Below are 72,089 nucleotides of genomic sequence, written 5' to 3'. Positions count from 1 at the left end.
GTCAAGGTCTGGTTGTCAAAAGAATTCTCCATGAAAGACCTTGGGGAAGCATCCTATATTTTGGGAATAAAGGTCTATAGAGATAGATCTAAAAGGATGCTTGGCCTGTCACAGAAAATGTACATAGAGGAGGTGCTGAAGAGGTTCAGCATGGAAAACTCCAAGAGGGGTCTCTTACCCCTAAGGCATGGAATTCATCTCTCCAAGAAGATGTGCCCCAACACATCTGAAGAGATTCAACGCATGAGCAAGATTCCTTATGCATCGGCAATAGGAAGCCTCATGTATGCCATGCTATGTACACGACCTGATATAGCTCTTGCTGTGAGTGTCACAAGCAGATATCAGTCGAATCCAGGTGAAGAACACTGGACAGCTGTGAAGAATATTCTTAAGTACTTGAGAAGAACTAAAGATTTATTCTTGGTTTTTGGAGGATCATCAGAGTTAAAGGTAGAAGGGTACACAGATTCAGACTTCATGACTGATGTCGATGACAGGAAGTCAACATCTGGATATGTGTTCTTGTGCAATGGTGGTGCGGTGAATTGGAAGAGTTCTAAACAACCGATCATTGCTGATTCTACTATGGAAGCTGAATACATCGCCGCCTCTGAAGCTGCTAAGGAAGGCTTCTGGTTCAAGAAATTCATTGCAGAGTTGGATGTGATGACATCAGATGCCATGACACTCTACTGCGATAATAATGGCGCCATAGCCCTTGCTAAGGAGCCAAGGTCTCATCAGAAGTCTAAGCATATAGAGCGGCGCTTTCACCTCATACGCGACTATGTGGAGAAGAAATATGTAGAGGTGCAGAGAGTAGACTCCGCGGATAACGTGGCAGACCCGTTCACTAAGCAGCTGAGTCAGCAAAAGACTGAAGCCCACCTTGAGAAGATGGGCCTAAGATATATGACCAATTGGCTTTAGTGCAAGTGGGAGATTGTTAGATGTATGCCCTAGAAGCCAATTTGGCTGACACATTGTTGATTCTAGGGACATAATTTTGTACTTGACTATTTATTATTGAATAAATAAAAGGCATCTTTTCATTCATATTGTTTATGTGTCTATGAATCGTCCAAGAAATTAATAAGATGATGATACATATTCTCAAGAGTTGAGAATTTGAGCCATGTATCATTGGTGATTAATTTCTAAATGCTCCTGATAAATGGAACATCACGAGGACGGTGATCGATCCGATCAGTGCATAGATCACTTTCCTTCTGGATGGACGAGACTTGAGTCCACAGTGTAGGGACACTGAAGTGATAGTGCAGGTGCTTGTTAGAGAACAAGGGTACTGAGCGTGACCAAGACAAGAAGTCACTTGGATGTCTATCCACTCGTCAGTGACTTGCTTGATGTTGCAGTAGTGTGACTGGTCCTTTGACCTGCGGTGCTTCGGCTACTCACAGTGAGGTTATTGTAGTTTGACTGCACACATACATGGTCTCTAGCCATATGGGTCCATGCAGTGTAGATTGGCTGCAGTAAGTTCACTGTAGGAGTAGGGTATGCACCTATAAGGAATCTATCGACCTTGATAGAAGAGGAGTGATCCCATGTGATTTGTTAGACTGAGTTCTAAGACCTTGGCCAGGGCAGTAATATAAAGTGGAAAAAGAGTTTTCCACTATCGAACTCAAGTCGAATAAATCTTGACATATGACAGACGATGGGGTTTGACGAGTTGTCCATGACCTCCGTCCTGTAGGGATCCACGATAGTAGGACTGTATCACATGTTAACTGCACCTAGAGGTTCATCATTCCATTCTGCTGGGTAGCCACTACATGCTGCTAGGTGTCACTGGTGGATGGTGGGACTCGTAGGGATTATCTTGATGATCGATAAACTCTAATGAGTTGAGTTGGAATCGTTCCAACCCATTGAAAGGAGTTTTCAATGATATAGTGATAGAGATCACAATATATCTCACTACCAGTCAGAATAGAACCTATGGGGTCACACACACTAGAAGTATTGACCGATCCGATGGTTGAAATCGTGATTAGGAATCACAAAGAAATCAATTTGATTGATAGAAGTTGAAGAAGTGAACAAAGGGAATTAATTAATTAGACTTAAACACAAATCCTACTTCGGGTAGGATTCCTAGAGTCCTAATTGGATTAGGGCTGGGAATCCTAGTTGGAGTAGGACTGGAATTCCTACTTAGAATAGGATTCTTACAATCCTAATGAGATTAGGAATTTTGAATTTTGAATTGGATTCCTACTTGGAGTAGGATTCCTAGAAATCCTAATTGGATTAGGACTTCGGATTCAAATAAGAGTCCTAATTGGATTAGGACTAAAATTAAATACATCCTAATTAGATTAGGATTCTTTAAGTCTAAATTAATTATTAATCTAATGAATCAACATGACTCCTAATAGGATTAGGATTGAAGAGTTCAATTGAGTCATGATTCATTCAAGTCCTAATTGGATTAGGACTAGCGTAGATTGAACCAAATTTGGCTAATCCTAATTGGATTGGGATTAAACCATGAGAGAGGCACCTAATCCTCTTTGGAAGAGGATTAGGTTAACCAAGTAAGAGGGACACCAGCCCCTCTCACTTGGCTAGGGCGACATGAAGAAGCTAGGGCCGGCGCCCCCCCTTCTTAGGCAAGTTGTCATTGGAACTCCTAAAAGTTAGGAGCTCCAATCCCTTTATAAGGAGGACTAGGGGCCGGCGCCCTAAGAAATTGAATCCTCTTCTCCTTGCTGCCGCCACCCTCTCCCAACTCCCTGGTTCAGCCGCCAACAAGAAGGAAAAAGAAGAGAGCCTTGTCCGCCTCCTCTTCCTCCAATCCTTCTTCCAACGCGGGGAAAAGAAAGAAGGCTGCAGAAGCTGTGTTCTTCTTCCTTGAGTTCCTTCTTCCTCTTCCTCCTCTCAAGCACAATCAAGGGTTGATTGAAAGAGAGGAGATCAGCCATCAAAAGAAGTCTTTGCAAGGGAGCTAGCACCCCGGGAAGACAAGAAAGCTTTGATCGGTTCTCTACTTCGTGTGGATACCCGTAGAGGCCGGACGTTTGAACGGCTTCAAACGAACCCTCTTCCAAAACCACGAATTCAGATTTGCGGTGATCATCTACCCGCGCAAGGTGAAGATTTGATCTTCCTATTAGTTTTAAAAGTTTTAATTCTTACCTAATTACGAAAGGTCTCGAAACAACGTTCATGCGATGAACGTCGAACTCGTGCATGCCGATTCCGCTGCCATCTGAAAAATTTTTGAAATATCAGCGGCATGGGCGGGTTCCCAACAAGTCGACCCTACCAGACTTGGGTCGACCTCACTCAGCCCTGAGTCGACTCCGGCTTACTTTGAGTCGACCCAACACCACTTTTTTCATCCTTTTTATCTCGGATGAACAGTAATCCGGACCGATAGTGGGTCACTTCATCCCGATTTTGATCCACTTTCTGAACTCCAATTTTTATGAAATTTATACCCAATGTTCTACACTCATAGGGGTTTCCAAAATGGTAATATGCATCTCCATCGGAGGCCGATTGACCTCCAAAATAATTCACCGAAGTTGGGACTTCGACACAATTTTTCCGTAGTGCCGAAAAAATTTGTCGAAATCCGATTCTTTCTCTTTTAACACCCTCTACAACTGTCATCTACCCTTTCTATAGCATAAATTATTTAAAATACTGGGTAGGGACGGGTATTTACCTTTTTCTTTTTGTGAAACTTGGGTCCTTGCGTAGAGGAGAAGGAGACCTACGTTTTTTCCTTCAGCTGGAAGTGCAACCGGGATCCCTTTCCTCCTCGAATCCCCTTCCTCTTCTTCTTTCTTCTTCTTCTTCTTCTCTTTTTCTTTTTTTTTCTTTCCTCTCTGTTTCACGCCTGAGACTCCCCCTCTCTGTCTCTCGGTTTCATTCCAAAAGCCACAGTAAACCCCCCTTTAAATCACATCAAAGCACTATTCACCCTTTATTTAATATTATTAAATTTCCATTTTGCCCTTGCCACTTCGATATATCTGCAATTATGCCATTATCTTTTGATTCCTTCCCATTTTGCCCCTAACACTTCAACGCATCTACTATTATGCCATTAACTTTTGATTCCTTCCAATTTTACCCCTTATATCAGTTTTAAAGGACTATTCTATCCCCTTTTTATATAAAAAAAATTTGGGGTTATTACAGTCTGCTTTCATTTCATAATTACCTGGTTTTCTAGATCCGAACTCATCTCTATTTACTTCCTCACCATAGCTACTCCAATTTTGGGCGTTCTCGGCTAAGTCAACAAGAAATTCATAGGCTTGATCCGGGGTTTGGTCCATGAACCTACCTTTGTGCATGGACTCGATCATGTTTCTATGTGCCGGGGGTAGTCCTTTATAAAAGAAATGTACTAGATCAGCCTTGTCAAGCCCATGGTGGGGGCACTTGACCAAAAGATTATGGAATCTTTCCCAAAGTTGGGAAAATTCCTCCTCAGATTTTTCTCTAAAAGTTCTGATGGCATCCTTAATTTTTTCAGTCTTCACCATGGGATAGAACTTAGCCATGAATTTCCTAGATAGTTGTTCCCATGATGTGATGGAATTTGAAGCTAGGGAATACAGCCAAGCAGCAGCACGATCCTCTAAAGTTATGGGAAATAACCTTAATTTAATACCCTCTTCATCTAAATTTTGATTTCTAAACGTTTGACAGATTGTCAAAAATTTGTTTAGATGAATGTAGGGTTGTTCACTCTCGAACCCATGAAACTTGGGTAACATGTTTATTGTTGCAGCCCGAATCTCGAATTGGGCTGCATTATTAATTGGTAATACTATGCAAGTAGGGGGACTAGCGGATGCGGGTGCGAATAACTCATTCAAAGTTCTAATGTGTTCACCCATTGTAGAGATTGACAGTTGGTTTACAGTTCGCAAGTTGTGATGAAAAGTTCTGTCAATCTCGGGATCAAATGGGGTTAACTTATCCCTTAATGACCTTCTACCATGCATACATTATCAACACTTCATTAGATTTGACTCCTACAATGAACGAAATCCTAAAAGAAGAGAAGGGCTAGACACAGATGACCACAACCAACACCACACAACAATTTGACCCTATTAGTCTTAGAACTAAGTGAGGTTTAGTAGTTTCTTAAATCTAGTTGCACAGAGATGTATCAGGTTAAAAAGTTTCTGAAATTCTCTCCTAGATTAGACAGCTCCTAATCTCCCTTTCTGATTAAGCTTGAGCTTACCAGTTAAGCAATCCAGTAATCAGTGACCAGGAAAGTCCCGGGTGTGTGGTGGTGCTAGAAGGGATACACCGATACCACAATACCCGTAACAGTTCTCACTGTTGTAAAACTTTTCTAGACATCACCAATTACTAAATTTTCACTGGAGTGGCTTTCAGCCGCTTCTTTCCAAGAGCCTAATTGAGCTCGAAAACCCTAAGGCCAACGTCTAATTTGATTTTAATTTAATTTGGCTTAGGATAAGTATGCAAGGTGGTGATTTTTGGGCTAAGGACAGATAATGACTTTCCGACCTTATCTTTTCAATGGGTTTTGCCCTTAATTACTTTATGCAAATGCTTAATACTAAATGCAGCAAATAATTAATAATTTTTTAAAGTTTATGCAATGTCATTAGGTTGAACTGATTAAATGAGCAAGCATTTTTTTTACTATTTTTTATTTTCTTATTTTAATTATTTTTTTTATTATTTTTATATAACAATATCTCGAATGTAAACTAAACGCAATCCTTATGCGTCAGTCAATCTCCGAATGCCCGTGGAATAAGCTCTGGAGATTACTCCGTCAGGAGTCCCAATAGAGGTATGATAACCTCGGAAAATTGCGCCTTATCAATTACTAGCAAAAATAATATAGATTTTTTTTTGAATTTTTTTTTATTTTTTTTTAAATTTTTTTATATATTTTTTTCTTTTAAATTTAAATTTAAATTTCAAATTTCGAATTTCAGAATTCAAATTTTGAATTTAAATTTTTAAATTTTTGAATTTTGAAATATTTTTTATATTTTATTTTTTTTGAATTTTTTTTCGAATTTCAAATTTCAGAATTTAATAACTATGAAATTATTAACTGAAAATAATCAAAATAATAAAAATAAAAACTTACTACCGGAGTGCGTTCACTCCGGGCATCCAAAATCTAATTTGATCTTCGTGATCGTTCTTGCTTCTCGATTTGCCTCCCCGGCAACGGCGCCAAAATTTTGTTCGTCCGATTTCTGTTTAACTAAAAATATGCTAGACAGATCGTTGTTAGAGCCGACGAACAAAAGTTGAATTTAAATTCTGCTCTTACCTGTTCTACTCGAAGAATAGCGGTTGTAAAAGGTCGATCCACAGGGAGACGATTGGAGTTGCATAAAAATTAGAACGTTCATTCGGATTCAAAATCGATTTTTGAATGATAGAAGAAAAACATTATTTTGAGGATGTTGATGGATTCTCTAGTCTACCGGAGAATATTTTTTTTATTGAAATTAACTAAAAGACAGGTATTTAAATTCAAAAAGCATTTATTTAATTAATCAAAGAAGAGTTTTGGCATAAATTAAAATGGATAAAATAAGAAGATTGAAGCGAACACAAATTGCATGAAGGAAGATTTAATTGTATTGCATAAAAAGAAAAATTACAGAAGTTGAAGAGCGAAACTTGAAAATACAGAAATTAAAAACAATAGAAATTAAAGCTTTAACATAAATTGGATGAAAATAGTACTAGAAAAATTGCAGACTGGAATATAGATTGCATAAATTTATGGATTGCATAAAAGGACAAGTGCTTACAAGAGTAAGAAAGAAATGAAAAATATAAAAAATAAAATAAAATATAAAGAACAAGGAACAAGTAACTCGGTTAAACACTTAAACAAAAGAAAAAAAACATTAAAATAGAATTTCTTTCTTTCTTCTTCTCGGAAAACAGGGCCTCCCCTGTTTGTTTTTTTTTTTTCGTTGTGGACCGAAGTAGCCGAGCCTTCTTCTTCCTTGGACCCGCCTGTTCCCCTGTTTCTTTGGACAAACCGAAGGAGCCAAACTCCTTCTTCTTCCTTCGACCAGTCAGCCACCACCCCCAACCGAGCACACCTTCATCCACTGTTTCTTTTCCTCTTCTCCGCCCGTCCTCCATGAACCAGCCGGCCACCACGTCCTCTTATAGTGCCACAGCAAGCATGGATGGCTGAATCATCGGCGGAAGGACAACTGAGGAAACAGAGGAAAATGGGAAGAGGGGGACGCATGCGGAAGGTTGGACGCCATTCACGGATGCGTGATGCTGGCGTTGAAAGCGGAAGGTGGAGACGCGCGCTGAGGAGGAGGGGCTGCAGTCTTGATCGCGGAAGAGCTGCGGGAGTGCATCACGGGATGGATCGCGGAGAATGTGGAAGGAACAGGGACTCGGGAAGATTGATCCGGCTAGAAGCTGAGATCTTGGGGAGAATCCGATCATGGCCACGGTGGAGGCTGGACCAGTCGTGGAAGGAAGGAGGCGCGTGGATCGCGGGAAGGCTGAGATGTTGGGATCACGCGTGATCCGGATTGCTGGGATGGGGAGCCGGAACGTGATCACAGAAGATGCTTGGGGGATCCGATTGCTGGGGCACGGAAGAGATCTTGGAAGCTTCACGGCTGGAGCGGAAGGGAGGATGGCCGAATTGGAAGCTTCGTGAATGGCTGGCTGTGAGGCGCTGGGATCACGGAATGGATTTGGGACGCATGCGGAAGGTGGGGACGGTGGCTGGTGAATCCTTTCTTCTCCCCTTCTTTCGCATGGGATCTGGCACGCGGTTGATTTGGAGACCCTAGGATGTTTGCTACTGGCTGGCACGCTGGGGATGCGGGCGCTGCGATGCGGACGACGGGCTGATTGCAGAATCAATGTCTGATACGCTGATACGCGCGATTGGGAGCCAGAATCTCGGTTGGGCTGAAACAACAGTGGGATGGCAGTCGGCAGTGACTTGACTCCATCAGGGTGATGGCTGTGGGAATTAAGAGAAGTTAGATGCAGCTGGGACTCGGTTGAACCTGGACATGGAACGTGGGATGCTTGCACGAATAAAACATTAATTAGTTAATTTTATTTTTAATGATTAGCTAAAATACTGATTAAAATGGTCTGACGATTGCACTTTTGTGCTCTCATCATGGAGCAGAGGAATTGATTGCTGTTAGCTTCCAGACACGGAGAGAGATGGGATTTGAGTTTATCTCCAATCCGAACGGGATGAAAGTGGGAGCGTAGGTCGATGGGAAGATGAATACGGTTGAAGCTGGGAAGATGGTTATTGGGATTCTGTTCCGAAGAAGAGATAATGATGCAAGGCTGGGAGATGAAGCTCGTGAAACAGGGAAGGCGTGGGTGGATGGAGAGAATAGGATGGAGTGCTGGATTTGATAGGAAGAGGAGATCTGGGAGATAATCCATGAAATCAATCTAGAACGCTGGGAGGAACGTTGGAATTGGATTCGGTCGGCTGGAATGAGCGTGAATAGGCTGATACTCTGTTCTGTTTCCGAAACAGGGGAGGATGTGGATTGTGTGAGATCTGGGACTTGGTTCCGAACGGGAGGAAGAAATAGAATGGTTGAATGCGAGTGGATGTGGAGGGAGCTTGGACGCGAAACAATGGCTGGGATCAAACACGATTGGCTGATTGTGGGACGCTGGGATTCATCTGTGGATGATGGAATGGGTCTCGGCTCTGTTCCGAAGCAAGAGAAGGCTGTGGACGTTGAGTGGATCTCGGAGGTTGAATGCGGACGGAAGGAATCCGGAAAAAGATGGGATACTCAGATGCGGTTGAGGTGTGAAGAAGATCTCGGATGGCTATGGCTTCCAGACGCGAGGAAAATGAGCTGAGAGATAATCCTTGAATCGCGGATGCTGGGATTTGGATTCATCCCGTGGATGAACTCTGTTCTGCTGGGATGCAGGGGATAAGGATTAACTTGGAAGGAGTTTGGAAACGAGACTTCATATGCGGTGGATCCCGGAATGGATGCGGCTTTAGCTGGATTGGTTTTGTTCGTGGGACACGGGAGGATGTGGAAGAGTCTGGATTTGCTGGGAGGCATTCCGTGGACACTGCTCTATTCCTAGGTCCGAATGGCATGCACACGGCTGGAGTGTTATTATTTATATTTTTTTGAAGTGGAAGAGACTCGGTTTGGGACGCACGAAATTCGGATTCGTGAAAGGAAACTATTCGGGATGATGGACGTGAGATGGACTTGGCAAGGCATGAATAAGGGAGTCGGTTGTTGAGCCCAATGTTGGGAAAGAAATAAGGGAGTTGGGATGAACGACCAAATTGGAATATGAAAAGATCTGATTTACAGGGTGCATACATTTGGGTTCAGGATTTTTCCCAAATGAGTTCGAATCCCAAATGAGTTCGGATCAACCTGCATACATTAGACTCGACCAAAATAATTAAACCAAACTCGAATTACCTAATAATTTATTAAAATGTAATGATGAGGGTAACACATCTTTTAATTGAATTTACAAAATATATGAATTAAAATAATGATAAGTGTTATGAATAAGATATTAATTTATGCATTATTTAGTACTTACCACACCCCCCCAACCTAAATTTTGCTAGTCCTCGAGCAAAATAAAAAAAACTAACTCACTTTCGCAGGAATCGCGATTGCATTTACCATATGCAATAAGGCTTTAAACCCCTAGGTGGCCCTAGTAGACGAGTTTTGTTTCGTGAGGGTTTCCGGCTCAGATACCCACAAACTGTTGTCTCTACTCAAAGAGTTTATTGTTTTATAAAATCTAATTTCAAATGCATAAGTGCTAGAATTTTCAAAATCACACAAAGTTTTAATTACAAAGTCAGCCCGACTCCTAAGTCATTATGCAACTTAAGTTAAAGTTATTAAGTTTCCGTTAGGAAGTTGTAAGATTTATTTATACTTAGGTGTTTGGTGATATTTGGACTATACACAAGCTAAGACTTTAGATTCCCCAAAATACTGCTAAAGCTAGTAGTTTCTAAGAATTGGTCAGATAAGACCCAATCACTGATTCAAAATCATCCTATCTTGCAGGATTTCGAGAGTTGTGGATGTTTACTTTAATACCTCATAGGCTTTATCTGTAATATTCCAGTTTACTCGAATTTTTACAATGATGGCTTTCACACTATCGTCTTTTCCAAGGTCAATATTATTTTCTCTTTTTCTTTTTTTTTTGTTTGTTTTTTATTATTATTATTTTGTATAAATATTTCACTTTTACTCTTGTAATGATTCCTCTATGTAACGAGCATTTAGTCAACACTCCCACGCCAGATGGCATAAGGTGCTGGGAATCAAGACTCCCCTACGGACCTATGCTCGGGTTCATTATCACAAGCCCGCTGACCTTTGACAATAGGTAGCCCTTTTCGATGTACCTGACTAAATTTACTTTTTTTTTTTGAGATAAAAGTGAATTAGATAAGTATGATTCATCAGGACTCAAGGTTGCTACCAGACTTAACAACATAATGTTGAACCTAATCCTTAGAAGTGTAGGCCATGTGTGTTGTGAAATTTCAAAGTAAAAATTATCTTACAACTCGCTAAAAGAACTTTTAATAAAAAGAACTCAAATTGACTTACTCCTGACTAGTTATTGGGCTTTTTAGATTTTATATACTTCGTGTGTTTATCATTTTAGCACTAAAACATAGAAATTACGTTTTTTTTTGAGATTATTTAAAAATACAAAAATGTGAAAAATTTCTTCAAAAATGTGAAAAAATGCAACAAGAAAATGTGCAAAAATAACTTATGCAAATTGGGTTGCCTCCCAACAAGCGCTAAGTTTAACGTCTTCAGCCAGATGCAGTGCATCGTTAATTATTCTGATAAATAGGATCCATTAAATCAAGGGATTCAATCAACTGTCCATCTGCAATACACTCTATGTAAGGTTTCAATCTTTAACCATTGACATTTAGGACACGATCATCACTAATGTTCTGAATTTCTACCGCACCATGAGGAAAAACCTTCCTAACTAAAAAAGGACCATCCCACCTAGAGCGAAGTTTACTAGGGAAGAGACGCAATTTAGAATTGAATAGCCAAACCTTTTGATTAGGCTCGAAAGACTTACGGTTAATGTATTTGTCATGAAAAGCCTTAGTTCTTGCCTTGTATATTTTGGCATTTTCATACGCCTCATTTCGTAACTCTTCAAGCTCGTTCAGTTGAAGTTTCCGATTAGAACCAGCTGCTGCCATATCAAAGTTGAACTTTTTAATGGCCCAAAAAGCTCTATGTTCGAGTTCTACGGGTAAGTGGCAAGCTTTTCCAAAAATCAGTCGATAAGGAGACATGCTAATAGGAGTCTTATAGGCAGTACGATAAGCTCAGAGAGAATCGTTGAATCTTTGAGACCAATCTTTTCTATCAGGGCGTATTGTTTTCTCTAAGATGTGTTTTATCTCCCTATTGGAAACTTCAACTTGCCCGCTTGTTTGGGGATGGTACGGGGTGGCAACTTTGTGGGTGATTGAATACTTGCGAACCAAAGCCTCAAAAGACTGGTTGCAGAAATGTGATCCCCCATCACTAATGATAGCTCGGGGTGTGCCAAAGCGACTAAATATACTTGTTTGTAAAAACTTAATCACAACCTTATGATCATTAGTCCTAGTGGCAATAGCTTCTACCCACTTTGAAACATAATCTACCCCGACAAGAATGTACTCAAAACCAAAAGAATGCGGAAAAAGGCCCATGAAGTCAATACCCCAGACATCGAAAATTTCTACAATTAAAATGGGGTTAAGTGGCATCATATCTCTACGGGTGATTGTACCCATTCGTTGACATCGCTCATAAGTCTGGCAAAATTTGTGAGCATTTTTGAACAATGAGGGCCAATAAAATCCACTTTGTAAGACCTTAGCTGCAGTTTTTCTACCCCCAAAATGTCCTCCGCAGGCTTGGGTATGACAAAAATTAAGAATACTCTGAAATTCACATTCAGGCACACATCGACGGATTACTTGAACAGAGCAGTATTTAAACAGATCGGGGTCATCCTAAAAGTAGAACCTGACTTGCGAAAAGAACCGATCCTTGTCCTGCTTGGACCAATGATCGAAAATTTGTCCTATGGCAAGATAGTTCACTATGTTGGCAAACCATGGTGTTTTCACTTGTTGTACCTCAAACAATTGTTCATCTGGAAAGGAGTCATGAAGTGGTGAAATATTATGAGGAGGCTCGAGAAGGATTCTAGATAAATGGTCTGCTACAACATTTGTGGTGCCTTTCTTATCACGAATTTCTAGATTAAATTCCTGTAACAACAGGATCCATCGAATTAGACGAGGCTTGGTGTCCTTCTTTGAAAGAAGGTACCGAAGAGCAGAATGATCAGTGAATACAATAACCTTGGATCCTAAGAGATAGGATTGAAACTTGTCCAAGGCAAACACTACAGCTAGTAATTCTTTCTCAATAGTGGTGTAGTTCAATTGCGCATCTGAGAGTGTCTTACTAGCATAGTAGATGACATGAGGTAACTTATCTAGCCGTTGCCCTAAAACCACCCCAATGGCATAGTCAGAAGCATCACACATAAGTTCAAATGGAAGGATCCAATTGGGAGGTTGTATGACATGTGCTGTAGACAACTTAGATCGGAGTTTTTCAAAGGTCTCTTTACATGCTTCATCAAAGACAAAGGGTGTATCCTTGGCAAGGAGATTGCACAAGGGCCTAGAGATTTTGTTGAAGTCTTTAATGAAGCGACGGTAAAAACCAGCATGGCCAAGAAAAGAACGGATTTGTTTCACAGATTTGGGTGGAGGAAGATTAGAAATAAGATCAACTTTTGCTTTATCTACCTCAATACCTCTTTTTGATACAATGTGTCCCAAGACTATACCCTCTTGAACCATAAAATGGCTCTTTTCCCAACTTAGTATTAGATTGGTCTCCTTACATCTTTTTAGAACCAGTACTAAATTATTGAGACAATCATCGAATGAGGGGCCAAAAACTGAAAAATCATCCATGAATACCTCCAGAAATTTTTCTACCATGTCAGAAAAAATTGCCATCATGCATCGTTGAAATATCGCAGGTGCATTGCAGAGTCTAAATGGCATTCTTCTCTACGCAAATGTCCCAAATGGACATGTGAAAGTGGCTTTCTCTTGATCATCGGGATACACGGCCACTTGGTTATATCCAGAATAACCATCTAAGAAACAGTAGAAATCCTGACTGGCTAACCTTTCAAATATTTGGTCAATAAAAGGCAAAGAAAAATGATCCTTCCTAGTCATGGAGTTTAACTTTCTATAGTCAATGCAAACACGCCAGCTAGTGGTCGTGCGTGTGGGCATCAACTCTCCTTCTGCATTTTCAACCACAGTAATGCCCGACTTCTTTAGTACTACTTGAGTTGGACTCACCCAGTTGCTATCAGAGATAGGGTAAATTATTCCGGCATCTAGCAACTTTACTACTTCTTTCTTGACCACCTCTTTCATGTTAGGGTTGAGTCTCCTTTGCATTTCACGGGTCGGTTTTGCATCTTCTTCTAGGTGAATGCGATGCATGCAAATGGATGGGTCAATCCCCTTCAGATCAGTCACGGACCATCCAATTGCATGTTTGTGTTCTCCGAGTACACTCAAAAGTTGACTCTCCTGTTTGTCAGACAGGTCAGTTGCGATGATTACAGGTAGGGTATCTTCGGGTCCTAAAAAAGCATACTTAAGGGTTAGCAGAAGTGGCTTTAACTCAAGTTTGGGAGGGGACTCGATGGAGGGGCACTGTGGCGTACTAGAAAGGGTAGGAAGAGGTTCATATCGGATACGCCAAGGATGAGAATTTATGGGAGATGGATTGTCAAGTAGGACATTGACTTCTTCTATGGCCTTGTTTAAATCAAAATTATCTGTTGACCCCCTAATGGATTTTGATGAATACAAAACACTAGAGTATAATTCCCTTTATATTGACAATTTACTTGAGCATTTCAGGTGTTTAACTAAGAATATTGTTAAGTATTGTCAAGGCATATTCCCGTATTTTTCGGTGGATTTATTGAAGATTTTTGAGATGAAGAAAACGGATCAGGGGCAGCCGAGACGTCTCCGGCTTGTTCCAGAGACGTCTCCGGTACGCAGAGAAGAAGCTAGGACGTCTGGAGACGTCCCCAGCACTTGCCGAGGCGTCTCGCAGGGTCGGAGTCGACTTCCGGCTTTCTAGAGTCGACTCTCTCAGAGACGGCAGAAAGGCCGTTTTCAAGGGATGTGCGCGAGTCGTCTCCGAAGGACGCGGAGCCGACTCTCTCAGGGATTCCAGAGGACCCATTTTTCGTTGAGAAAATGTCGGAGCCGTCTCCGACGTCGCGGAGTCGTCCCCGCGCATAAAGCACAAAAAATCCCGAGACGTCCCCCGAGGCATGCGAGTCGGCTCTCTCAGAAAAACAGAAAAATAAGAAATCGGGCTGTTCTTCTTCGGAGTCGTCCCCAGAAAGCGCCGAGTCGACTCCGACATTGTCGAAGGATTTTTTATACAGCCGAGACGTCTCTCGTTCAAGCGGAGACGTCTCCGGAATGCCTGGAACGTGACTGACACATTTTTGCAGGTTTTTTTTTAATCCTAACGGCTCTATTTTTGTTTCTAACGGATCTATTGCTTGCAGAAGTATAAAAAGGAGTTTTTAAGTGCATGAAAAAAACTTCTCACCCACCTAACACTAAAGCATTCAAGAGAGAAGAAAGAGAGAGAGTCTCAAGGGAGTTGGTGCTTTCAAGAGGAGAAATCAAGTGCATTCAAGCCTTCTTTATCTGATTTCGTGCTCATCTACTCGCTTCCACTCGGCAATCAAATCTCGCATTCAAGCCAATGTGATCCACATCGGAAGAACCACCATCATCCAAGCTTTCAACGGCAAAGAGGGTTCTTCCGGTTTTGTTGTTCTTTATTGATTTATTTGCTTTCATAGAAGCTTTTAAATTCTTGTAAAACTCTTAAACATTGTGCTTGTTCCAGTCAAGGGACTTGAAACAAGGGTTAGGCGTCCCAAGCCTAGTTTAAATTAGGGGATTGTAGGGTTCGTTGTTAGCCCGGGTTAAAACAATGAGTTGGGTAGTTCACTCGAAAAACTACCGGACTGTAATCGCCGATTATAATGAAAAATTCCCAAAGGTGTTTGGGAAGTGGATGTAGGAGCAGTGGAAGCTCCGAACCACTATAAACCTCTGTGTTTGCGATTGATTGTGCTTACCGCTTTATTTTCATTCTTGCACCTACACTTGTGTGTATTGTTTAATTAGACTAAAAATTTTAAAACACCCAATTCACCCCCCTCTTGGGTGACCATCTCTGGGCAACAAGTGGTATCAGAGCAGGTGCTCTGTGTATTCTTGAAGACCTAACCGTCTTTGCCAAAAATCAAGATGGCAACACCCTTCAACAATATTCCTGCTGAGGGGCAGGCTACCAATAGACCTCCACTTTTCAATGGGACAAATTATTCCTATTGAAAAACTAGAATGAGAATTTTTGTTCAAGCACAAGATTATGCCTTATGGAGGGCTATAATCAAAGGACCACACGAACCGTCTCACATAGTTAATGGCGTTCAGGTTCCCAAACCTGAGGAGGATTGGGATGAGAATGATAGCAAGATGGTTCAACTCAATGCTAGAGCCATGAATACGTTGTATTGTGCTCTAGATGTAAATGAGTTTAATAGAGTCTCCACCTATAGTTCCGTCAAGGAAATATGGGATAGGCTTGAAGTTACCCATGAGGGTACTAATCAAGTCAAGGAGTCTAAAGTGAACATTCTAGTTCACAAATATGAATTATTTAAGATGGAACCCAATGAAACTATTTCATGCATGTTCACACGCTTCACTGATATAATTAATGGTCTAAAGAATTTGGGTAAATCTTACACTAATTCAGAACTTATGAGAAAAATTCTCAGGTCCTTGCCAAAGACTTGGAAAGCGAAGGTCACGGCGATTGTAGAAGCCAAAGACCTCAACACCTTGGCACTTGAAGAACTATTGGGCTCATTGATGACGCATGAGCTCACAATGAAGCAACATGAAGAAGATGTGCCAAAGAAGAAGACAATCGCCCTCAAGGCCATTTCAAGTAATTGTGAAGAAGAAAGCAGTGGAAGTGAAGAGGGAAGTGAAGATGAAGACTTGGCCTTAATAGTAAGAAAGTTCAAAAAGTTCATAAGAAGAAAGAAGGCCTTCCCAAGAAAGAAGTTTGGAGGGAGAAATGATTGGAAAAAGGAAAAAGAAAAAGAAAGAGACCCAATCATATGTTATGATTGCAAGAGACCGGGACACATCCGCTCCGAATGCCCTCAATAGAAGAAGCACTATGGAAAGAAGAAGAAGAAGAAGAAGGCGTTGAAAGCGACTTGGGATGATAGTGACACATCCTCCTCCGAGGAAGAGAAGGAAGAGACCGCCAACTTGTGCTTCATGGCATTCGACGACGATGAGGTATGTCAAAGCTCAATTACAGATTTTACTTTAGAAGAATTATATGAAGCTTTCCAAGAACTCATGAATGATTGTAGTATGTTAGGAGTAAAGAATAAAGAACTAAAGGCCTCCAATCAAAAACTGAAGGATGACATTAAAAACCTACTGATTGAAAAGGAAAATTATGAAAATGATAGCATTATTGACCTAAAGGATAAAATTTCAGAACTTAGCATTGAGTATGAAACTGCAAATACACTCATTAGGGAATTAAATCTAAAAGTCAAATTCCTACTCAATAGTAATACTTCACTTGCACAAAATATCAAATCTCTTAAAAATGATAAGGAATTATTAGCTAAAGAAAATTTGGGCCTTAAGGATGAGCTACACAAGTATAAACCAATTGTGCAGAAATTTACACATAGCTCGGAAAAATTAAATCTTATTCTATCCAATCAAAGAGCTATTTTTTTAATAAAGCCAGATTAGGATACAAAACTAGCAAACAACAAAAATATCTAAAGAACTTTTTTGTAAAAGCAAAAGATGTTAAAACTAAAAAACCTACATGCTTTTGTTGTGAGAAAAATGGACATAAAGCTTATTCTTGCATTCAAAGAAAGATTCAAACTAATAAGAACGCATTTGTAAAGGGTAAAAACACAACCAAAATATGGGTTCCTAAGGGAACCAATTACACTAACCAAGAAGGACCCAAGAAAACTTGGGTACCTAAGAGCTTCACATGATTATTTTATAGGTATGCCTTGCAGCCGGGAGCAAAAAGAGAATGTGGTATCTTGATAGCGGTTGCTCAAGGCATATGACCGGTGACAAGAGCCACTTCGTCACCTTGGAATCAAAAGAAGGAGGAGTAGTCACATTTGGAGATAATGCTAAAGGCCAAATCATTGGCATTGGTAAAATCTCTATATCACCCTCCTCATTTATTGACAATGTATTGTTAGTTAATGGATTAAAACATAATTTACTAAGTATAAGTCAATTTTGTGACAAGGGCTTTAAAGTGTCATTTGAATCTTTCCTATGCATAATTAGTAGTCCAATTGACAATGGGATCATACTTATGGGACATAGGCTTGGAAATATTTACATGGTAGATCTTGATGATCTCACCATGAAAGATGGCCAATGTCTTGTAGCCATGGATGCCAAGGTCAATGAGACTAGCTGGTTATGGCATCGTAGGTTAGGACATGCTAGCATGGATTTAATTTCTAAATTGATTAGAAAAGATCTAGTTAAAGGACTACCAAAAATAGATTTTGAAAAGAACAAAATTTGTGCTGCATGTCAACTAGGAAAACAAACAAGAAGCTCTTTCAAACCTAAGAACATAGTTTCAACATCAAAACCCTTAGAACTAATTCACATGGATTTATTTGGACCCACTAGAACTGCTAGTCTAGGGGGTAAGAAGTTTGGTCTTGTAATTGTTGATGATTTTTCACGTTTTACATGGGTTTCATTCCTTGCCCACAAAGATGAGTCCTTTCCCGCCTTTATCAAGTTTCATAATAGGATTTCAAATGAACTTAACCTTAAACTAAAAGCAATTAGGAGTGATCATGGTACCGAGTTTGAAAATCAGCATTTTGAAAAATTTTGTGAAGCAAACGGTATCAATCACAATTTTTCGGCCCCTAGGACACCCCAACAAAATGGGGTGGTAGAAAGAAAGAATCGCACACTAGCAGATATGGCTCGTACCATATTGTGCGAATCGGATCTACCAAAGTATTTTTGGGCTGAAGCAATCAATATTGCTTGCCATATTTTAAACCGTGCTTTAGTTAGATCTATTTTAAAGAAAACACCTTATGAGTTGTTGAAAAATAAGAAGCCCAATATAAGTTATTTACATGTTTTCGGTTGTCGCTGCTTTATTTTAAACAATGGAAAGGACAATCAAAGTAAATTTAGTGTTAAATCAGATGAGGGGATCTTTTTAGGTTATTCCTCATCTAGTAGAGCATACAGGGTCTTCAACAAGAGAACTCTCGTTGTTGAAGAATCCATTAATGTTGTTTTTGATGAAGCTAATGGAGATTCTTCTAGAAAAGAAGAAGATGGTGATGCAGGTATACTTGAAGACAGAATGAAGGAGTTCTCCATACAAGACAAACAACATGAGGATGAAATCAAGGAAGATACAATTCAGCAAGATGAAGAAGATCAACCCCAAGCAAGAAATCAAGATCTTCCGAGGGAATGGAGGTATGCACATGGTCATCCAAGGGATCTAATCCTTGGTGACCCTTCACAAGGGGTAAGGACAAGATCCTCTTTAAGAAATACTAGTAATTATCTTGCATTCGTTTCACAAATAGAGCCTAAATCACTAGAAGAAGCCGAAAAAGATGAAAATTGGATAAATGCTATGCAAGAGGAATTAAACCAATTTGAAAGAAATCAAGTTTGGACTCTAATGAAAAGACCCCCTAATGTTTCAATTATAGGCACCAAGTGGGTATATAGAAATAAACTAGATAAAGATGGAGTAGTAATAAGAAACAAAGCTAGGTTGGCAGCCAAAGGCTACAATCAGGAAGAAGGCATAGATTTTGATGAAACCTTCGCTCCTGTTGCGAGGTTAGAGGCTATTAGACTACTTTTGGTATATGCATGCTTCATGGATTTCAAACTCTATCAAATGAATGTAAAAAGTACATTTTTAAATGGTTATATAATGGAGGAAGTTTATGTAGAACAACCTCCAGGTTTTGAAAACCACTTACATCCAGATTATGTTTTTAAATTGCATAAAGCATTGTATGGACTTAAGCAAGCCCCTAGGGCTTGGTATGAAAGATTAAGTAATTTTCTAATTGAAAATGAGTTTAAAAGAGGAAATGTAGATAAAACACTCTTCATTAAAAGAAAAGGGAATGACTTATTGCTTGTGCAAATTTATGTGGATGATATAATTTTTGGTGCTACTAATGATAGTCTTTGTCAAGAGTTTGCTAAGCTTATGCAGGGAGAATTCGAAATGAGCATGATGGGTGAGCTCAACTTCTTCCTTGGGCTACAAATAAAACAATCAGAGGAAGGCATCTTCATCAGTCAGTCCAAGTACATCAAGAAAATGTTGGAGAAGTTCAAGATGAAGGATGCAAAGGAAATCAGCACACCCATGGGCTCAAGTTGCAAGCTTGACAAAGATGAAAAAGGTAAATGTGTAGACTGCAAATTGTACAGAGGTATGATAGGGTCTTTACTTTACCTTACTGCTAGTAGACCAGACATATTATTCAGTGTTTGCATGTGTGCTAGATACCAAGCATGTCCTAAGGAATCACACTTACAAGCTGTTAAAAGAATATTCAAATACCTAGTAGGGACATCTAATGCAGGTTTATGGTATTCTAAACAATCTGATTTAAATTTAATTGCTTATTCCGATGCTGATTTTGTCGGATGCAAACTCGACAGAAAAAGCACAAGTGGCACTTGTCAATTCTTGGGTGCTAACTTGGTTTCTTGGTTTAGCAAGAAACAGAATTCAGTTGTCTTGTCCACAGCTGAGGCTGAGTACATTGCAGCCGGAAGCTGTTGTGCCCAAGTTCTTTGGATTAAGCAACAACTTGAAGATTTTGGTATCAAAATGGACAATATTCCAATTAGATGTGATAATACAAGTGCAATCAATTTAACAAAAAATCCTGTCCAACATTCTAAATCAAAATACATAGAGATTAGGCATCACTTTATAAGAGATCATGTGTTGAAAAATGATGTATTGATTGAGTATGTATGCACTGAAAATCAATTGGCCGATATCTTTACAAAGCCCCTTTGTAAAGATAGGTTCAATTTTCTAAGGAATGCCTTGTGCTTGTATGATCCTAGCAAGTAGATTGAATTTGTAATGCAAGCATGATTTGACTTCAATGCTATAGCTTAAATGATTTAACTCCTCAAACATATGCAATGCTTTGTATGCTCTAGAGGCACATATGAATGCTACTCAAACTCACAATACACTTCAAGGTTACATATAGCAAACCTAGAGCCTAATAAGTGAAAATATGAATCTATCAAATTAGATGACGAATTGTTTGACTTTCCGGAGGATAGATATCCCCCTTGGACTCTTCATAGAGATATTTTCAGAGCCTATTCCATAGGCATTCGAAATTTGATCAAACATTCCTCATTTCAATATTGATAATTCAAAAATCATTGTCAAGCTTTTATAGGATGAATTATTAAGGGGGAGGATCACAAGCAAGCTCACTTAATAATCGCCAAAAGAAATTAAACTGATCATTGAGGTTGAATAAAACGAATTGGGAGAAGATTGGAAACGTTCTGAAATTTTTTCAGTGCCGGAGACGTCTCTGGCGAATCGCAGAGACGTCCCCCCGGCGAGACGTCTCGCATTAGTTGCGGAGATGTCTCGGGGACAGAATGAAATTTTTTTTTTTTAACGGGCCGAAACAGCTCGAGCCGTTCCGAGCTGTTTTCCATCGTCCCCAACGAAACCCTAAACCCTCGCATCCATCTTCTCTCCACCACCAATCGAACCAAAATCACTGCCCATTTCCCTAGATTTCCGGTCGATGGCACCTAAGACAGCTAGGCGTAGCGGTGGGAGGCGTCCTAGGATGGCGAACGACGAGGAACGGCGGGAAGAGCCCTCCGCGCCATCTCCTCCGGTTGCTCCGCCAACCGTGACTCCCTCCTGTGCGATTCGCACAGTAACAACAGGTAGGTATATAGATTTTCAATTCTTAGCGGGTGAGGGGTTCTCTATTGAAGAGAGACTCCGTGCCCAAGGTTGGGAACACCTATGTTACCTAAACGTGTCTACCTACCCTGGCTTAGTGAGAGAAGTTTTTGGTAGTTTGGCCTTAGGGAGCTCGGGGTACACAGGGTATGTCCGAGGCACATTTGTAGAAGTCAATGAGGATATCTTGTCTAGTTTATTGCAAATACCTAAGTACGGTGAGGCTCCGACCTCACATCCCCAAAGAGATATTGCTCTAAACTTAATTCTAGATAGAGAGAACTGCGGTCCTCTTGACATTGTTAAGTCCCACGACCTCAATGCTGAAATGAGATTGCTTTTGAGCATAATCAACAGGGTCTTGTTCCCAAAAACCGGTCGCTTCGACTTCGTTTCGGAGCGAGATTTGGCCATTATGCACCACATCCTGTTAGGGATTCCCCTAAATCTTTCTAGGCTCATGTTAAACTACATTTCAATCTGTCATAGGTCCTCCAGGTTCAGCATCCCGTATGGGATGGTCTTTACCCTACTTTTCAAGCATTTTAAGGTTCCTATCCCTGAAAATAAGCCAGAGAGACCCTTGAGACACACTGACTTCTATAACGAGAGCACACTACATAGGATGGATTTTTACAAGAAAGACGGATCTTGGGTTAAGGTTTATAAAAGAAAATCCCAAACTGTAGAGCCTGAGATCCATCATCAGGAGCCTGTCCACCTCTCTCCTCCACATAGCCCTATACCCTTTACTGATCATATGGAGAGCTTTCCTTTTTCTAATGTACCTTCTAGCTCGCTCGGCTGGACCATCCACTTCCATGCCTCCTCCTCCAGTTGTTGGATCGACTCTCTTGTCGGATGAGCAGATGCACACCTTAGCATCCATGGTGTGCCAGCAAATGAGGGAAGAAATTAGGTCAGTGGTTTCTGCTGAGATAGCTCCTATCCGCACTTCACATGAAGCACTTTTAGAAGAGTTGAAAGCAATTAGAACTCAAATGGAAGCTATAGGGTCAGAGTTGGTTTGTGTGGCATCAAACCAAACTAGAAGATCAAGTGAGATACAAGCTGAATTGAAGATCATATCGGATAATCTTCAAGAGCTGACGAGCCCTGAAGGCAATTTAGGCAGTGTGGCTGCCCGGCTTAGAGGGAGGACTGATAAAGCATCCCATGAAATTGAAGCATTAATGAAAGCGCTCAATCAGTCTCAGGGAGATAACTTTAGAAGATTAATGCTAGCAATTCATAAGTTTGTGGAAGCTGCTACTGGGGCTCTTGAGGGTGCTGGCTAGTGAGGCACATTTTGTAGACATCTAGGGTTCATCTTTTTGTGAAGCCCTTGGATTATATGAAACTCTTTCTTTTGTGTTTGCAATCAATCCTTGTAATGGCATCAAATGTTGTAATGCTATATGAATGCCATATCCTTTCTTTTTGAATCTTGGAGTATGTTTTTTGAATATTGTGATGTGCTATGAATGTTAAAATGTCATAATATACCTTGAATGTTCAAACTTGACAATGTGCAACCATTTCACTATTTTGCCAACTTGACAATGCATATGAAACAGGGGGAGCACAACTTGTAATAATTGAATTTAAATGGTCTGAAATGAATTCCAAAACAAAGGGGGAGTAAAATTCACTTTCCCAAATCATTGAATGTTTCATGTTAATTAGATATAAATGCTGAATTCTAATCTAAAAAGCAACATGGATGCTGAAATCTTATTTGCAAATCTGAAAAAGGAAGTAGAACCATTCAAATAGGCATCGCGTTTGGGGGGGAATGTCGGACATATTTTGCGGAACACTGTCAGCATGTCCTGCCGCCTGGCACTAATTTGTCCCCTTCATTGTTGATGACAAAAAGGAGGAGTAGAACCAATATGAAATGCAAAATGCAAAATTTTTATGTTTATCACACTCATACTTGAAAGTTTAATTAGAATCAACAAAATGAAAAGATAAAATTGAAGAATATTGGCTTAAAGACAATTGTCCTTCTGGAAAAGAAAGGGGGAGTCAAAAGCATTTGGCTTTTGATTGTCTTTAGCATCAATATTTCATCAATTTACACTTTAACTTGATTCAAATCTAAAAGTGATAGATGATATGCCAAAATTGCTCAAAGAGCTACTAAGATCAATGCTTATGCATAAGTATAGAACTGACAATTGACTATACTGAATTATGCATACTGTATCTAGCTCTAACCAAAACACAATACTTGTATATCTGATCAAATACTGTGTATATGTTTAATTTTAAATTTTGCATATACTCAGTATTTTGTCATCATCAAAAAGGGGAAGATTGTTGACCCCCTAATGGATTTTGATGAATACAAAACACTAGAGTATAATTCCCTTTATATTGACAATTTACTTGAGCATTTTAGGTGTTTAACTAAGAATATTGTTAAGTATTGTCAAGGCATGTTCCCGTATTTTTCGGTGGATTTATTGAAGATTTTTGAGATGAAGAAAACGGATCAGGGGCAGCCGAGACGTCTCCGGCTTGTTCCAGAGACGTCTCCGGTACGCAGAGAAGAAGCTGGGACGTCTGGAGACGTCCCCAGCACTTGCATAGGCGTCTCGCAGGGTCGGAGTCGATTTTCGGCTTTCTAGAGTCGACTCTCTCAGAGACGGCAGAAAGGCCGTTTTCAAGGGATGCGCGCGAGTCGTCTCCGAAGGACGCGGAGCCGACTCTCTCAGGGATTCCAGAGGACCCATTTTTCGTTGAGAAAATGTCGGAGCCGTCTCCGACATCGCGGAGTCGTCCCCGCACATAAAGCACAAAAAATCCCGAGACGTCCCCCGAGGCATGCGAGTCGGCTCTCTCAGAAAAACAAAAAAACAAGAAATCGGGCTGTTCTTCTTCGGAGTCGTCCTCAGAAAGCGCCGAGTCGACTCCGACATTGTCGAAGGATTTTTTATACAGCCGAGACGTCTCTCGTTCAAGCGGAGACGTCTCCGGAATGCCTGGAACGCGACTGACACATTTTTGCAGGTTTTTTTTTTAATCCTAACGGCTCTATTTTTGTTTCTAACGGATCTATTGCTTGCAGAAGTATAAAAAGGAGTTTTTAAGTGCATGAAAAAAACTTCTCACCCACCTAACACTAAAGCATTCAAGAGAGAAGAAAGAGAGAGAGTCTCAAGGGAGTTGGTGCTTTCAAGAGGAGAAATCAAGTGCATTCAAGCCTTCTTCATCTGATTTCGTGCTCATCTACTCGCTCCCACTCGGCAATCAAAGCTCACATTCAAGCCGACGTGATCCACATCGGAAGAACCACCATCATCCAAGCTTTCAACGGCAAAGAGGGTTCTTCCGGTTTTGTTGTTCTTTATTGATTTATTTGCTTTCATAGAAGCTTTTAAATTCTTGTAAAACTCTTAAACATTGTGCTTGTTCCAGTCAAGGGACTTGGAACAAGGGTTAGGCGTCCCAAGCCTAGTTTAAATTGGAGGATTGTAGGGTTCGTTGTTAGCCCGGGTTAAAATAACGAGTTGGGTAGTTCACTCGAAAAACTACCGGACTGTAATCGCCGATTATAGTGGAAAATTCTCAAAGGTGTTTGGAGAGTGGATGTAGGAGCAGTAGAAGCTCCGAACCACTATAAACCTCTGTGTTTGCGATTGATTGTGCTTACCACTTTACTTTCATTCTTGCACCTACACTTGTGTGTATTGTTTAATTAGACTAAAAATTTTAAAACACCCAATTCACCCCCCTCTTGGGTGACCATCTCTGGGCAACATTATCAATGTCAAAATGGGCTAAACATGCTTCCAAAGGGTCATCTGCCAGAATATAGGGAAGGGCTTCTTCTACAAGGTCGTCCATTGTGTCTACTAGGAAGCACTCATCTTCTCTTGCGGGTTGATCCGAGGCTTGGAATACATTCAGTTTGACTTTCATGTTCCCAAAAGATATATCCATCACCCTAGTTCTACAGTTAATACATGCATTGGCTGTAGCTTGGAAGGGACAACCAAGAATCATAGGGATCTGTTTCTTAAGGTTCCGCACAGGTTCCATATCAAGGACGATGAATCAACTGGAAAATAAAATTTATCTACCTTAACTAGGACATCTTCAATTGTTCCTCGTGGTATTTTAACAGATCGATCAGTCAATTGCAGGGACACCAAAGTAGGCTTTAATTCACCTAATCCGAACTTCTCGTAGACTGAATAAGGAAGGAGGTTAACACTTGCCCCTAAATCTAATAGTGCACAATCAATCGAATTGTCTCCTACCACACAAGAGATGGTAGGTGCACTAGGATCCTTGAACTTAGGAGGGATTTTGTGTTGGAGGATGGAGCTCACTTGTTCAGTTAGGAAGATCTTTTTAGGCACATGTGTTCTAGATTTTCGTTTCTGGGTACAAAGGTCTTTGAGAAATTTGGCATACGATGGAACTTGTTTTATGGCATCAAGGAGAGAGAGGTTGATTTTGACTTGTTTGAATACCTCCATTATTTCTTCCAACGAAGTTCCTTTCTTGCTAAAGGAAGAAGGTGCATTCAGACACTGAGGGAAAGGAGCCTTCGGTGTAAAAGGTGTGGTCGATACTGGACTAGATGGTGACACAGCAGAGTTTGGGTTCTCTATAGTCATACTCCTATCTTCATTTTCCTTATGTTCTTTTTCTCCAACCTTATGTCCACTACGCGTCCGCTTCTTAAGGTAGTCATGGCATTAGCTTGTTCATGGTAAACATCATTCGGGTGAGTCTCTTGAGCCATGTACTGCCCTCTCGGGTTACTCACTGGTTGGCTTGGAAGCTTGCCTTCCTCTCTTTTATTTAGTGCACTCGCTAGCTGCCCTAGCTGGGTTTCTAATTTGGCAATAGACTGGGTATGGGAGTGCAACAATTGTGTATTGGCTTCGAGTCCTTGAAGGGCAGTCAAAACTTTTTGCTCAAAAGCCATATCTCTTTGGGGTGCTGGAGGAGGGACATGTTGAAATTGTGAATAGTGAGTAGGAGGACGGTTTGGATGAACATTCTGGAACAGTTGAAAGTTTTGGGAATAAGGCTGGGAGGTATTGGAAGTCTGCTGCTTTCAAGAGAAATTTGGATGGTTGCGCCACCCCGGACTATAAGTGTTAGAATACGGATCATTACCCGGTTGGGACTGTGCTTGGGCAGCATTTACTTATTCTTGCACAAATTCAGGGAATTGTGCTGCCGAAGGGCACTTAAAAACAGTATGAGACGGACTAGAACAGAGAGCACACATTTGTGCTTGAGGAAAGTTTGGGAGCTGTTCTCTAGACATTAGCTGGTCCAACTTGCGGGATAGTGCATCTACTTTGTCAGATAGACCTATGGACTGGCTAACTTCATATATGGTTCCCTTTCTTTGAGAACTCGGAGGTGCTTAACGAGCGGAGGAGGCATGGTGGAGAGAATTTTTATTAAGATTTTCAAACATCTGCCATGCCTCATGCTCACTTTTAAGCATGAAAGTATGTTGCCCAGTAGATACAACCCAAGAGGGGGGGTGAATTGGGTCTTTTAAAACTTTTGTACTACTTCTAAAACTTTTCAATTAATTATGCTAAGTTGTATAGATGCACAGTGGAATTTAAACTTAGCAACAGTTTGATTTATTGAATGAGACTTGATTAAGTAAATTAAATATGCTTGCAACTAAAGGATGCACGGATAAGAGTTAAGCAAGCAATTTATCTAAGTAAGTAGGTGAGCAAGTTAGACAATGACAAAAAGCATCACAAACACAACAAACATATAGTGGTTCGGTGCACCCCAGCACCTACATCCACTCCCCAAGACCTCTTGGGAATTTCACTATAATCCTCCAGATTACAGTCCAGTAGTTTTGCGAGTGCACTACCCAACTCGTTGTTTTACACCGGGCTAACAACAAACCCTACAATCCGGTAGTTTTTCGAGTGAACTACCCAACTCGTTGTTTTACCCCGGGCTAACAACGAACCCTACAATCCGCCAAGTTTAACTTAGGCTTGGGACGCCTATCCCTTGTTCCAAGTCCCTTGACTGAAACAAGCTCAATATTTAAATGTTTTACAAAAGATTTGAAAGCTCTTAAGAAGCAAATATAACAATGAGAAACAATAAAATCGGAAAAATCCTTTTTGCCGTTGGAAGCGTGGATGATGGTGGTTCTTCTGATGTGGATCACGTTGGCTTGAATGCGAGCTTTGATTGCCAAGTGGGAGTGAGTAGATGAGCTCGAAATCAGATGGGAAAGCTTGAATGCACTTGATTTCTCCTCTTGAAAGCTCTAACTCCCTTGAACCTCTTTTTCTTTCTTCTCTCTTGAATGATCTCGTGTTGGGTTGGTGAGAAGTTGTTGAGAAGCACTTAAGAGGTCCCTTTTATAGCCCCAAAAGCAAATATAGCTGTTAGACACAAAAAAGAGACGTTTGAAATTCAAATCAAACCTGAAAAAGTTGTTAGTCGCGTCCCAGGCGCTCCGGGGACGTCTCCGCGCTTTACGGGGACGTCTCCGCTTGTTTGCGCTTTTTGCATGGGGACGACTCCGCTTCTTCGGGGACGACTCCGCGCTCCGGGGACGTCTCCGCGCTTTACGGGGACGTCTCCGCCGTTATATCTCCGAAAAACAAGTCTTCTGGAATTCTCTGAGAGAGTCGTCTCCGCTATCTAGGGGACGACTCCGCTGGTCTGCTTTTTACTTGCGGGGACGACTCCGCAGGTACTGGGGACGTCTCCAGACGTGCCAGTTCTTCCTGTTTGTGCCAGAGACGTCTCGGAGACAACCCGGAGACGTCTCGGCTGTCCCTGAACTTTTTCCTTCATCTCAAAAATTCTTCAATAAATCCATAAAAATTATGGGAACTTGCCTAGACATTTCTTAACAATATTCTTAATAAAACACATGAAATTCTCAATTAAATTGTTAAGATAAATGGTATTATACTCTAGTGTTTTGTATTCATCAAAATCCATTAGGGGATCAACAATCTCCCCCTTTTTGATGATGACAAAATACTGAGTATATACAAAATTCGAAATTTAAACATATACACAGTATTTGATCAGATATACAAGTCTAATGTTTTGATTAGAGCTAGATACAATGTGCATAATTCAAAATAGTCAATTTTCAGTTCTATCCTTATGCATAAAATTGATCTTAATAGCTCTTGAGCAATTTTAGCATATCAACTGAATTTGAATCAAGTTAAAATGAAATATTGATGCTAAAGATAATTGAAGGCTAAGTTCTTTTTGACTCCCCCTTTCTTTTCCAGAAGGGCAATTATCTTAAAGCCAATATTCTTCAATTTTATCTTTTCTAATTCAACTTTGGAGTATGAATTTCGTATTTTGCATTCCATATTGGTTCTACTCCCCCTTTTTGACAAAACTTGGAGTAAATGCAACACATAAAGCATTATGAGCATATACTCAGATATTTCTCTCCCTTTTTGACAACATCAAAAAGATAGTGAAACATTAAGCACAAAGATAAGAATGCTCAAGGCAATAATGTTAGAAAAATATAAATGAGCATATATCAGAGCCATTTCGGATAATTTCAGAGCAAATTATGATGAGAGCACATCTAATGTGATTCCAAGGATAGTTTTCAACTCAAGTGTAGATGGAATCTTTCTTAAGTTAATTCAAGAAGTACCACAAATGATATTCAAGGAAAGCACGAATGGAAATCTAACATCTCTTCAATAATAAGTATGAAAGCTTGTTCATTTAAGATCTTTTGCCCAATATATTAAGTATTTTATCAACATGAGAGCAATTTAACTAATTTTCAGAGTATAAGAGCAGTATATTAAGTATGATTGCAAAGTTCTTTTATGGTGTAAAAATATTGTGGCATAAATGCCAAAAACATGAATTCATGCAATTTATGATATATCTTAGAGCATACATAAAATTCAAAGCTTTGAAGATTCTTATAAAGACTTTAATCCTTTAAAAAGGAAACACATTTTGGTACATATAATAATGAATTGGCATAAAAATTGAAGTTCTAGAGAACAAGCCAATAAGAACTCATCAGTAAATTCCAAAAATTGGTTTTCTAAGAGATACTCAAGAAAATTCAACACATTATTCTCCTCCTTTTTCATTAAATTAGAGGCTCTTAAAATTTGCAATTTGGTTCAAGAGTGATGCATGAGATATACTAACCAAATAACACGCCTCAAGGTGTATCATAAAGATTTTCAGATTTAAATTTCAGATGATACATATTGGAGAGTATTAGGATCACTTTTCATTTAGTATTCTTTCCCTCTCCTTTAGTTATAGATTTATGCGATTAAGTTCCATAAGATCTTTCCTTCTGAAATTTTCTTTCTCCCCCTTAATTGATCATTCCATTTTAAGAGTTTAGAATTTGTAGATAATGTTCAATAAAATTGTCAATCTCAAAAATATGTTTTCTATAAGTTTCAGCTTATTTTCATAAGACTCAAGGTTTGAGATAAGACAACCTTTATAGAACTCATCTTAAGGTATAAACTTATAATTAAAGCATGTATTGCAATATAAGGATGTTCATCAAAATCAATCCATAAAAATCAAGGTATGCATCAAATTAAAGTAACTTTAGGATAAGATATCTAAAGCTCCCCCTCAAAAGATGCATTCCTCTTCAATCATTCTTTTCTTTTGTTGAATTTCAGATTTTAATGACAAGCGTGAATAAAACTGAAATTCTATGATATCGAGAATGTAGAGTGATCAAGAATTATTCAAAATTTATAGCAATCACCCTTTTTAATCTTTTATGAAAAAGTTATGCTTTCTCTTAATCTTAGAGAAAATGTATAGAAATATCAATCAGAAAATGATTCATTTACATTTGAAGCTTAGTTTCTTTCAACCGCATTTACATTTTCTTTCTTTTAGAATCATTTGAGTGAGCTGAAATATTTCTAGCTTTAAGATCATTCACTCTATTGATAGAAGTGTTTAATAATGTAGGAGAGAAAAATATATAGATGATTATTGAAATATATATATTTTTAGAACTCAATTTCTTAATCATAGTTTTTCAGCAATGTATACATGAAGCACAATAAATCTTTTTAATATCAAAATAAAATCATATATTTAGAAATTTTTGTTTGCAATCAAGATCATCGAAAGACACATCATTTGAACCAATATTAGTATACTTTGAAGATAAGAAATGATATGTTTCGGATGCGTATCGGAGCAATCACCAAAGGCATCAAAATTAATTCTGTTTTTCTTAAAGTAAGTCGTTATTTAAAAATCACATTTAGTTTAAGCTTTTATACAAAATCAGATTCTGAATTACATAGGATTTTCAATAGAGGCTTTCAAACTCATACTTTGAGATATGTATCTTCCACATTATAGCTCATCTTATATGATTACGATTGAAAATACATATTTCAAACATATAAGAGCATATTCAGAATCTTTGTATTAAGTGTTGAGTTTTGGTACGAATTTGAACATTATATACCAAATTTAGGCAAGTTGAAGGATAGAATAAAATCAATTTATTTTTCCTAAATAGAGATATCCTTCTCTTCTTCTTTATTCAACTTTCAGATTTTAGAGATGATTGCTAACAACAAATCTGAAATTCCTTTTCAATAAAACTAAGCAAAAATGTTATGTAGTATTTCAAACATTCAATCAAGTTGTCCAAGTATGGGGTACTACAAAAGATATTGTGAACCCATAATTTAAAATATCATGCCACATGCAAAATATAGTGTGTGTTAAGTCATACATTAAAATATTAAGAACAAGCATGTCAAGTATCAAAATCAATTCTTTTCAAATAAACTCCCCCTATTTAAATATAATTTTGCACTGATTTCATCCTTAAAGTGTGTTTCCATGTGACTAAAAATTTGAATTGATTCTTTCTTGTATACTTTTATTTACTTTGTCTTTCTTTTAACTTTCTTAAGCTCTATACTCTATTTGCTCCCTATCCGGTGGAGTTGGGAAGGGGCACGAGGTACTACCACTAGCCTCCCTCTTGTGCCGTCCCTAATATGCCCTACACCGAATAGTTGGGTCAAATAGTGCCGGGTACTACCACTAGCCTCCCCATTGGCACCATCCCTATGATGAGCAATATAGAAAGGTTAAAATGTTTACTTCAAACTCTCCCTGTTTGAGTGTAATTAATTATAGATTTTATCCCTTCCAAATGTGCCGAATATATTATGCTTGTTTTGCTTTTCCTTAAGATTGAAGTACTTGCCTTTGCTCAGATTTTTCATCTCTTGAACAATGTCCATTTTCTTTTCTTTATCTCTCTCTCTTTTTGTCATTCTCAAGTAATTTACATGAAAGAGTAGAATAAAGAGATAATCTTATGTATCATATAGATGTATATTATGCAAACAACATTTTCATTATGCTCAAGGATTCATAACTTCTCACAAGTTATTTTACATCAAAATTTTAAGCATATACTTGTGTATTTCATGGTTATGACATAGGCAAAGATATATTTTAGTTTGGGCAAACCATGAAATAATTTCTAAAAGTATAAGTCAGTCAATACACATATAGACATGATATCAAAAATTAATAATTAAAGAATTTAATCATGCCATAATAAGATTTAAGTTACTGACTTTGCTCAACTAATTTGTGAGAAAGGTATTTAAATTACCTATTCATTATATGTTCTTCAAGCCAAACTAGATTTCTTATGTGTGAACTTTTGGCTGAAGAAGATCCTCTCTCTTGTTTGCATGTGAATGTTTAGTGTATCTTACATGAAGATATCCTTCAAGTTGAAATTTCTCATTTTCCTTTCTTGAAGGAAGGTCATTAGTTTCTTTAAGATACAAAGCATTCATCCAACATATATATATTTTTTAATTAGATGACTCAATATGAGATATGACAATAGTTGCATGTTGAGTCACTTTACTCAAGAGATTGCCTAAATATAAGCAAGCACATCTCATTTGAACTAAAGAGATAGATTCATTAACCAAGATAGTTCAAGTCAATTTAGTTTAGATTCTATTTGCTTAAGATAATTATCAATAAGATATGTTAACTATGTTTTAATCAATTTATCTTAAACATTTGTTTCTATCAAAATTCAGATTATGATTTATTTGTTATCAATAAAATATGATTAATTAAAGTTAGATTGAAGTCTTGCACACGGTCACATAATGAGCATACAATCTGGTCTACTAGCTGTATGATAAAATAATTATTCTATCATGCTTCAATCAGCTTTAACACAATGGATCTACTTTGCTCATCCTTTTCAAATTCTACAAGATGGGGTCATAGATATACCTTCTTCATGCCAATCTTCTATAAGAGTTTTCTTGTGGACTAATGTTGGTCAATGAAGATCCCCTTTCCTGTTTGTCTTAATTTGGAGTTTGAGAGAAGATGTTAATTCATTCATCATACATATTTCAAACTCACCTTGTATGAGCTTAGTAAAAATATAAATCTTCATTAGTAGAACCAAAAATAATGTCACAAATTCTTCCTTTTGATACATAGATTTATCATTATTACTTTCTATCAAAAAGGTTGCTTAAGCTTTTATATCATGCTTTTGATGCTTGTTTCAAATCATATAATGCTTTATCATATTTGTAATGAGTGTTTTCAAATATGGTGGTTATCTAACATATATAAAGTAAGCACATAGGAATCCATTCTACACACTCATTTGATAGGATATAACGTTTATAAAGCAAACAAATGATAAAGGTGATTTTTACTTCTAATCATGCAAGAATCTTATCAAGATCTATTTCATCTTTTCTTGATTTAATCTTTTAGTAGTCATCATTAAGTGTATATCTGAAAAATCCAATTTGATTCTAATTAACAAGTTTTTCAGATTGTTATATGTAAAAGATTTAACCATATAATTTGATTTTAGTATTTTGATAATAGATCATTAGTCTCATAAAGAATAAAATGAATTGATACTTCTACAACTAGAATTTTTCATGAATATTCTATATGCATTGCTTGATGAATGATATCCAAGGATAGAAATATCTTTATTAGATTTGTCATTATTTTTCAAGAGAACATATCAAGCATAACATGTACGACTGAAAAATATGAGAGATACGCAATAGTTCGTTTTCTATTTTTCAGAAGATCAAGAGAAGTTTTCATCAAAGATAGATCTAATAGAAGTCATATGTATGACAAGTATTGATGATAGCTTTTAAAAAGCATTTAAGTAGATGGCTATCATACAACATTGCCTTTTTCAATTCTTCAAAGATTCTATTAATCCTATTTTACTTATAGTGTTCTTGGTGTAGAAACAATTGTATTCAATATTATTTTCTGTGCACAACTTAACACAAAAATTGGTTTTCAAACCTATGCCGTGATTCATAGTTTGCAAACCTTTATCATTTGATCGCTTTTTGTGAGTTTGTGCCAATGCAGAAAATATTTCAATTTGAGTGCCAAGAACAAGGCTAATGTAAGCTTTTGAAAAATTAGTGTTGGAAACAACATCTCTAGATTTAGAAATTTTTGTTTGTTTCCTTAGTTAGCATGCATAGCAAAGCTTTGACCTTTAAGAGGATAATCTAAGTAAGCCTATGGCAAGGTCTTTTGAATTAAGTACATACTAGCATGAGTTGATTTTGTATGCTAAAGATGGTTTCTTTAATCTTGGTATTCATAGTGCATATATTCAAAAACATACCAAGTATACATTATCATATCTATGATCAATAAACAATAATGCCATGGATAAAAACTCTCAATCAAGCATATAGAGAATTCACAGAATTATTCTTAATAAATTAATCATTTTGCAACTTATCCAATAGTGAGTAAAGTATACTATAAAATGAAGTGATTTGATTATATTTCCAAAAGTATTTTCTATATCACAAAATTGATCAATACATGCAATTCATATTTTAATCGAATACTAAAGTAATTTCACTATGAGAGGATGCAATAATAACTTATATCATTATTTCTTTCATTTAACTCATTCTTCTTAATTACATTTTAAATTCAATTCCTTAGCACATGTCTAGAGCACCCATTGTTTAGATAACATCTTTTATTAGAACCTTGGATAGCTAGACATACTTGCTGAAGAATAATCATATTTTCAACTTAGGAATCCAAGCTCTTTTGGGTCCTTGTAGGTTAGCTATAATTGTTCCTTTTGTAACCCATATTTTCTTAATAGCTATTTTGTCCATGAATTTACAGATTTTAGGATTACAAGGGATGTATTTCTGTATCCTCTTGTTGAATTTAACAAACTTAGATCGAACATGAGTAGTAGAAAAACTTTCAGTTTTCTGTTTTTCCCTTTTAGGTTCATCAAATTTGTAATGTATAGATTTAGGAATAACAGAAGAGATTTTACTTAGCTTTTGTTTATCAGTATTATAAGACTCTGTTTTAGAATAATTAAAAACTGTTTTAACAAACATATTCTTAAAAGATTTTTGGGTGTACCAAGGTTGATATCCTAATGTAGCTTTATCAAATTCAGCTCTTTGATTATTTATCATTAGGTTCAATTTTTCAGAGCTGAGGGTAAATCTTTCAACAACAGGTTTTAATTTGTCAACTTCTTTAGTTAATCTTCTGTTATCTTCTGAAAGTAATTCATTGTTTTTCTTAAGTTTATCATGACTTTTAGTGAGAGATTGATCTCTTTGATTTAGTTCTTGATTTTCTTTCATTAAGATTTCAGTTTTACTAGTTAGTTTCAGTTTTTCATCTATTAGAATTTGATTTTCATTCTTCAAGTTCTTGTTCTTACAAATAAGTTTCTTATATTCTAAATACAAATCAGAAAAGGCATCATGGAGTTCATCAAATGTAAAATTGCTTTCAGTTTCAGCATGTACCTCTTGTGCCACCAAGCATGGATTTTCAATATGATACTGCTCTCCTTCTACACATGATGTTTCAGATTTGTTAGTGCATTCATATTTGTCTTCAAGCATATTCCATATTTCTTTAGCAGTCATGCAAGAAGATATGCAATTAAACTCATTCCTATCTAATGCACAATATAATAGGTTCATGGCATCAGCATTCAATTGTGCTAAGTCCTTTTCATTAAAAGTTTGAGAGAGTGTGTGAAGATCATTTATTATGATTTTCCATAAGTAATAGTTTTGTGATTGAATAAAAATGCGCATGCGTATTTTCCAATGTGTATAGTTTAAGCCATTAAATAGTGGAGGTGTATCAATTGATTGTCCTTCTCCTAGAAAACTATCTATTTGAGTTGTCATGATCTTTGGCTCTTGATCGTGAGATCAACAATTAAACTTAGAGCACCTGCTCTGATACCACTTGTTGCCCAGTAGATACAACCCAAGAGGGGGGGTGAATTGGGTCTTTTAAAACTTTTGTACTACTTCTAAAACTTTTCAATTAATTATGCTAAGTTGTATAGATGCACAGTGGAATTTAAACTTAGCAACAGTTTGATTTATTGAATGAGACTTGATTAAGTAAATTAAATATGCTTGCAACTAAAGGATGCACGGATAAGAGTTAAGCAAGCAATTTATCTAAGTAAGTAGGTGAGCAAGTTAGACAATGACAAAAAGCATCACAAACACAACAAACATATAGTGGTTCGGTGCACCCCAGCACCTACATCCACTCCCCAAGACCTCTTGGGAATTTCACTATAATCCTCCAGATTACAGTCCGGTAGTTTTGCGAGTGCACTACCCAACTCGTTGTTTTACACCGGGCTAACAACAAACCCTACAATCCGGTAGTTTTTCGAGTGAACTACCCAACTCGTTGTTTTACCTCGGGCTAACAACGAACCCTACAATCCGCCAAGTTTAACTTAGGCTTGGGATGCCTATCCCTTGTTCCAAGTCCCTTGACTGAAACAAGCTCAATATTTAAACGTTTTACAAAAGATTTGAAAGCTCTTAAGAAGCAAATATAACAATGAGAAACAATAAAATCGGAAGAACCCTTTTTGCCGTTGAAAGCGTGGATGATGGTGGTTCTTCTGATGTGGATCACGTTGGCTTGAATGCGAGCTTTGATTGCCAAGTGGGAGTAAGTAGATGAGCTCGAAATCAGATGGGAAAGCTTGAATGCACTTGATTTCTCCTCTTGAAAGCTCTAACTCCCTTGAACCTCTTTTTCTTTCTTCTCTCTTGAATGATCTCGTGTTGGGTTGGTGAGAAGTTGTTGAGAAGCACTTAAGAGGTCCCTTTTATAGCCCCAAAAGCAAATATAGCCGTTAGACACAAAAAAGAGACGTTTGAAATTCAAATCAAACCTGAAAAAGTTGTTAGTCGCATCCCAGGCGCTCCGGGGACGTCTCCGCGCTTTACGGGGACGTCTCCGCTTGTTTGCGCTTTTTGCATGGGGACGACTCCGCTTCTTCGGGGACGACTCCGCGCTCCGGGGACGTCTCCGCGCTTTACGGGGACGTCTCCGCCGTTATATCTCCGAAAAACAAGTCTTCTGGAATTCTCTGAGAGAGTCGTCTCCGCTATCTAGGGGACGACTCCGCTGGTCTGCTTTTTACTTGCGGGGACGACTCCGCAGGTACCGGGGACGTCTCCAGACGTGCCAGTTCTTCCTGTTTGTGCCAGAGACGTCTCGGAGACAACCCGGAGACGTCTCGGCTGTCCCTGAACTTTTTCCTTCATCTCAAAAATTCTTCAATAAATCCATAAAAATTATGGGAACTTGTCTAGACATTTCTTAACAATATTCTTAATAAAACACATGAAATTCTCAATTAAATTGTTAAGATAAATGGTATTATACTCTAGTGTTTTGTATTCATCAAAATCCATTAGGGGATCAACACACCAGATCGAAAGTAAAGCTTTGATAAAAGCTATTGCTTCTCAAGTTTGACTGGAACTCGGACCGTTTGACTATTTTGTCCATTTCCCAAACTAGCACACCATCCTGGACCTAAAACCTAGTACTCCTACTCAAAACATAGGGTTGGGCCTGGCACCTTTAAGAACAAATTCACAAAGTGATTCTGATTGCTGCCTGGGACCTACACAATGCCTAATGAAGAGCAATTTCTAATTCCAGATTAGCCCAACTAAATCAAACCAAATGATGTTAGGATTAGGAGTGGCAATTGGGTCGGATCAGACATAAACGGGTCGGGTCAGATGTAGGTCGGGTCAGAAAATTGTAAAACCTGAACCCGACCTGTTTATTAAACAGGTCAGGAAATTACAACCTAAACCCGACCTGTTTATTAAACGGGTAACCCGATCCGACCCATATAACCCGTTTAATAAAAAAAAATTTTGAGGCAGCCAGCCCTAGTTTCTTCACGCTACCGCAACCCACTTCTGCGGCTCTGCCTTCCCTTCCTTCCGCCGACCCGCCAACGACCGACTCCTCTCTCTTCCGCCGATGATCGAGAACTCCAAGGAGTTGGTCATTAGTGGGTCGCCCTACTCTCTTCCTCCCATTCAAAATTTTGACCGGCAGCGGTACCTCGAGCTCGACGACAACAACTTTGGCGGTACCCAAGACAACGACTCCGGCGGAGGGCCCAACCCTAACCTTGAGGAGCTGCAGAACTCATACCTTCTCATCGCAGCCGCTGTCGACGCCCGAACCCTAACCGTAAGCCGCTAGGGTGGGCTCGGGATCTTGAGAGCCGAAGAAGGAGAACGGAAAGAGGGGAGGGCCCGAAACCCTAACCCTAGCCCCTGCTGCCGCCCTCGTGCTCTCAGATTCCGCCCTCTCGGAGGTCTTGAGTTCTCCCGGTACTTTCACCCCGCCGCTCGATTTCCGGTCGGCGGTGTCCGGGGGCGTCGCGGGGGTCGTCGGGGCCAAGGAGGGGGGCTTTCAGGGGTCCTTGGACGACCAGAGGTGGCGGGGGTGATCGCCGACTAAGGAGGAGGGTTCTTCCACTGCTTGTGGCGGAGGTGGGGCTCAGAGCCGGAGGGTATGGAGTCATGGAGATCTTCCGTTGGAGATGGAGCTGAAAAAAAGGGTTAAACGAGAGAATCTGTGCCACTGTGACTCTGTTTACGAAAACAAAAGAAAAAAACGGGTGAGATTCTAGTCCCAGACTCCCAGCAGGCGGAAAAAAAAATCTGTGGGCATCAAATTATAAACGGGTTAAACAGGTTAAAGGGGTCAGACATATAAAACCTGTATCTGACCCAATTAATAAATAGGTTAAATGGATCGACCTGTTTACGACCCGAATCTGTTTAGGCCAAACCCAAACTTGTTTATGGTGGGTCGAATACGGGTCGGGTTGACGGATCGGATCATATTTTGCCACCCCTAATTAGGATAAGCCATGACATGATGTACCTATTTTATGGCCCTTATCTTGCCTAATATAAATTGATATATCTCTTTTTTGTTGCTTAATGGCCCTTAATGGCACTGAACCAGAACAACAGTAGAATCTTTGTACAACAAATATTGGAAATCCAGTAGGAAGTCAAGCATCCACAGTCTTATGTTTTGTTGTTGGGTTCGGCATTAGCTAGCCTAGGGATCGCAGACAAGCAAAATTTTATAGCTATCCAGTCCATCCCGAACCCTAATAGAACCCATCTAATAAAAGCTTATAGAATTTGGGAGGGATTTGGGATTAAAATTTGAAACCTATTAGAATTTGGGACGGATTTAGGATTTGCCCTTGAGTACCAGCTACCCAAATCTGATTTTATAACATACATATATATAACATAAAATTGTATATATTATGATGGGATTTGAATCCTAAACTTCAAGAACTTTTCACCTCTTCCTTTACCACTAATTAAGTGGCAAAACTTATTTGTATTTAGATTGTTTATCAAATTATTTATGCTAATGTTTATTTGATATTATTTTTTTTTATGTCTTTATAATTTTAGGTTGGGTGTCTGTTTTGATCTGAATAATCTATTCCAAATAAAGATTAATTGGATGGGTTTGGCTATCTGACAGAATTACTGATTTTTTATGGGATGTGTTAGAATTTTTAGGCAAATTTTTAATCAAATTTCGGATGGGTTCCAATAGTAAACAGGTTCAGATATGGACTGAGAAATTTTGTAGGTATCCTATTTGTTGCCATTCCTAAACCAGCCAGTGAATTGATGTTCCAAAATTTTTTAATCATACTTTTGCTTCTCAAGAGTTTTTAGCAAATAAATATCACATGACAGTAGTAAATATCAGTTTTACTATATGACTCTTTGTTTCAAAAAAAGAAAAAGAAAAAGAAAATCCCTTCACAGCATCTCAATTGCAGATGATTCCATGAGATCTTTGTTCGTCTTGCTACCTGTCATTTCACCAAAACGAGGATGTCTCAGAATTTAAAAATCTTGCATGTGCCTGGATATCTTTGGGCAAACATGACAGAGAAAATTCACCAGGACCATGACATTGACATGCTACTAATGGAACGATCCAAGAAGACTAATTCCGCTCTCCTATTATATTAATTAATTTTTCTTTCACATTGGCAGAGAAAAAGACCACCAATTAAAAGAGAGCTAGAAAGGATGGTGCAAATTCAATTTGAAAGGCAGCAGGTATAGAAGCAAAGCCTGATCAAATGAAAGTGATTTACCACGGTCAAATTTGACTGCTTATATTTAGTCGTGTCAAAGTTGCTTTCAGTAGTATGACCCAAGGATTCCACTATATATGGACGTTCACAATGGTGGAAACTACGCGTTTTCCAAATGCCCTTGTGTGCCGTTCAGTTTCCCAAGCAAATTAGAAATGATTCCCTCCTCTTTTTCTTTTATGTTGAAAGAGATCCAGTCGTATTCAGATTAGTTTACGGCGGACCAGTCTTCAAGCCCTGGTTTTGTAAACACTAAAATGTCAATTTATTTTATATTTGTGAAATACAGTCATGTTACTTTTTGATTTACCTCTGAAGGAGTGGGGGGCCAGGAAAAAAAAGTAGTGCTTTAATGCCTTGACAAGGATAAGGTGGACTTTGGTCTTTACTCTTTAATGGAGATGGAGTCTTGATGATCATCTTTTTGTGGAATAACATGACTCATTTGTATTGTATTTCTTGGTATTGTAAACTCAGGGCACATTTGGTTGGCAATCAGTATCTGAATGGATTTAAATGAGAATCAAAATGGCCATATTTCATGATGTGTTTAGTTTGTGATAAAAATTGGAATTGAAATCAAAATAAAATTTAAATACTGAAAAATAAAGTAAGAATTGGATTTCAGAAGAGTGGGGCATTTCTCATTCTCCCTCGAATTGAAATAGAGATGGGACTATTCCCAACCAGACAGCTGGAATGGGAATCACTTATTTCCATTCATATTCCAATTCCAAAGTCCAACACCCCCAACCAAATATGCCTTGAGAGTTTAGAGGCCTTATCTGCTTAATCTTTGCAAATACCAAACTCTACCTCCTTATGTTCGATTTTACCAAATTGTTGAACAAATACCACTAGTTCGGTGTAATTTCTATGTGCTCAATTAGTTAGATATGAAGCTTAGTCAAGGTGGCGTCTCTTTCACTATTTGATGGATGAAAATGAAATCTTGTTCGTATTGCTCTGTTGTTGTCGCATGACCCGATCAACTTGATTCCACTGACTTCAGGAATAGATACAACTATATTTTTATTGTTGTCTTTTCTCACACAGTGATAATTTGTTAGGAGGATTTATTAGCACATTTTGGATTATCTCTTGGAGTGTGCTGTTAAACTTATGTGTGATCATTGTGCATGCAGCCTCATGCGGGGATATGGCTCAGGTGATTGGCCTTGTGCAGAATGGTAGTTGAACTAATATGGAGATTAGTGTAATACATATGCAAACTATCTCTTAAAAATATCCACCTCTGTGCATAAGAAATTCATATATTAAAAATTATTTTTGGGTGTAGGGTTTTCTTTTTCTTGTATTGTAATTATACAAGGATAAAAGGAGGTTTTATAATAAAATTAAGCAATCAAATTGTAATTAATGCTGTGGAGAGAGTTGCTTGTATGTCGCAAATTGGATTATAATAAAATTGCAAGTATCTTTGGACAATTAAGCAATATATGTAATACACATCTTATCCAATATAATTGAATATAATTCATCTTTTCCGTTTTTGTTTTGTTCATGTTTTTGTTTCTTTTTTTTACCCTTTTTGTTTTTGTTTCATTGATGTATGATGATAAACCCTTTTGTGCCAAGCTTAATACATCAATTTCAAATGCAGCATGCAAAGGGTTATAAACTATGCTTGACAAAATTCTATGCAAACTATCAGAATTTTGAAGAGCGTGATATTCTAAGGTTGTTAAAAATATAAATTTAAACTATCAGCTACTAATCAGTGTTCAGATTGTGTATGGAGTTAAGGTGCCATTTCAATTTTTTGTTGCGGCAATATAAAAAATTCACTAGTTTGTTGGCATATATATATATATATATATATATATATATAATATCACATCCTTGAGACAGTGACATACATACCATTTTGTAATGCAAAAGCAGCTATCAAATGATAATGGTTTCTCATAAAGGCATGCAGATCTCTCGGTATATTAATAATAGTCATTCTCTATTGTTTATTCTGTTATAATAAATGTTATGCAATAGGACAAATTGTTTTTTGATATTTCTCAAATAATGTTTTTAACAATTGAAATATATGTTCTACTTCTAAATATTCTTTCCTTTTTTATGATGGGACATAATCAACCAAGTCATTTATTGCAACAGGTAGGGAGGATAACAAAACAAGAAGAAAAAAGAAAAAAAAACTAAGAGAAGAACAAAAGCACATAATATTCATACAGTTCGGTCTTGTGACCTACATCGACAAACAGAAATGATGTAAACATTTTACTAAAAAATTAGAGATTACAAAGCATAAGAATTCCTCAAAAACCCTAGCCCCCAATACACCCAATTTCTAGGATAATTGCTTTCTTCCCTTAGGGTTATAAGATATATATATATATATATATATATATATATATATATATATATAGAGAGAGAGAGAGAGAGAGAGTAAGTTGACTCAGACTCAAATTGGTATTCCAATATATATAAAATAAAGTAAGTCGATTTGGCCTCGAACTGGTATCCTAGATAGATTTGGACTCGATAGATTTGGACTCGATCTCTAGAACTTATAAACTTAATACATACCTAATAAATATCCACCTTAGCTTGAAGTTTAACAAATCAAATATATCAAAACCTTTCTCGTTCTCTTCCGCACTTACCCTTGAAGGCATCAACCTCTACAAACACCAATCAAGTCCAAGCAATGCTTGTACCTGTCAATTGAAAGTGGCTCAATCTCTTCCTTCAAGGCTCTGATCTATTTTGCAAACTCCTTGCTATCAACTGCATCCTAATGTGAGGAAGATTTTTTACCCTTAACACTCTCGGCTACTGCAAGAGCATAAGCAACTATGTCTGTAAAGTTGGTCTAATCTATCTCCTCCTCCTATAAAAAGCAAGATTGTATGGTTGTTATTGTTGTGACGCATCATCCTATGTAGAATCATACATCTCATTAGGCTAAGTTAGAAAGTTTCGTGACACTCTTTCTGGAGCTTGAACATCAACCTCCACCTATTTATAGACACCGTGGTCTATACCTGCACTATCAATAGATTCCTTCTTCTGGTTTAACATAACAGATTCATCAAAAGTAATATCTTTGCTAACAATAATTTTGGGTGATCTAAAATCATCTGTACACCACAATCTATATCCTTTTACTCCATTTGCATAACCTAAGAATATGTATCTTCTTGCCCTCAATTGGTTCAAGTATACCATCATTCACATGAATATTTGTCGAACAACCAAATACTCTCAAATCAGAATAATTAATAGAGTGATCGAAACATAACTCATGTGGAATCTTGCACTCAATTATAGTTGATGGATACCGATTTACTAGGTACCATGCAATATTAATCGCTTCAGCCTAGAAAATTTTACTGAGTCCAACATTTGAGAGCATACAACAAGCTCTCTCCATGAGTCTCCTATTCATCCATTTTACAACTCCATCTTGCTTGGTGTTCTTTGTACCATATAGTGTATTAATATACCTTCACTCTTATATAACTCATCATTATTTTCTTGAACAGTACTCCAAGTTATTATCAGTTCTTGGCATTTTAATCTTCTTTTCGTTCTATTTTTCAACCAAGACTTTCCACTATTTGAACTTGACAAATACTTCATCCTTGTATTTCAGGAAAATACTTACAAACCTTTCTAGAACAATCATCAATGAATGTCAAAAAATAATGATGTCCACTCATCAATGCAACTAGAGCGAGACCCCATAGTTCTAAATGGACGTAATCCAACATGCCCTTGACACTATGAATATTGGTACTGAACTTTATCCTACACTGCTTGCTGAATACACAATATCTACAAAAGTTTAGTTTTCATATCTTCACACCATCGAGCAGGACTTTTATGCATAGAATCATCATCGCTCTCTCACTCAATTGCCTTAAATATATATGCCATAACTTAGTAGCATCCATTTCTATAAATCCTGATGATGAAGAAACCGTTGCAGTACTTGATATTGTTTTACCTGGTAAGTGATATAACCCATTAACCATCTCTCTCTCCATCACTGCAAGGGCTTTCTAGGAGATTTTCAGTAAATTATTCTCACCAGTATACTTATACCCTTGAGAATCTAAAGTACCCAAGAAAATCACGTTCTTTTCAATTCTAAAATATGTCAAGCTTCTAACATCCTTCTAGTATCATCATACATTTCAATTCGAATTGTTCCAACACCAAGGATTTATCGACTCCTAATAAAATCTTTTCTTCCCTACTCTGATCGGTAGAAATCAGTCTCTATTAGGAGTCATGTGAAAGGAACAACCAGAATCAAGAATCCACTCTCTCTCGGGGCTACTAACACTGATTGTTGAAACTTCACTACCAGCATCATCGAAATTTTTCTATGCTATACAATATTAGCTTCAAAAACAGACTTCTCTTTCCACCCTTTTCTTCTTTCTCTAGACAGTGTCTTCTAATGTGCCCTTCCTTATGACAGCCAAAACAACGAATGTTTCTATGTTTCAACTTTGATTAAGACTTGCCCCTACTGCTATGCATAACTCTCAAATACCTTTCTCTTCAACTCTTTAGATTGTAAGGCATCTTTTACATCATGAACTATAAGAGACTATCCACCATTCAACATGGTACCAATGAAGTTGTTATAAAAGGGTGGTAATGAACACAAAAGAATAAGGGTCTAATTTTCATCATCAATTGAAACACTAATATTTTTAAATCTAAAATAACTTTATTGAATTCATCTATACAACCTTTTATGGGCATACCTTCTTTAATGTGCAGGCGATAGAGCCGATGCTTCAAGTATAATCTACTTGTAAGTGACTTGGTCATGTATCTACTCTCAAATTTTAACCATAGTTCAATCATTGTCTTCTCTTCAACGACTTCTCAGAGCACCTCATCTACAAAATATAATTGAATTGTATTGTATGCCTTCCCCAACAGCTCCTTATCTCCATCGAACACGCTATCTAGTAATTTCTCCTTACAGTCTAATGCCTTCCAAAGAACATGTTGCATCAAATGAGCATCTGCCAGATGTTGAAATCGTTTGAGCCATTGAACTTCTTGATTTCAAATTTTACAACTGTCATCATGAAACTCCAATAAAAAACACAAAGGCACTGATGCCATTTTTTACGACAGGCAGGGAGAATAATCAAAGAAGAAAAAAGATTAAAGAATAATAAAAAAATAAGATCACATAATATTTATGTAGTTCGGTCTATTGACCTATATCCATAAGCAGAGATGATGCAAAAGCTTCATTACAAACAAATAGAGATTATAGAGTACAAGATTTTCTCACAAACTCTAGCTTTGATACATCCAATCTCTAGAACACTCAGTTGCTCTTTTCTCTTGAGATTATGAGAGATAAATGATAGAGCAAGTCGATTTGGACTCAAATTGGTATCTTAAACCAATTTGGACTCGATCTCTAGAAATTGTAAACTCAAGACATACTCAACATCGTTATTCTCGTAAACAAGTCAAATCTTGACTTACAAAATGTTAAGGGATTTATTTTTATCAAAACACTTCTAGAATTATAGAAGGGGTTCATTAATTAGAGAAATAGGTGAACGGCCACCCTAATATTTGTTGTGTATGTACTACTAGATTTATCATGTATGCATTTCTGCTATTGATGTGTATATCATTAGCATGCTCCAACCTTCTACTACTGCCAATAGCTAGATTGCTAGTTTGACATGGAGAAGAGAACTAAATTGATACCCAATTTCATGTGTCCAAAATGAAATGACTATCTTTTATCGAATATAATGGTAAGAGCTTCATCCTCATGTCCACATAGAATCTGCCCTAAGGTTGGTGTGAGAGAGAGAGTGTGTGGGTGGGTGTGCGCATGCATGTGTGTTTATTTTTGTGTGTGTGTGAGAGAGAGAGAGACAACAAAGCACAAGTGGATCAAAAATGTGTATAATTTGTTATGCAAAGGCAATGCAATTACACAGATGCCCAAGGTCACAATCCCATGGCTGGCATTTAAAAAATCATCACATGATTTTGATTCCTTCCGCCTTTCATAATCATGGACCTTTTGAAAAAGAATGTTCCAATGATTCAATACATATTAATAATAGGGCAGACTCCATATATTTCTTTTGATGAAGCAATCCATTTGTTTCATATTAGCTTTGTCTAACACATCTTTGCACCACATTTTTGATCACTGTGGTTACACCTGATCCTAGGTTATAGAACTCTTTAACCTTGTAGAACTTATTAATGCAACAAAAGGTTTTCCATTTTCACTTGGTATGAGCATGGTAAAACCAACTTTATGGTTGCCACCAATAATAAAATATGTAGATGTATCAAAAATCCTTGAATTGTAGATAACTTATTCATTCATTTCATTGATAGAATGGTTTCTGAACTGTTTGTTGGTAAACAAAGTAGAACCCTTTAGTTTTGTATGATTAAATTATATAAATTATTTATGACTCATAATTTCATTATCCAAATTAACCCATCACTCAGGCTGGCATGTGATATGGCTACACATTTCATAAGATAACCATATGAAATATGCAAGGTCTACTGAATGAACAAAATATCAACAATATAATTTACTGTTGCCCAGATAGACAACCCAAGAGGGAGGGGGGTGAATTGGGTTTTAAAATAATTTTGCAATTAAAACGTTTGTGGATGACTAATTAATACTGTTGCAAGATGATTAATTAGTTGCTATGTGCTGTGAGTGAAATGAGAGTAAGAGAGAGAGACACAAGCAATCACAAACACAATGTTTTTATAGTGGTTCGGAGCTAACCCTTGCTCCTACGTCCACTCCCCAAGTCTCACTTGGGAATTCACTATAACCCCTCGGATTATAGCCGGTTGTTTTCCAAGCTCACAACCAAACTTGTTGTTTTACGAGGTCACAACGAACTCGGTCGGTTTTTCCAGGCTCACCGACTAGAACCACCCCGATTGTTTTCTCGGGATCACAATCGAACCCTTACACCGTTGGTTTCAACCTAGGCTCACCAACAAACCTATATACCCTTGATTCATCCCCTGATTGAATCAAGTAAGGACAAGATGGAAAGAACAAAGACAAATAGAAAAAAAAACAGAGCTTCTAAAAAGCAGATATACAGCGATATTAATAAGAGTAAAGTTAAGAGCCCTCAAACACGTTTGAGTTGAAGAAGAGAAGGGCTTCTTGAACTTTGGGTCTCCTCTTGAAAATCTGGAAGACTTGAAGGCAGGTGGAGACTTCTTTTAATGCTGGGAAGAGTCGGTTGAATGGAGTTAATGGCCCTCTTCCTTCTTTTCTGTTGAAATCAGTTTGCAGAGAAAGGATGCTTGATTTCTTTGAGTGGAATGGTACTTCTCTGCCTTGCTACAGTCCTCTGTGGCTATTTAAGCCATCCCCCACGGAAACTACCCGTTAGACACATTTTTCTGCCCGTTCTGCACACTCTGCACATCCTGACAATGTGTCCGTTAGGGTCGGAGTCGACTCGCGCGATCTGGAGTCGACTCGGCTGTAACAGGAGTCGACTCATGCTTTTCTGGAGTCGGCTCGGCAACTGTTCCGAATTTGAATTAAAGTGACCTCCTCGATTGGGAGTCGACTCGACTTAACCCGGAGTCGACTCGCCAAAAACTGGAGCTGACTTGGCATTCTTGGAGTCGGCTCATCCCATGGAATTCATGGAGCTATTTTTCAACTTGGCCCACTCGAGTCGACTCGACAGTCCTGGGAGTCGACTCGGCGCTCAGAGCCCGAACTCCCTATCTTCTGTCTTTTGGCTCGTCCAGTCTTGGAGTCGACTCGAACTGTTCCGGAGTCGACTCGGCTCTCAGTTTTCGAAACTCAGTCTTCTGCCTTTTTGGTGTAGCGCTGCCTTGGAGTCGACTCGAACTTTCTTGGAGTCGACTCGCGTCTCAGAGACACAAATACTGTCTTCTGTCTTTTTGAGGTCGCGCTGTCTCGGAGTCGACTCGGCCTTTGCGGGAGTCGACTCGGCCCTCAGTGTCCGAAAGTTGCTCTCTGACTTTTGCCTTGTATTACACTGAGAGTCGACTCTCACTTTCTTTGGAGTCGACCTGCCAACTATCGGAGTCGACTCGCGTTCCTCAGGAGTCGACTCGGCTCTCAGGGTCCGAAAACTGCTCTCTGACTTTTTGTCTGTAACTCCCTGGAGTCGACTCATACTACCCTGAAGTCGACTCGGCTAGCATCCGAGTCGACTCGCGCACTTCAGGAGTCGACTCGCTGACAGGTTCTGAGTTGGGTCTTTTTGTTTGTCTGTCTGTTCTTAGTCGGAGTCGACTCGTAATGTTCCGGAGTCGACTCGAGCCTGTGCCAATGCTTCTGATACGCTTGGAGTCGACTCGTAATATCCCGGAGTCGACTCGAGTCTCAGACTTTGGTTCATATAGACTTCTTAACTTATCCAAATTATCTTGAACAAATCTAGAGACTCTTAACCATAAATTTACAAGATTTTCACTGAAACACTAGATTGAATTCATTAGTAAACATAAGATATACTCAAATGCTTTGAGCTCATCAAAATCAAATAGGGTTACAATCAATCGCTCCACAATCTCCCCCTTTTTGATGATGACAAAACATTGAGTATATGTAAAGTGAATTGCTCAACCAAAAAGGAAATTTACAGTAAAATTTCAAAATGAATTCAAGTGTCTAGTTATTTGATTTATCCAAAACTAAAAGGTGTGAAACAGTAAATTTTGAAGTTAAAGCTCCCCCTTTCATTTGGAATTATATAAGCCTTCATATCATGCAATCAATTGTTTGGCTTATATATATTTAATGATTTTGCTTTCTTAAAAATTCAGATTCTCTCCCTCAACATATGCATTCAACTTTGTTTTGATTCTCTGAATTTTCTATTAGTGCATTGAAACTTTTGAATTGAAATTTTTGGTTTTTAGAGGAAAAATCTGTCAATTTGTTTTAAGAGTTTTTTTTTATTTTCATTTTGATTCCTTTTCCATATCTATTAAATATTTCTCCCCCTTTTTGTCATCATATCAAAAAGGAGGCAAGCAGAACACACAAGCAAGTAGAGATCAATGTGCACAATATTGAAGAAAAGCTGTCTACTCATTGTATTGATGTATATGTAAGTACATTTGTGAATACAATAAGTTAAGCAGTAAATACATGTCAAGATAAACAAAATAAACTAGGGCTTCCTCGAGGAGGATGCGGTTCCCTTGGGCAGTCTGGACTGTTGTTCCATGAGTAGGGTGACCGCATTGGTGACGTGCTCTAACTGTCTGATAATGGCCGAGGTGGCCCTGCTGTGTGTCGTGGAGAGCTCAGTCACTGTCTCCTGGAGTGTGTCCAGCTTGGCGATGAGCACATTCGCCAAGCGCTCGGCCCCCTGACTAGTGGTGCCCATATCCTGTCGGATGCTATCTCGCAACTTTCGTGTGTTGCTTGTGATATCGCTCATGTTTGAGAATTGGACTTGTACCAGGCTTCTGACATTAAAGATCTCCTCCCTCACATGAGCCGTCATCTCGGTCACGGCTGAGAATGAGGGAACTAATGCAGAAGATGGGGCACTGGCTGGACCTCGGAGCTCCCTCAGTAGGTCGTCCCGAAGATCCCTGACGATCTTCTGTCACAACTCCCGGAGCTGCTCAGGTGATATTCGGACCTCTAATGGCTGAGTAGGTGGAGCAGTGGAGGGTCCGGCAGAGGTGGATGGTGCTGAGGTGGAGGAAAAGGTGGGAATGTCTGAATCAGGGTCAGGACTGGGGGAGTGTCTGGAAGTATGTGTGGAGGTAGATGATTTCCTAACCCAGGTTCCCTCTACCTTAAGAAACCCCATCCTGTGTAGGGTTCCCGGATGCATGCGATCTGTCCATCGCAATGCGCGAGAGGGTTCCCCCTCAGGAATAGGAATCTCGGCCTCCCTGAAGATAAGTGTGTATAGCATGCCATAGGGAAGGGTGAGCCTAGGTCTATCTAGTGGCTCATATAGATATCTATAAATGAGTTTCGGGAAGTTGATTGGGGTGTCCTGGAGGATGTAGAACATAAGGGCTAGGTCCCTCTCAGAAACAAAATCGAAGCGGCCAGTCTTCGGAAAGAGGGTCCTAGAGATGATGCTAAGGAGGAGCCGCATCTCAACAGAAAGTGAGCTAGCGGACACCTCATCTAAGGGGGACTGGGGTGGATATCCTAGAATGGCCGTAAGGGCCTCAGTCCTATCCTCGGGGTGTGTGGGAGCTACCCGTACTTGTGGAAGGTGGAGGATTTGGGCTATAAAATCCTCGGAAATAAATAATGGGACACCGGCTACAGTTTCCTCTATTCCCCCATTGCCCCTATAGACAGTACCATAAAACTCTCTAACTAGGCCAGGGTATGTGGGGAGATCTAAGGAACAAAAATACTCTAAACCCTGGGCCTGCAATCTCTCTCCTATGGTAAAGCCCTCCCGGGAGAGATAGTCAAAATCGACGTATCTCCCGGTGGAGACCACCTTCCCGGCGCACGGCCTCGAGGGAACCTCCCTCAGTGGGGAACGAGCTGGAGGTTGTGGCCTCACGGGATCGTTCCGAGCCTTGGACCGTCGCTCGGTGCCGGTCGCGGGTTGGGGCCTCTTCCGGCTTGGGACAACGGCTTTACGAGGCATGGTCGACCTAGAATGGGGTAAAACGCTAATGGACGGAGGAAGGTCGACGGAAAAAGTCCTAAGGATGGTCGGAGACGATCTAGGAGACGGCTCTAGGGTTTTTGAACAGTGGCGGCGGTGAATAGAAGTGCTGATTAAACGCTTGGATTAGGGTTAAAAATCCGGATCCCGACCTCGAGTCGACTCCACTGAGTTGCGAGTCGACTCGACCTCGAGTCGACTCCAAAATATGCGCGAGTCGACTCCCGTTATGCTTCCATTGGCCTTGAGTCGACTCCCGTCAATGTGCGAGTCGACTCCCCTTATGCTTCATCTTCCTCGAGTCGACTCCCGTCTGTGTGCGAGTCGACTTCTCCTTATGAGCCGACTCTGAAACTTACTCGAGTCGACTCGAACTCTGGCACACACCTAAAAATCATGCTATTTTCGTACCAAACCAGAGACACTCACTAAGTTATGATCTAATTTGATGATCATAGTTGAGAAACTCTATTTTTAACACAATCTAAACATCAAAATCAATGAACTAGAGGAGAACACCACTAGGATGGATCAATCACTCCTAATCCCCTCCTAAGCACACTAAATCTCTCTTCACTTAAGGGTTTCGTAAAAATATCAGCTAATTGATCATCAGTGCAAATAAATTGAAGTGTCACATCACCATTCAGTACATGATCTCTTATGAAGTGATGTCTTATCTCAATATGTTTAGTTCTTGAATGCTGAATTGGATTTTTAGTTAGATTAATGGCACTTGTATTATCACAATTAATGGAAATTTTATCTTGTTTAATGCCATAATCTTTAAGTTGTTGTTTAATCCACATAATTTGAGCACAACAACTCCCGGCTGCAATATATTCAGCTTCAGCAGTAGATAATGCAACCGAGTTTTGTTTCTTGCTAAACCAAGAGATTAAATTTTCTCCTAAGAGTTGACATGACCTGCTGGTGCTTTTTCTATCAAGTTTACAACCAGCAAACTCTGAATCTGTGTATCCTATTAAGTTCAGACTAGAATCTTTAGAATACCATAACCCTATATTCTTTGTTCCTATTAGGTATTTAAAGATTCTCTTGACTGCAATTAGATGAGATTCCTTAGGATTAGACTGATATCTAGCACACATGCAAACACTAAACATGATATCAGGTCTACTTGCAGTAAGATACAATAAAGATCCTATCATACCTCTATATAACTTCTGATCTACAGATTTACCTGATTCATCTTGGTCTAATTTGCATTATGAGCTCATGGGGGTGCTGATTGACTTGTTTCCCTCCATATCAAACTTCTTAAGCATCTCCTTGATGTATTTGGCTTGATTGATGAAGATGCCTTCTTCAGATTGTTTGATTTGAAGCCCGAGAAAATAGTTCAGCTCTCCCATCATGCTCATCTCAAATTCACTCTGCATCAAGTCAGCAAATTCTTCGCAGAGGCGATTGTTAGTAGCACCGAAAATAATATCATCAACATAAATCTGCACTAACAACATATCTTTGTTTTTCTTCTTTAGAAACAATGTTGTATCTACATTTCTCCTAGAAAACTCATGTTCTAATAGAAATTTGCTAAGCCTCTCATACCATGCTCTAGGTGCTTGTTTCAAACCATAAAGTGCTTTGTTAAGTTTATACACGTGATTAGGGTATTGATGATTCTCAAAACCAGGAGGTTGTTCTACATACACCTCCTCATTAATATACCCATTTAGAAATGCACTTTTTACATTCATTTGAAATAACTTGAAATCCTTAGAACATACAAATGCTAATAATAATCTAATTGCCTCGAGTCTAGCTATAGGAGCAAAGGTTTCATCAAAATCTATACCTTCTTCTTGATTATACCCCTTTGCTACTAGTCTAGCCTTATTCTTTATTACAATTCCATTTTCATCAAGTTTATTTTTATATATCCATTTGGTACCTATGATTAAATATTCAGGTCTTTCAACTAGATTCCATACCTTGTTTCTAGTAAATTGGTTTAATTCTTCTTGCATTGCATTTATCCAATTTACATTTTTTTCAGCTTCTTCTATGTGTTTGGGCTCAAAATGTGAAACGAAAGCTAGATGATTGTTTAAGTTCCTAAGAGATGCTCTAGTCCTAACAGGTTGAGATGGATCATCTAGAATTAATTCCTTAGGATGCCCGTGAGCAAACCTCCAAGCCTTAGTCAGCCCATGATCCATAATAGCCTCTTGGTTTGATGATGCATTTCCAATTAATTTTTATTATCATCTTGTAATGTCATCTCATCTATCTTTTCTTCAAGAATTTCAGCATCATCATCAAGATTAACTCTCTTACTAGAAGAGATATCACTAGAATCATCAAAAACGACATGTATGGATTCTTCTATAACTAGGGTTCTTTTATTAAAGACTCTATAGGCTTTACTAGTTGTAGAGTACCCCAAGAATATACCCTCATCCGATTTAAAGTCAAATTTTCCTAGATTATCTTTTCCATTATTATGAACAAAACATCTACATCCAAAGATATGAAAATAGTTCACTTTTGGTTTTCTGTTTTTCCAAAGTTCATAAGGTGTTTTCTTTATAATGGGTCTTAATAAAACTCTATTTAATATATGACATGAGGTATTTATGGCTTCTCCCCAAAAGTACTTAGAGAGATTACTTTCACATAACATGGTTCTAGCCATTTCCTCTAGAGTTCTATTTTTCCTTTCCACAACTCCATTTTGTTGTGGTGTCCTAGATGCAGAAAAATTATGAGTTATCCCCTTTTTACTACAAAACTCATCAAATAAATGATTTTCAAATTCGGTTCCATGGTCACTTTTAATAGCTATGACTGAAGTGTCTCTAGCATTTGTTACTTCTTTATGAAATTTCTTGAAAATTGAAAATGCTTGATCCTTATGACCTAAGAACATGACCCAAGTGTATCTAGAATAATCATCTACGATAACTAGACCATATTTATTTCCACCTAGACTTGTGGTTCTAGTTGGTCCAAATAGGTCCATGTGTAGTAGTTCTAGAGGTCTAGAGGTAGAGACACAATTTATAGATTTAAAGGAGTTCCTTGATTGTTTGCCAAATTGACATGCTTCATATATTTTATTCTTTTCAAACTTTAGTTTTGGCAAACCTATCACAGAATCTCTTTTAACTAGTTTTGATATGGTGTCCATGCTTGCATGACCTAACTTACGGTGCCATAACCAACTAGCATCATTTTTCTTAGTTTCATTAACAACTAAACATGGGTTATGTTTGGCAAGATCCTCAAGGTCTACAACATACACATTTCCACGTCTTATTCCTTTAAAAACTAAACTATTGTCATTTGGGTTTGTTATGATGCATAGTGATGGTTTAAACATAACATCATAACCTCTATCACACAATTGACTAATGCTTAGTAGATTATGCTTAAGACCATCAACATATCGAACATTATCAATAAAAGTTGAAGGGGTAATTTGTACTTTACCTATACCAATGATGTGACATTGGTTATTGTCTCCAAAAGTCACAGCACCTCCCTTCTTAGCTTCAAGGGTGAAGAATTGATCCTTGTCACCCGTCATGTGTCTTGAGCAGCCACTGTCCAAGTACCAACAATTTTTGTCGACTCTGGCTGCAAGACACTCCTACACAAGCAAATCATATAGTTTTAGGCACCCAAGTTTTCTTAGGTCCTTCATGGTTAGTAGTGTTGGTTCTTTTGGAACCCAAATTCTTTTAATTTTTCTTTTAGTTTTTCCTTTCCTATAATCACATACATTTGCTTTATGTCCTAAAGTTCCACAACAAAAACAGGTTATTTTCTTAGTTTTACTTTTTTCTGCTTTAACAAAGAAGTTACTAAGGAGTTTTTGCTTATTTTTAGGTTTATACCCTAAACCCGCTCTATTGAATACAGCTCGTTGACTATTAAGTATCATCTCTAATTTTTCTGAGCTATATGTAAATTTTTCTACAATGGGCTTGTATTTTTCAAGTTCTAGTGTCAATTTTTGTTTTTCTGTTTTTAGATCATTTAGTTCTTTTGTGAGACCCTCATTTATATGTTTATTGTTTTTGGGTTCTAATGTTTCTTTGTTCAGCCTTTCATTTTCTTTAGTTAAGGTATTATTCTTTTGTATCAAGATTTGGTTGCTTGTTTTAAGTTCTGCATTTTCTTTGATAAGAACATCTTTATCCTTAACTAATGAATCATACTTACGGAGATGAGTTTGGTTAGTTACTTTTAGTTCTTTGTTTTTAACGTTTATTATTTTGTACTCATCCATTAATTCATTGAAAGCATCATATAATTCATCGAAAGTAAAATCTAAATGTGGTGCGGATGTTACCTCATTGTCGTTGGCCATAAAACACAGATTGGCCTTTTCTTCTTGTTCTTCATCCGATGATGATGATGAAGTGTCGGAGTCCGATAGGGTGGAGACGAGGACTTTCTTCTTCTTGTACTTGCTCCCCTTTTTCAGCAAGGGACACTCAGCTCTGAAGTGCCCCGGCTTCTTGTACTCATAACAACTGATCCCCTCATTTTCCCTTTCCTTACCTTTATCCTTGTGATAGGAATTTGAGGGGCCTCTCCTTTGATGTGAGGATTTCTTCCGGTTGATGAATCTTCTGAACTTACGCACGAGAAGAGCCTCATCATCATCTCCCTCATGATCTTCTTCTTCACTGCTGCTACTGCAAGACAAGTCTTTGTTAGATGATGTAGATTTGAGAGCTATTACCTTTTTCTTATGGGAGGACTCTTCTTCGCTGTGTTGCTTCATTGTTAGCTCGTGCGTCATTAGGGATCCAAGAAGCTCCTCAAGTGGTAGCTTGTTCAAGTCCTTGGCTTCTTGGATTGCCGTCACTTTGGCTTCCCATGACCTTGGTAGACAGCGAAGAATCTTCCTGACAAGATCACTGTTAGTATAGTTTTTGCCAAGGCTTTTTAGGCCATTGACAATGTCAGTAAATCTAGTGAACATGCAAGTAATTGTTTCATTAGAATCCATCTTAAATAGTTCATACTTATGAACCAATATATTTATTTTGGATTCTTTGACTTGATTCGTGCCCTCATGGGTCACTTCAAGTCTATCCCAAATCTCTTTTGCAGAATTGCAAGTAGAGACCCTATTGAATTCATTTCTATCTAATGCACAGTAAAGCACATTCATTGCTTTGGCATTGAGTTGTGCCTTTCTCATGTCATGGTCATCCCAATCCTTTTCAAGTTTGGGTACAGTGACACCCTCTACATAGATGGATGGGATGTATGGTCCATTTAATATAATGGTCCACATCTCATAGTCTTGGGCTTGGATAAATATTCTCATCCTAGCCTTCCAATATGAGTCCATTAAAGAATGGGGGTCTTTGGGTGGACTGACCCTCAATGTGGGAAGATCCAAATGGGGTTGTCATTTTGATCTTTTACTCTTAGGGTAGAAGAGTTTAGGCTCTGATACCACTTGTTGCCCAGATAGACAACACAAGAGGGGGGGTGAATTGGGTTTTAAAATAATTTTGCAATTAAAACGTTTGTGGATGACTAATTAATACTGTTGCAAGATGATTAATTAGTTGCTATGTGCTGTGAGTGAAATGAGAGTAAGAGAGAGAGACACAAGCAATCACAAACACAATGTTTTTATAGTGGTTCGGAGCTAACCCTTGCTCCTACGTCCACTCCCCAAGTCTCACTTGGAAATTCACTATAACCCCTCGAATTACAGCCGGTTGTTTTCCAAGCTCACAACCAAACTTGTTGTTTTACGAGGTCACAACGAACTCGGTCGGTTTTTCCAGGCTCACTGACTAGAACCACCCCGATTGTTTTTCCGGGATCACAATCGAACCCTTACACCGTTGGTTTCAACCTAGGCTCACCAACAAACCTATATACCCTTGATTCAATCCCCTGATTGAATCAAGTAAGGACAAGATGGAAAGAACAAAGACAAATAGAAAAAAAACAGAGCTTCTAAAAGCAGATATACAGCGATATTAATAAGAGTAAAGTTAAGAGCCCTCAAACACGTTTGAGTTGGAGAAGAGAAGGGCTTCTTGAACTTTGGGTCTCCTCTTGAAAATCTGGAAGACTTGAAGGCAGGAGGAGACTTCTTTTAATGCTGGGAAGAGTCGGTTGAATGGAGTTAATGGCCCTCTTCCTTCTTTTCTGTTGAAATCAGTTTACAGAGAAAGGATGCTTGATTTCTTTGAGTGGAATGGTACTTCTCTGCCTTGCTACAGTCCTCTGTGGCTATTTAAGCCATCCCCCACGGAAACTAGCCGTTAGACACATTTTTCTGCCCCTTCTGCACACTCTGCACATCCTGACAATGTGTCCGTTGGGGTCGGAGTCGAATCGCGCGATCTGGAGTCGACTCGGCTGTAACAGGAGTCGACTCATGCTTTTTTGGAGTCGGCTCGGCAACTGTTCCGAATTTGAATTAAAGTGACCTCCTCGACTGGGAGTCGACTCGATTTAACCCGGAGTCGACTCGCCAAAAACTGGAGCTGACTTGGCATTCTTGGAGTCGGCTCATCCCATGAAATTCATGGAGCTATTTTTCAACTTGGCCCACTCGAGTCGACTCGACAGTCCTGGGAGTCGACTCGGCGCTCAGAGCCCGAACTCCCTATCTTCTGTCTTTTGGCTCGTCCAGTCTTGGAGTCGACTCGAACTGTTCCGGAGTCGACTCGGCTCTCAGTTTCCGAAACTCAGTCTTCTGCCTTTTTGGTGTAGCGCTGCCTTGGAGTCGACTCGAACTTTCTTGGAGTCGACTCGCGTCTCAGAGACACAAATACTGTCTTCTGTCTTTTTGAGGTCGCGCTGTCTCGGAGTCGACTCGGCCTTTGCGGGAGTCGACTCGGCCCACAGTGTCCGAAAGTTGCTCTCTGACTTTTGCCTTGTATTAAACTGAGAGTCGACTCTCACTTTCTTTGGAGTCGACCTGCCAACCATCGGAGTCGACTCGCGTTCCTCAGGAGTCGACTCGGCTCTCAGGGTCCAAAAACTGCTCTCTGACTTTTTGTCTGTAACTCCCTGGAGTCGACTCATACTACCCTGGAGTCGACTCGGCTAGCATCCGAGTCGACTCGCGCACTTCAGAAGTCGACTCGCTGACAGGTTCTGAGTTAGGTCTTTCTGTTTGTCTGTCTGTTCTTAGTCGGAGTCGACTCGTAATGTTCCGGAGTCGACTCGAGCCTGTGCCAATGCTTCTGATACGCTTGGAGTCGACTCGTAATATCCCGGAGTCGACTCGAGTCTCAGACTTTGGTTCATATAGACTTCTTAACTTATCCAAATTGTCTTGAACCAAATCTAGAGACTCTTAACCATAAATTTACAAGATTTTCACTGAAACACTAGATTGAATTCATTAGTAAACATAAGATATACTCAAATGCTTTGAGCTCATCAAAATCAAATAAGGTTACAATCAATCACTCCACATTTACTATTTTTAGGAATAAAATAAAATAGTCTATTACTTTTAGATAAGGCTACAAATGAGTCAGGTTGAACCATGATCCAACTAGCTTGACTCACTTAGACCTGATCCGACCTGATTTAAAGGACTCGTGGGGTCAGGTTGGGTTCTAAAATTAGGCATGTTCTATTTTTTGGATCGGATCTGGGTTTACTAAATCCCAACCTGCCCTGACTTGGTTTTGATTTTGGAGGCAATTTTGGATTTTCTACTATACGACGCAACCCGACTCGAACCAAACTTGGTACACCGTTAGGGCCCGCAAGGGTTCTTAAGGGTCTCTAACTTTCTGTTCCTTTAATCTCTTCTTATATTTGAGGACAAGAGGAATGAAAGAGATTGACTTTTGGGTACTAGTAGATGCAATTCTTGCATAACCTGCTTTCGGTGGTTTACACTCATTGGAAAAGAAACCAAGTATAGAGAATGCAAGTATAGAGATCCAATCCGGACCCAATTTGGACCCAAATTTTTTGGGTTGGGGACCAAGTTATACATGAACCCAATCCGACCTAAATGACTCGGTGCAGAAATTTTAGCCATAGATTTGATCAGTCCTGATTCGATCTTCTATTAGATTGAGTCTGGGTCCTTCATTAGAACCCGAATAGAAAACTGGGTTGGGTCGGGGTCACTCATGACCTGGTCCGACTCGACCCATTTGCACCCCTACTTTTAAAATATAAAAATAGTGCAACCACAATTTCCAACATCCAGTGGTATTAGAAATATTTTAAATTCTCTCCATCTCTCCTTAGCAAATCTCAAACCTCAACCGAAGCTGTGTATCTTGTGCCTCTAAAAATAAAGGCACGATAAGTAGTATAAGCTAACAACTCAGTGAAAATCTCCATACGAACACATCCAACATAAACAAATAAATAGAAAGTTATCAACAATTATTCTATAACAATTATAAAATTGGAATGATATTAAACTATTATCATAATTAAATATATATGCTATTGATCCGCTATTTGAATTTTATTTCTACTACTCAATAGACCATAATATCTTAAAGCATCTAATATAAACTAAATGACAATTCCTTTCACCAATAGTTCATTATGGACAATTATGATCATTTCATACTTAATTTTATTTCTGCTCAGAACAAACTACAATATATCAATGCATCACATGCAACCCATGAATGACAACTCTTTTCAATATTGGTTCACTATGAACAATTTATAATCATTTCATAACATATGTGTTTACATACTAACTTAGAAATCTAGCTGGAGGCCAAGACCAACTGTCATATGAATTAAGTTGATAGAAATGAGGTGGATGAGAATCATATGACTCTAGCTAAGACTAAATAGAGTTCGTCTGATGCATGGAGATCTAGGCCAAACAAGTGGAATTCAACCATGATGTAGAAAACTAAGCTAAGCGATTAAGTTTTAAATCGGTCTAATGGAAGACCGAGGCGAACAAACTAATCTCAGATTTCCGAAAGATAAGACTATTTTATAGACTGAATGATGAAAGACAGCAAATACAAGCTATGTTAGGATAAGCTAAAGACCAATGACATTTGAATATCAGCATGGTAGCTATAGAATGGTCGTGCTTGTGCATAGTGGGAGGATGGTAGCAGTTACCAGAAGCGTCAAGGGTAGAGACCAAACGAGAAAAGCAACCATTTGAGTGCACAGTTATAATATTTGTGGATAGTTATTACATATTAGTATAAATAAGTAGAATTGTACTATATAAGGATCCCTTCGACAATCAATCAAATTAGTTTATCTCTATCTTTATCCTTACCTTATTTATTTATACGAGAAGTGGGTGTAACTTAGCTTTCTGCCGTAGCTCAGTACTACACCCATAATGTAGCCCAATGTTACACCCATACCGCAGTCTAGCACTACACTCCTACTATACCTTAGTACTATACCTTTTCCATCATAGGCCTTATACCTCCATCCATCCCAATCTTTCTCAAATGGTAGTATGATAGTAGCAACAGTTCTTAAAGGTCAAGGCACCTAGACACATGCTATTCTCTGTCCGCTATCTCTTCCACATATTTTCACTTAGCCCAACGTTAGTGGCATGCCAGCGTATGCATCCTGACCTTACTTGGTCAAGTTTAGCAAGTTGACCTCTACCTAGGCCAACTATGCTCCTTAGAGATCTTGAATCCCTTGGCTTTCTTGGAATGGGATGGAATAGGCAGAACAAACTTTCTAGCACATCCGATGGGATACTCTATAACCATCGTCACATTGTTTCCAATGAGATACAATGTAGTCATCATCATATTGTCTCTAGTGGGACACTGGAAGGTCACCTTCATGCTATTTTTGATAGGATAATTGCATAGATGCCATCATGCCACTATCAAAGGAATCCAAAGAAGCAACTACAGAGAAAATGATTGTTATGCTAGGGCTACTTTTGGAACGGTATGCAATATCCTCGAATCTCATAGTGGGATAGTTTGAAAGACTTGTTCTCATATTTGAAAGCCAATTCATGAAGCCACAGTCCATTCCGACGAGTTCTATAGTGAAGGCAACCATGCCCATCCTTATGATGGATGAAACAACTTATCAGCTAGTATGTGAAAGTATTATGGTGCACGAGAAACTAGAGTTAGATATTTTGGGTCATGAGGAGGTAATAGCCAATGACCATACCATAGAAACCTCAAAAACTTATTGGTGAAGGTATCGTAGATGTCATGTCATTAAAGTTGCGGTAGACCGAACTATCAAGGTATGTTTCTATTGTACTTGGCCAAAACTGAAATGTGTTGGTCATGGAGAAGTTCAAAAGATTGCTAGTGAAGTCAAAAAAATCATTGCTGATATTAGTTTCTGATCATTTACCTAAGAGCGAAAGAAAAAAGTATGATATCATCTATGAGCATCACAAGGGCTGGGGGAAACCTTATCATAGGGAGCTTCTGAAAGTTTTCTATGTGGTGAATGTCCCATATGTTGGGAGGTAACATGATAATATAGGGGCCAATTTGGCTTGATATCCAACATTATGAATGGTCAAAGATCCTCATGTGGATTATGGATAGTAAGGAGCTCGATGTTATGCAAAAAATTGTTTGAATCGAAAAAGTGGTGAATTCAGTCCAAAAGTAGAGTAAATAATATTATTATTATTATATATATATATATATATATATATATATATCAGAATTTCATATGACTTTTGGCTAATAGGCCGATATAGATCATAATATTGAGAATCCTACAAAAGCTTCGGTCCATAGGCAATGTCGCCCATTCATGGTGATATTCTAATTTCTGATAGTATTCCAGTTTGACAAACTAGTTGGAAGTTGGTTGGTCAAAGCAAATGGGTTGTACCACAATACTCAAGCTTACTCACCATGGTAAAGAAAAGAAGAATGGGAGGAGGAATACGGATAGTCATGAAGAAAAAGAAAAATGAGTATACTATTGAAGAGAGGAATGCAAGACCTATTTACAGAGAAGAAGCATGCCTTATCTAAAGATAAATTAAAATCTCTATTAATGTGGAAGATAACGCCAAATCCCAATGGATTTGAAGGATACTTCAAGAAATGTGCTTGAATATTGTGTGGGTCATTTTGGTACCCAGAAGCATTCTACATGAGGAGACATGGCAAGAGAAAAAGCTCGGTGGAATCAAAAGAGACACAAGCAAATTGTTGAAGGCAGATACTTTAATAAAAGTGCAATTATCATTGAGTAGGTCAAAGCTACAAATGTGATGTTTATATTTTGCAAGTATCAAGGAGGTGACGATGGATATCTCATTAGCCTCGTGATCCTCAGCCAATGAGATGTGGGGGGCATTGATTACACCACATCTCAACAATATCAGTAGCGGCTAAAAGCAAGTACCACATAGATTAAATTAATATAATTAGAGGATATGAGAATCATATGACTCTATCTAAAACTAAATAGAGTTCAGCTACGAAATTACACAATGGTAGAGACCTAGGCCAAACCAGTAGAATTCGGTCCTAAGGTAGAAAGTTAGGCAGAACAATTAAGTCTTAAGTTAGTCAGGTAGAAGACTGAGGTGGATATACTGGTTGCATATTTCCAAAAATAGAAGACTATATTGTAGGCCAAATGAAGCGAGACAACCAATTCAAGTTACGTCAGGATAAGTTAAAGACTAATGGGGCATGACTAACAGTTGGTAATTGTAGAATGGTTGCTTATGCATAGTGATAATATGGTTGACAATAGTTACTAGAATCACCAAAGGATGGAGACCAAACATGGAAAGCAACTGACGAAGTGGATGGTTATAATATTTATGGGTAGTTATTATATATTATTAGAAATAAGTGGAATTGTACTCTGTAAAAATTTTTTTGTCAATCAATCCAATCAGTTTATCTGTCTTTTTCTTTACCTTAGTTGTTTATTCTAGGAGCATGTGTAACTTAACTTTCTATTATAACTCAACGCGATACTATTGTCGTAGCCCACTGCTATATCCTTTCCACCGTAGCCTAGCACTCTACCTCCATCCATCTCAATCTTCTTTGAATAGTGATGTGATGGTGGAAAAAATCTTTGAAGGTCAAGGTACCTAGACCCACACTGCCCTCTATCCTCCATTTGACCTATACCTTCCCATCTAGCCCGACATCGGTGGGATGCCTGCACATATATTTAGGCCTCACCCAGTCAACCTTGGTGGGGCCCTCTCTACCTTGATCAATCAAGCTCTCCGTAGACCCTAAGTATCCTAGCTTGCCCGAAATAGAATGGAAAAGTTGGAAAAATTATAAGTTAAATTCAACAAATATCTCGGGTATACTCTATAAATAATTTATTCTTGGCTTTCAATTAGTCACAATCATGTTTCTCGTCTGTAGCATGGCAATCAATAATATCACATTGTTCATCCATGATGGGGCAATTTATAGTGCTACATATTTTGCCTATGATGGGTAAATCTATAATAACATGGCTAGTATCAAGCACCACACACAACCATCTAATTATACAAGTCTCAATTATATTGCTTAAATACACCCATCATGCTCCCATTATGAAAATGCAAATATATTGTCAATTTCTATGCATAATCAAATTCACATTTTTTTTATAAATAGATGAACATATGCAAATGACACATTTATATATCAGAATTACATATACAAATAAGAACGCAAAGGGTATTTTTACCTCAATGGGCCATAGAACTCAAATCAGGATGTGCGAATCAGCTCAAAATACACTTAACATGTCCAATCAACCTAAAATCAATATTTAATATAATTAAGAAAACTAGTTACCCTCATACAAATCTGCAAACCAACCCACCTATGATCGACCACCTATCAAGCATTTTAACCAATATTTTACTAATTAATATTTTAATGTTTGATTCTTAAAACTAGCCTAACCCTACATCCCCAACCAACCCTGATCCAAAATTACATAATGAGGAGAGTAGGGTTTTACAACAATTCAAATATTCAGGTGTAGAACCCCTATGCTAGATCGCTCGTTGATTGGAATAACACACCCCTACAAGAAATAAAAACCAATGAATTAGGAAAGAATTCAAAGGGAATGAAGAGTAATGATTAAAATAAAACATAAGAGAGAGAAGAGAGAACAAAGGTAGCCGAGTGAGTTGGCAGTCCAAAATTGTTCAAATTTTAGTGACAACTAATTGGATCGAGGTGCAAGGCTCCGATCTTTAGGTAGGGGCAGTATGGCAATAGCTATCGGTGGTGAGATCCAATGAAGATGGACCAATGGTAGCAGATAACATGGTGGATTCAGGGGATAGAGATCATAATAGAAGAGGGGAAACTAGCTCAGATTCGGTGTTGGATCGAGCTTAGATTCTCATCAAGCCCTTGGCTCAAATGCATGCTAGCTAAATTTGGGGGCAAGTGGTGACAGGTAATGTTGGAGGGAACAAGAAATATTGGGATGAGGGGATTAGGTGGTGTTTGACACCGATCTTGGCTTGCATACCATCGATGAGACCATGGTGGTCCAGGACCAACCAAATGATCGTGCGTAATACCATGATCAAAGAAGAGGCTAGTGAGGAAACCAAAGTAGAAGAGAATGGAGGGATCTACAGGGTATTCAACAGATTAGGAGGGAATAAGATAGGGGAGGTGGTGATGTAAAAGAGGTTGATGTTTTGCAATTAGGAGAGAGAAGAAGATAGAAGGTGATGGAGAAGGAGTTGGGATGGGAAAGCTCAGGTACAGCCACCGGCCGAGCAACATATGCTAGTGGCTCAAGCGATGGCTGGGAGAGATTGGATTGCAACGAGAGATAGCTATTGATAAGGAATGCAAAACAAGGACCTAAGAGGGATCAGCTAGGGTGGTGTCATGTCATGGTGACCTAGGGAAAATCTTTATTGTAGCTAAGGCCAAATGGACACCATATACAACCTAAGGCCAAATAGACATTATATAGAAGTTGACCAAGGAATCACACCAGAGGCTCAATACATAGGAATTATCAAGAGGTTGTCAATATAAAGTAGGCTGAATAAAGATATGATAATGGTTCCAACTGACTAGGTGTGGCTATTGGTCTGGCATGCGGTATAGGGTTAGGCTGCTCTAACGGACTTATGTAGTGGGAGGACAGCTAGCGTCAAATACCAGAACCATCAAAAGTGTAGGCTAGATATCGATAGAAACTATCAGAATGGGTAGTTATTATATTTAATATAAATATTTGTAATTGTACTTTGTGAAAGAATCCTTTATAATCCAACTTATCAATGTATTTTTATCTTAGCTTACCTTACTAATAGTTCTCTACCTTAGAGAGTGTTAAATGATGGTGACAAAAGTCTTTGATGGTTAAAGAATCTCGACCCATGCTACTCTTGCATCCTCCCTCGACATCTACTTTTCAGCTGATCTGACATCGGTGGTACACTCACACACCTATCTTTCTCTTTCCTTCCAATCTGTCACTTTTTTCGTCTACCAACAAGTTCCTTAGCACACCAAGGCAGAACTATTTGCGCCATATTTTGAACACATACCACATGACAAATTTAGGCAATCGACATGTAATATTAATTGAAGAAAAGGGATGATATATATAAATTGTCCAAGGTAAACAGGCAAAGGGCCAAGCAAAGATCGGGAGAAAAATTGGTCTAAAGTTAATTATTTTGGTCAAGAAAGCTAAACTTGAGGAAGGATAGTGTTGGCTCTTCAAAAATATAGGCGGGAAAAATTGAAAAGAGCATGCTTAAAAGCTTAGTAGTATTTAAAAACCATTATGTAAGTGGTTTGGTGATGATAACCAACCAGAACATGCAGTCTCGGATACTTAGGAGATTGAGAAGGTATATAAAAGAAAGATGGACGATATCTCTTTCCCGAACAAATGAAGGCATTTATATTTCTGTTTCATATTCTCTTTTACTTGTTATTCTACAGTAGATTTTACAATAGTGTTGGTAGCATTGCATTTAAGGCATGCGAACTCAATATTTTCTTCTTCAAATTCCAGCAATAGACCGATGGCATGCCATGCAGATCTTGGATCGATCACCAGCCTGCAATTCAATTTTTGCTCAGAAAATTCAGAAAACAAGGACACAAGGGCCCAAACAAGTTTTGTGGCATGTCTGGAGGTGATAAAAGAAAAAGAAAAAAAAAGCAAACACTCTTGGATATAACAATTATTACAAATAGGATCTGCTGAGGAAAATGACCTAAAATTTGTCTAAAATAAGACTTGACTAAAAGTGGAACGGCAAAATAAAAAAAATGCCCCTAGATTGAATTGACCATTAGAATATTTCCAAAACTCTACTCTTCGATAATAGTATTGGAAACTATTTATGTATTTATAATTATTATTTTGTATGAGAATCAAACTCGCCCTTTACCTTAAGTGGCACGGGATTATACTATCTAAACTAAAGTTCAATAGTTACGATAAGTTTTTAATAGATCATTTTATCTACCAGCAAATCACAGACTGCCATGTGTACTTTTTGAGAACGAAAAATGATTCAAGGCCCAAACTTTATACCAACAAGTTTCCTAAACACTACCAACCACATCATATGGCAAAAAATAATTGGTGCTTGATATATCACAATCCACAACCATGGCAGCAATCCTATGAATCAACCAAACCTATTTCGCCATGTGCCCGTGCTGTTTTGTGGATAGAAATTGTTTAGTTCAAGTGTCGGTAGCCATTGAGATTAAACTCCTCCCAGATAAATACCAAACTCTCTTTTCTAATTGCCACTGACCTAAATTTCATCTTAGCTACAGTGTGTAAAATAATTTGAGCTATGTGGTGGTCCATGATTCTCAGAATAAAACAAAGATTCCAACGGGTAGAAACCCTACCACACATACTGACCTCATCCACACCACAGTTGTGTGGGCCCCGAGTCGTTGTCAACAAACACGAGTGCCACTGGGAATTTGTCACTTCATGATTCGCCGACATTTTCAGCTGTCAACACCCTCTCACAAAAACACCATCCACAAAAAGATCGTTCAAAAGCGACAGAGACAACGTAAAGATAGGTTTCACCTCCGTGGCAGACTATGATTGCATGAACTAGGTGCCCGGTGGACCACGGAAAGACGTCACCGTGATTGGGTGCACCACGGGAGGAAGGAGCATCTCAGGGTCCATCCATGGAGGGGCTACTGTCCTCTGTTTCCCAAGATGTCACAGCTTCAGATGGCTGTCAATGGTGGGCCTGCATCATGGCCTCCGGCGTTTCAAAATTTAAACACATCATGCGTCCACCGGTCGGTTGGCCGGAGGTGCCATTGTTATCAACCACTTCCGTCCATCAGCTGATCCTCGCCCTCTCACCATCAGTAGTTGAATGATTGGTGTCTGCATGGAAGACTCAATGATAGATCATAATATTATTGTTTTCCATGGTTTGATCACTAGTTGTGTCAAGTGAGGATAAATTGGAGTTTCTACGGAGACTAACATGGAAGAAAGAAAAAAAAATAATCTAATGTTAAGTGTTAGAGAGGTACACTTGAGTATATTTTTAAATATTGTTGAGTATATATATAGGGTATATCTCAGAAGAAAGTATGAATAGTTATGATCAGATAAGAAACAATGATGGCCATGATCCACGCCTGATCAATGTACTTTCTCTTTTTTAAGTGGTATAAGAAAAGGCAAAGGCTAGGTTGGATGAACCACAAACGTCCAGTCATCATGAGCATATATAAGTTATACATGGTAAAATAACATTCTTTTTGGATAGAGAAGACCTGGCCACCCTGTCCAACCCCACCCCTTCCCACCTACAAGCAAACCAAGAGACCAGGGACACTGAACCTTTTTTTTTTTCTTTGTGGCCAAAAATCTAAGAGTCCATGCCGCTCTGATTCAAATACTGACCTCTTCATCTAAGAGGCAAGAGGTGATATTCATTTTAATGATTTCAGATAAGTTTCAAAAATATACAATCACCTAACTATATACTTGATATGATAATAAGAAAATAATCAAATTTTCATTCTTAAACTAAAATTAATAGAAGATGCATGCCAGCTAAGGAAGCTGGTAATATAGTTGGTAGTTGTACCAACTGACCTAGAATTAAATCCCATCTTCACAAGGATTGGTGGGTTAAACGGTACTTGAGAGAGGGGCTATCTCAAAAATATATTAGACTTAATAGACTCATAATAATTTGCGTATGTAAATATATAGACCTATATAAATAATTCTATAGCATGTCAATGATCAAAAACATTACTTTTGTGCCTATATACAAACTATCAAAATCATAATATGTAAGCTAGGCTTCTCGAGAGATATATCACTATCTATTCTAATGCTCATATCTATATCTCACTTTATAGTCCCATGATAAGGTGGAACTCAATAAACAAAAAAAAACTGAAAAGTAAAAAAGCAAAAAGATTGGTGAGTTGTGAGAGGAAGGCTAAGCATCATGAGAAAACTATGACTAGGAAAGGAAATCCAACTTCAACATCTACATGTCAAAATGTGATATCACATGATAAATAAACAAAAAAAACTACGTGACTGAGGGTGATAATGACTTAATTTTATATGTTTGTAGAAATTAAAAAAATCATGGTTTTGGACTATTAGATATTTGGCTATGCAATAAGTTCTCAAAAAGCTCTAGAAATCATGAGTTCAAAATTTTTTTTTATTTCAGGTAATTTTTTGAATCACATTCTCTCTTTTTCTTCTCTTATTTTGTTCTACTTCTGAACTTTATCTTCTTTTTTTTTTCTTGATAATGCTAAACTTTGTCTATTAAACTTTGAACAACCAACATCCTTTTAATACATCACAACTTTTTAAAATGTTAAAAATTTATATTCATAAAAGAGGCTTGAAATGTGGTGTCAAAAATTAGAACCTCCAATTGTAACCTCAATATTTTATGAAAAATAAGAAAAATTAGACATCGAATATCTCAAGGACCCTAAACTCAGCAGCATTGGCATTCATCAAGTTTCTCATTTACATTGCAAGAGAGCACTGCCATTCATGCTCTCTTCAATCAATCATGCATGTGAATGCACCAAAATTCTAGTTTTAAGACGAATATAACCTAGAATTTGTAGAAAAATGATACGAGTATCTAAAGAAATAAATCAAATGGTGTCACACATATAAATATATTATCACTAGTTAATGTCTTCACTATAAATATCTTAATAGCAGCTAATGGCTTCACTATCATAAGATATTATTGCTGGACAATAAATATATTAAATAAAACAATAAAAACAATAGCTTTAAAACTGTGCTACCTATTGGATTTGAACCAAATTAAACAAACAACAACCCTAGCCCTTGAGGCAACTCTTTTCATACGATGTGGCAGGAAAAAATTTAGCATGACCAATCAATCACCTTCTTGCATTACTTCTGGTATCACTTAAATTGAAGACCGAGTCATCATATTAGGTAAGAGGCAAATGCAAGAAGTTCAGCTCCACACAATTTGAACCACAAACACTCCCGTCTTCATAAAAAGTGTTCGACCCACGCGTGTCCCACGATTTAAGTTGGTGGTCGTCCGGTTCACGTTGCATGCGATGCGATGCACTCTTATTTCCGCCGTAATAATTAACGACGGCGATGTCCAAGCGCCGTAATAACACAGCAAACCACGTCTGCCGTTCGAATCATCACCCCAATTCCCGGCGTCTCATTCTCGACACTGTACCGTCTTATCCGCAGTAAGTTTCGGCACGCGGTAATTCACCCCATCAAAGCTCCAGGTACCTCGATGAAATAACTTCCCAACTTTAAGGGCTATTTTTAATTAAACACGCCCACCGAAGTTGGCCGCAAAAGCGAGGTAACACCTGGCGTACCCATCAAGCCGTTGACCTTAATTTCATCGCCAACCAAACCCAACCATTCCCACTAATCCCCAACTTTAATAACATAAAAAATGAAAATTACGTTATGAATTATTAAATTACATTAATTAACAACATTATCTCGTCAACTAATTGAAGTAATTCACTATTAATACAAAGGAACAAATCACAGGCGTGCGAGTTCTGGAAACAGGGGATCCATGATGGGAAAACAGGTGGAACGCGTGCGCTTATTCACTCCGACCCGCCCCCCGCGGATCCCACCAAACAAAGCCCAACCAGTCTGCTGCTCCGTCGGAACAACATAAGCACCCCGTCGCTGTCCCAGCTGGACTCCGCGGTTGCTCGTATCAGCCGCATAATTTAAGAAGCCCCTCAAAAAAACTTAAAAACTTCTTTGCGCCCAAATTGTCATACCAAATTTTCCATGTCCACGTGTCATGTAGCTATTCGTAGGTGCGAGCGTAACCCCCGAAAGAGACAAGTCTTTTTGTGTGTCGTGGCGAGGAATTGGTGCTGCAGGCAGCTTAATTATACTGAATTTTAAAATATGTAATTTAGTACGCTGTCGATATATAAGAGCGTTAAACAGCCGCTCCGTTTCGTCTCGTTTCGATTTTACTTCCTGCTCTCCCTCTCGAACTGAGGAGAGAGAGAGGGAAAGAGGGTTGGGGGGGGGAGAGAGAGAGAGAGTGGATGGGAAGAAAGATATGAAGGAAGGGCAAGGAGAAGAAGACGTGAAGAAGAGAGAGAAACCCTAACTTGATCCAACCAAGAGAGAGAGAGAGAGAGAGGAGGAGAAGGAGGAGAGGGGGGATGGCGAAATTGGGGGCGGGGGAGGCGGCTGCGGCGGCGAAGAAGACTGGGGAGCTGAAGAGGGAGCTGAGGAGGCTGGTGAGAGCTATCGCGGAGGACGACGACACCCAGATCAAGACCTTCGACGAGGCGGCGCGGGCGCTCGCGGCGCTCCGGGATGTCAAGTTCGGCGGCAACGGGAACTCCAAGGGGAAGCGGTCGCCGTCGCCGCTGTCGAAAGAGACGAAGAAGGACGGCAAGATCGGATCTCCGGAGATCCCCCAGCACTTCTTGTGTCCGATCTCCTCCGAGCTGATGAGGGATCCCGTGATTCTGGCCTCCGGGCAGGTAAAGATCGTTAGCTTTAGGGTTTCTTCCCCAGTTCTTTGTGGCGATTACGAGAATTCGTATCGGTTAGTTTTGAAATGTTGATTTCGATATGGGAGAATGTTCTTGGTGAATCAAGATTCCGCGGGTTATGCTTCCTGTTCTTGGTGTTTTGATTGAGGTTTTAATTCTATTTGTTGTTTAGATTTCTGGACAAAGGCCCTTATCTCTGGGTCTGCTTCGTTCTTTTGTGTACCAGTTAAATCAGGGTTTTAAATCTTGGGTTGTTTTCTGTTAAAAATTTGCTTACACTTCGATGAGATTATGAGAGTTTTGGTTTGTGATTCAAAAAAAACGCGGCCCAAAATGTGTTCCAAGAATCTTTTCATTCAACAAATATTGCTGCATTTGTTTTTCTTTGTGAAATTCACAGTATATGTTAAGAACTATTAATCTTGGTGGGTTTTAATGTGAGGGTTTTTTAGTTGCCTTTTTTTTCTGGATTCAAGAATCTGAAAAGAATTGGACTATTGATTTAGTGCTTAGATTGTGATATAGAATCAATGGAAGCTGGTGTGAATCTTCCGATTCCTGGGCTCGCTTTAAGAATCTCTAGTCACAAAACTTTTTCTATTGGCTTCTACGTCTATTGCTACTTGAAGAAAGAAAAGATCACAAATTAGACTTGGTTCTAATTCTAATTCACTCTGTATTTATTCTTGTCCTCCTCCATTTCTTGAACCCTTTGATTGAAAGCACTCTGTCACAAGACTGCTGTGTACTACTCTGTTCTTCTAATCGTGTAATTATCCTGCTTCTTTGTGCGCTTCGAGTTATATATTTGGCCGTGTCTTTTCTTGCAGACCTATGAGCGACCATTCATTCAGGAGTGGCTGAATTCCGGGAACCGGACATGCCCGCAGACCCAGCAGATTCTCCCCAACACCACCCTGATCCCCAACCATGCGGTCCGAAGCATGATATCTGAATGGTGTGCGGAGCATGGCATTCCTCTGCCTGCAGTCGAGAGCCAGGAGGAAGGCCTGATCACGAAAGATGAGCGGGATGCACTCAACGAGCTCCTCGACAAGATCTCTTCATCCTCCTCCATCCCTGAGCAGAAGCAAGCGGTGAAGGAGCTCCGGCTTCTCACGAAGCGCAACCGGTCCTTCCGAGCCCTCCTAGGGGGGAAACCAGATGCAATCTCCCTACTGCTCTCGCTTCTCTCTGTGCCAGGCTTGGATGGTGATCCAGAGCTCCAAGAGGACACTGTGACCACGATTCTGAATCTGTCGATCCATGATAGCAATAAGAAGATTGTTGGAGCCGACCCCCAAGCCATCCCCTTGCTCATTGATGCGTTGAAGAATGGAACCATGGAGACTCGGGGCAACGCAGCTGCGGCCCTCTTCACCTTATCGGCGCTCGATTCCAACAAGCTTAAGATTGGTGAATCGGGAGCCATCAAGCCACTTCTGGAGCTTCTGGAGCAAGGCTGCGAAACCGCCAGGACGGATGCGGCGTCGGCCATTTTTAACATCTGCATGGCCCCTGAGAACAGGATGAGGGCGGTGAAGGAAGGGGCAGTGCATGTCGTCTT

General features: G+C 38.8%; 1 protein-coding gene across 1 annotated transcript in view; it reads left to right on the top strand.

Moving 5' to 3' along the window:
• Positions 1–70,119: 70,119 nt before the first annotated feature.
• LOC103722515 (U-box domain-containing protein 9-like) overlaps positions 70,120–72,089 on the top strand; it is a 2,445-nt gene continuing 475 nt past the window's right edge. Inside the window, exons 1-2 of the mRNA XM_008813104.4 lie at positions 70,120–70,510; positions 71,353–72,089. The exon at positions 71,353–72,089 is cut by the window's right edge and continues 475 nt beyond it. Of these exons, the coding sequence (XP_008811326.2) occupies positions 70,184–70,510; positions 71,353–72,089 (1,064 nt within the window). The 5' untranslated portion in view covers positions 70,120–70,183. The remainder of the gene's footprint in view (positions 70,511–71,352) is intronic.

Source organism: Phoenix dactylifera, chromosome 14 (assembly GCF_009389715.1).
Source record: "Phoenix dactylifera cultivar Barhee BC4 chromosome 14, palm_55x_up_171113_PBpolish2nd_filt_p, whole genome shotgun sequence".
NCBI lineage: Eukaryota > Viridiplantae > Streptophyta > Magnoliopsida > Arecales > Arecaceae > Phoenix > Phoenix dactylifera.
Note: the sequence above shows the minus strand (reverse complement) of the source record. Positions and strands in the feature narration are given on the sequence as shown.